The sequence below is a fragment of the Medicago sativa genome, chromosome 7 (genome assembly GCF_051527215.1).
Source record: "Medicago sativa cultivar Bolivia chromosome 7, Bolivia_mono, whole genome shotgun sequence".
Classification (NCBI taxonomy): Eukaryota; Viridiplantae; Streptophyta; class Magnoliopsida; order Fabales; family Fabaceae; genus Medicago; species Medicago sativa.
In genome coordinates, this window is record NC_140755.1 from 30,860,120 (window position 1) to 30,932,208 (window position 72,089).

A 72,089-nucleotide genomic window follows, 5' to 3' on the forward strand; every position below is an offset into this window, starting at 1 on the left:
AGCACGATAAGCATACAAAGAAAAAATGAAAAAGGAAATGACATTAAAAAAAAATTATGTGTGTCGAGACAATTCAATCATACAAAACAAATCACTAAAAAGGGTATAATAACAATAACCATAATAATTCAATTGCTAAAAAAGAAAAACATTGAAAGTATATTAAAGTACACCATACAAAGAGTATTTTAATTTTCTTTCATCTAATTTTATAAAAGATATAAACATTTTTCTTTAGATGGAATATAAACATTATTATTTTTTTTCCTAACGAAGAGATAAAACCAATTATAAAACCTACTTTTATTTGAACTAAAAAGAGAATTCTGCTCTTTACTCAAATGGTTTTGCTCATTCCCAAAGTAAAAGTCCAAAATGCTTCTACGCAACTTAACATGCGTAGCGTGAGTTAACATGTGCTAGTTATAGGAGAAACGTAACTTAAGTCACGCTACGTTGCGTGCTGTTATTAGCCAGACAGAACCACATTCTGCCTCATTTTCAAACACAACACACACAAATCTCAATTTTCTCTCAAATTACCCAACTCCAAAATTCCTTCAACTTCAAATCAAACAACACTACAACAACAAGAACAAGTAAGCTTTCACTTAAATTATGTTGGTATGATAGATTTTTTCACTTAATCTAGAATTTGTTAGGTTTATTGTTTTGTTAAAATTCTAAATTTTTTTTGCAAGAAATGATAGAATGTTAAATGCAAATGACTTATAGTGCTTAATTGTTATGATGTTTAGATGTTTGCATGATTATGTTAGATTTTTTACACTTAGATTAGATTTTTTTTAGATTTAGGGTTTGTTTAAATTTTGGTTATTTTGTTTTTTGCAAGATATGATACAATGTTACATGCAAATGAGTAATATTGCTTAATTATTTAGATGTTTGCATGTTTATGTTGCAGTTATCATTTTTAGGGTTTATGTATAATTTGCACTCCAAGTCTTTGATGAAATCTTTGAATGAGTTTTTCATTGATTGTGTTAAGTTTCTAATTGTGTAGATTTGAAGCAATGGTTGGGTGGATCGACGTTCATGCAGAATTCAACGGCGGAGAGCCTAAGAGGTTGAAAGTTCGGTGCCTTGATGTAACGTTAAGAGGTCTCAAGGATCAACTGAATGAATTCAACCAAGGAGTCAACCCCAGAGACACAAGGAGGGTGGAATACGTCCGGTATAAACGTCCAACGCTCGACGAGGGGAGGGTATCATTCACTTGGGTGGAGTTAAAGAACGACGAAAACGTGATGAGCATGTTTTGGGAGCACAGCATGTTCCAGTGCATGATTCCGCCAGAAGATCGTCATTAGTTAGGGTAAGGTGCATTCCAACTACAACAATTGTCTTACTTCTGAAATGGGGTAATTCAAACTTGCCAAACGGCCAGGACTCAAGCATTTCGCTCGGCATTCATGTTTTTCCTTTGAAAATATTAAATTCTTGTTAGGCTGGTTTAGATGAAGGTATTAGGTGTCAAGGAATGGACCTCATTTCGTTGGCACTTGAATACCATCATCTAAAGCAAGCCTAACAAAAATTTATTCTTTTCAAAGGAAAACATGAATGCCGGGTGAAATGCTTGAGTCCTGTTGTTTGGCAAGTTTGAATTTACCCCATTTCAGAGGTAAGACAGTTGTTGTAGTTGGAATGCACATTCCAACTACAACAATTGTCTTACTCTGGATGGGGCAATTCAAGCTTGTTAATCGGCATGACTCCAACATTCGATAAGCATCTTGAATGCTGGTATTCAAGTGTCAAGGATTGGACCTCATTTCGTTGGCACTTGAATACAATCATTCAAGATGCTGATCGTATGTTGGAGTCCTGCTGCTTAGCAAGTTTGAATTTGCCCCATTCAGTGGTAAGAAAATTGTTGCAGTTGGAAGGTGCATGTAATGTAATGTAATTGTTGACATACATGTTATTTATGTAACGTAACGATACCTTAATTCGAATTCACGCTATCGCAATTTTTATTCGAATTCACGCTATCGCACTTTTTATTGAAATTCACACTATCGCAATTTTTATTCAAATTCACGCTATCACAATTTTTATTCAAATTCACGCTATCGCAATATTTATTCGAATTCACGCTATCACAATTTTTATTCGAATTCACGCTATCGCAATTTTTATTCGAATTCACGCTATCCCAATTTTTATTCGAATTCACGCTATCACAATTTATGTTCGAATTCACGTTATCGCACTTTTTATTCAAATTTACGCTATCGCAATTTTTATTCAAATTCACGCTATCGCAATATTTATTTACTTTATTCAAACTCATTTATTAATTTTATTAATTCAATAAGCAATCGTAAAATAAATGCAACAATGAACAAAAATAAAGAAACAAAAATAATAAATATAAAATATCATTTTATTAATATAATTCTTATTACATTTACAATGGGGTAAAACTAAAACTGCGAAAAAATAAAAACCACCAGAAAACCGACCTATCTTGCGTAAAAATAAAAGAAAACCACCAGAAAACCTACTTCCTAGGGTAAAACTAAAAGTAAACCACCAGAAAACCGACCTTCATGGGGTAAAACTAAATCTGCACATTTAGTTTTATCCAATGTGATTCTTTTCCCAAGAAAGCTGCTCACTACTTATCTTTTTCCCAGCATTCCCACTACTTATCATTCTTTCTCTTTTTAGACGAAAATAAAGAAGGAAAAAAAGAAGGAAAGGAAGAAGATTCATAGGGGGAGAGAGTGAGAATGGGAGATGGTGTGAAAAAATGGGGAAGTTTAGAGGTGTATTTATAGGGGGAGATTGTAACATAGGTTATATCTACCATAAATAGGGTCAAGAAACGTGTAAAAACGTGTAAAATCAATTAAAATGCATTGAACAAAGTCAAAAAAACGTGTTCTTGAGCCCAGGATTAACACTAGCGTGAGTTAACTCACGCCCAGGATTAACACTAGCATGAGTTAACTCACGCCCAGGTTAACACTAACGTGAGTTAACTCACGCTAGTTAAGCCGGTGGTAACAACTCAAAAACACGTTTGTTAGACTTTGGTCGGTTATTCAACCATGGTTTTAGTTTTACACTTTTTTTTTACTGTTTTTTGACTGCATTTAGTGCAAATAAAACCTATGCACTAAATAATTTTCAATTAGGCCTTTATTTTTTTTTGTTACATTTAAGGACTTTATTCTAAATTAATTTATTAACTTTATTCTAAATTAATTTATTAACTTTATTCTGAAATTATTTTGTTTACATTAATCTAAATTATTTTATTAAATTTATTCTAAATTAATTTATTAACTTTATTCTAAATTATTTTGTTTACATCAATCTAAATTATTTTCTTAACTTTATTCTAAATTATATTATTAACATTATTATGAAATTATTTTGTTTACATTAATCTAAATTATTTTCTTAACTTTATTCTAAATTATTTTATTAACATTATTCTGAAATTATTTTGTTTACATTAATCTAAATTATTTTCTTAACTTTATTCTAAATTATTTTGTTTACATTAATCTAAATTATTTTCTTAACTTTATTCTAAATTAATTTATTAACTTTATTCTAAATTATTTTGTTTACATTAATCTAAATTATTGATTCGATATTATTCTTTAAATAAATACAAATATAAATAAAAGTAAATGAACTAAATTAATATTTATTCATTAAATACAACATTAGAAAATAAAAGCAAATATAAAATATATGAACAAAATTGAGGCATATAACAATATCTCATTTTATTAATAATTCATCCATTACAATAATTCAAACAATACTTTATTCCAATTCACTAAATCTACTTATTTTCTTGGGGTAAAAAGTGAACAATCTTCGTGGGGTAAAAGTGAGCAGCCTTCTTGGGGAAAATACATCATCCACCCTTGGACTAAATTTAAATCTGGTTTTTTTTTACCCCAAGAAGTTCTTTTTACGCACGGTAAAAAGTTTCTGGGATTAAAAAAAGAAGATTTAAACTTATCCCAAGGGTCGATCACTTCCCCAAGTCGGCTACTCACTATTTTACCCCAACGAAGTTTGTTCACTTTTTACCCCAAGAAAATATTGAAAAAAAGAAAGAAAGAAGAGAAATAGAGGGAGAGAGTGAGGAGGGGGAGAAAGTGATATGGTGTGAGGAATTAGGGGAGGGGTATTTATAGGTAGAAATGGGAACCTAGGTTGTATCTAACCTAAATGTGGTAAAAAAAAAACGTGTGAAATGGTAAAAAACATGTAGATTGAATGTTGAAAACCTGACCAAAGTTGGAAAAACGTTTGTTCTTCACCGGCCAACTAGCGTGAGTTAACTCGCGCTAGTGCTAAATGGTGCGTGACTTAAGTCATGTTCATAATACACTAACGCATGTTAATTCACGTAGCGTGACTTAACATAGGTACAGAATACACTAGCGCATGTTAAGTTGCATAGGGGCATTTTGGACTTTTATTTTGAAAGTGAGCAAAACCATTTGGGTAAAGCGCAGAATTCATAAAAAAAAAAAAAACCAACAAACATATGAGTTATACACTAAAGCCCATTCCACTTATTTTGAAGAGGCAGGCCCATAATCATATCATATGCCATCAAATACAAATTTAGCGCTCTATTTGCCTTTGTAGTTGTATCAGAAATACACAGTCGGAGTTGCACCACGAACTCAGGTGAGTTCATTGTTTATGGAATTTTTTTGACAAATAAAAAAGATCTGAATTTAATGGTTATCATCAATTATTTTTGTTCTTGTTATTGGATATATTTTGTGAATGGGTTAGTGTCACTTAGTTTTGTTTACGTTTTATGTATTGGTTTTTTTGTTTTGAGTTAGGACAAGTTGGTGATGATGTCGTTGGAAATGACGCGTGAATGGTTAGGATTCAACACATTTGCACCAGTAACCTAGACCAAATTGCTTGAATTTTTTGCAAGAATGAAGGAGGAGGTTTCATTTTATTTTAAATTTTTTTCTTTCGATTGCAATCTAAACTTAAAGATATTTTTAATCAAAATTTGAATGTTGTTTGTTTGCTTAGTTTTATTTTTCTTTCGAATTTTTTGATTTTCTTATCATAGTTTTCCCCGTTTCATTGTATGACATAAAATGTGAACAAGTTAACAATTATTTTGATGGGAAATCTAAACTTATTGATATTTTCAATAGATTAGAATGTTTTTTTTTTGCTTAGTTTTATTTTCATCCGAATTATGGAAGTTTCTTATCATAGTTTCCTCCATCTTATTGTATGACATAGAATGTGAACAAGTTAACAATACTCGTGATGGGGAAAGGTGGTGTTGGAAAATCTTCAACTGTTAATTCAATTCTAGGAGAAAGAGCTGTTTATATCAATCCTTTTCAGGTAAATTTTTCTCCTTTCAGTGAATGAGACAACAATTGAATTTAAAATGATTAATATCTTGCACTTGAAATTAAGTGGGTATGATTTTTGTTTTGGAAGTCGGAAGGATTTAGACCTGTAATAGTATCACGATCAAGAATGGGATTCACATTTGACATCATTGACACTCATGGACTAATAGAAGGGGGATATATCAATAATCAAGCAATGGATATTATTAAAAAGTATGCTATCTTTTAAAGAACTATATAATTATCTAAACATTCGCAATATATTATGTTATCATTTTCCTTACCATTTCTTTTTTACTGGTTTGTGTTTTGGGTGTTGGTGGTTGTTGGAGTAGTTTCCTTCTGAACAAGACCATAGACATTCTTCTTTATGTGGACCATTTGGATACTTATAGAGTGGATAACCTTGATAAGATGGTCATCAGAGCTATAACAGACAGTTTTAGCAAAGAAATATGGAAAAAGGCTTTGATAGTTCTTACACATGGTCAATTTTCACCTTCAGATTGTTGCGAATTCGATGAAAAACTCACACCAATAACAATTTGATGTGTGGAGCAAGGGATAATTAAGCAACCAAAATCAAAGTGTATGGAACAATTATAATCACAAGCCAAAAGTAGAAAACAACAGCGAGAGAAAAGGAAAGAGAGAACACAAAAGAATTTGTTGACCTAGTTCAGTCCAAATTGACCTAGTCTGGGGGAAAGAGCACCCTCCGTTCCACCATATGATGAGTAACATTACAAAGAGATTTCAATGGGTTACAAGAATAAGTCTCCTGCCTAATTCTACCCAAATCCCAGCCTCTTGCCGTAACCAAGAGACTCAATCCTAATAGTGTTTCCCAAGGTGAATCAACCCTCAAAACCTAGTGTTTGTTCCAAAGAGACAAACTCTATACAAACCCTAGTTTTGTTGTTGCCTTTCTAAACCCTTGTTTCAGCCCCCTCTATCTCAAGGTTAACTCTGATACAATGCCTATATTTATAGTAAAAGTAACTCCCATAAAATTGTAACAAATCTGGCCCAAAAATATGTTTCCGAAAAAAATCTGCACGCAAAATCGGACCCCGATTTTTACCATTCGGGCACTGATTTTTCCAGCACCAAACTGCTCCCAAAGGCAGCCAAAATCGGGCCCTGATTTTTCCATTCGGGCCCCGATTTGTACTTTCAGCAAACATCAATTTTGGCCTCCAAACTCCAATTTTGAGTCACTTTCACAACAATCTCCACCTTGACTCTAAATTAGTGATGATGCCCATTTAACATCAACACCTTGCTGCTCTTTCCTTTGCTTCCCACTACACCAAGTAGCTCCACAACTTTACACCCTAATCCCTTCAGCCATCGGAATGTCTTCCGCCTTCTCGAAGGTACTTGTAGTCCAACTACGCTAGGAATTTTAGGTAGTTCCACAAGCCTTTACCTCAACCTCTCCAGCCATCGGAACGTCTTCCGTCTTCTCAAAGAGTCCTTGCAGTCCAACTACACTAGGAGTTTTAGGTAGTTCCACAAGCATTCACCTTGACATCTTCAACACAGGACATCTCCTGTTTCCTTGAAGGTCTCCTTCCATCCAATCACCCTTGGCCTTTTTTAGGGTAATCCCGCAAGCCGTGCTATACATTCTTCAACCTCCAGAATGCCTTCCGTCTTCATGAAGAAATCCCTTGCTCACCATAGAGCATAACACCCAAGGTCCTCCACAGTTGTACCGTTACCGGTGTGTTCAACTCCACCTCAAAGCTGAGCGTACTCTACCTCAACTAGCAAATGCGTACATCCCACTATGTCTTCCACCTTGAAACTCCACCTCAACAGGTAGATCATGAGTATTGTTGCCTCCGCCTCTCCAGACTGATCATGAGTATTCTTACCACTGCCTCTCCAGGCTGATGTTGAGTGTTTAACGTCTCTCCAGACAATCACCGCTCCACTAGGCATCACTCCCAAAGGTGACCAACATCACCTTCAACCTCCAAACAACACCACACCATCAAAGCACATGCATCCTCATAACCCTCAGAGACAATTTGTGCGGAGTTACCATTAATCTCCGGACAATCCTTCATGAAGTGACCCATCTTGTGACAGTTAAAGCATTCAGACTTTGACTTTTTACCACTCTTTCTCCGGTTACCTCTACCTCCACCATTCCCTCTTGAGACATTTAGGCCTTCACCATTTTCATTAATTCTCAAGTCCTTGGACTTGGTCAACTCCTTGGTTCTCAAAGCCGCTTGAACTTCTTCCAAGGTAACAGTGCCTTCTTTGCCATAGAGCATGGTATCTTTGAACGATTCATAAGATTTCAGTAGAGCACACAACAAGAGTATAGCTTTATCTTCATCCTCTAGTTGCCCCTCAATATTCTCCAAGTCATCAAGGATTTTGTTGAACTCCGTAAGTTGCTCCATGATGGCCTTTGACTCCACCATCTTGAATGAGTAGAGTTGTTGCTTTAGGAATTGCCGATGAGCCAAAGACTTTGTCATATACAAAGATTCCAACTTTGCCTACATCGATGCCGCGGTTGGTTCCTTCGCTGCTTCTCTCAAAACTTTATCTCTGAGGCACAAGACAATGGCACTCCTGGCCTTGTCCACAATCTCGGTCTTCTACGCTCGTGACATGGTGACCGGTAACGAACCTTCACCCTTCAAAGCTTTCTCACACTTTTGTTGTATTAACACCGCTTCCATCTTTACCTTCCATAACCCAAAATCGTTATCTCCGGCAAACTTCTCAATATCCCACTTCGAACCCATGGTACTTGATTATCCTTTGACCCTTGCCCCACGGTGGGCGCCAATTGTTGCGAATTCGATGAAAAACTCACACCAATAACAACTTGATGTGTGGAGCAAGGGATAATTAAGCAACCAAAATCAAAGTGTATGGAACAATTATAATCACAAGCCAAAAGTAGAAAACAACAGCGAGAGAAAAGGAAAGAGAGAACACAAAAGAATTTGTTGACCCAGTTCGTTCCAAATTGACCTAGTCTGGGGGAGAGAGCAGCCCTCCGTTCCACTATATGATGAGTAACGTTACAAAGAGATTTCAATGGGTTACAAGAATAAGTCTCCCGCCTAATTCTACCCAAATCCCAGCCTCTTCCCGTAACCAAGAGACTCAACCCTAATAGTGTTTCCCAAGGTGAATCAACCCTCAAAACCTAGTGTTTGTTCCAAAGAGACAAACTGTATACAAACCCTAGTTTTGTTGTTGCCTTTCTAAACCCTAGTTTCAGCCCCCTCTATCTCAAGGTTAACTCTGATACAATGCCTATATTTATAGTAAAAGTAACTCCCATAAAATTGTAACAAATCTGGCCCAAAAATACGTTTCCGAAAAAAAATCTTCACGCAAAATCGGGCCCCGATTTTTACCATTCGGGCGCCGATTTTTCCAGCACCAAACTGCTTACAAAGACAACCAAAATCGGGCCCCGATTTGTACTTTCAGCAAACATCAATTTTGGCCTCCAAACTCCAATTTTGAGTCACTTTCACAACAATCTCCACCTTGACTCTAAATTAGTGATGATACCCATTTAACATCAACACCTTGCTGCTCTTTCCCTTGCTTCGCACTACACCAAGTAGCTCCACAAGTTTACACCCTAATCCCTTCAGCCATCGGAATGTCTTCCGCCTTCTCGAAGGTACTTGCAGTCCAACTACACTAGGAATTTTAGGCAGTTCCACAAGCCTTTACCTCAACCACTCCATCCATCGGAACGTCTTCCGTCTTCTCGAAGAGTCCTTGCAGTCCAACTACACTAGGAGTTTTAGGTAGTTCCACAAGCATTCACCATGACATCTTCAACACAGGACATCTCCTGTTTCCTTGAAGGTCTCCTTGCATCCAATCACCCTTGGCCTTTTTTAGGGTAATCCTGCAAGCCGTGCTATACATTCTTCAACCTCCGGAATGCCTTCCGTCTTCATGAAGAAATCCCTTGCTCACCATAGAGCATAGCACCCAAGGTCCTCCATAGTTGTACCATTACCAGTGTGTTCAACCCCACCTCAAGCTGAGCGTACTCTACCTTAACAAGAAAATGTGTATATCCCACTATGTCTTCCACCTTGAAACTCCACCTCAACAGGTAGATCATGAGTATTGTTGCCTCCGCCTCTCCAGACTGATCATGAGTATTCTTACCACCGCCTCTCCAGGCTGATGTTGAGTGTTTAACGTCTCTCCAGACAATCACCGCTCCACTAGGCATCACTCCCAAAGGTGACCAACATCACCTTCAACCTCCAAACAACACCACACCATCAGAGCACGTGCATCCTCATAACCCTCAGAGACAATTTGTGCAGAGTTACCATTAATCTCCGGACAATCCTTCATGAAGTGACCCATCTTGTGACAGTTAAAGCATTCAGACTTTGACTTTTTACCACTCTTTCTTCGGTTACCTCTACCTCCACCATTCCCTCTTGAGACACTTAGGCCTTCACCATTTTCATTAATTCTCAAGTCCTTGGACTTGGTCAACTCCTTGGTTCTCAAAGCCGCTTGAACTTCTTCCGAGGTAACAGTGCCTTCTTTGCCATAGAGCATGGTATTTTTGAACGATTCATAAGATTTCGGTAGAGCACACAACAAGAGTATAGCTTTATCTTCATCCTCAAGTTGCACCTCAATATTCTCCAAGTCATCAAGGATTTTGTTGAACTCCGTAAGTTGCTCCATGATGGCCTTTGACTCCACCATCTTGAATGAGTAGAGTTGTTGCTTTAGGAATTGCCGATGAGCCAAAGACTTTGTCATATACAAAGATTCCAACTTTGCCCACATCGATGCCGCGGTTGGTTCCTTCGCTACTTCTCTCAAAACTTCATCTCTGAGGCACAAGACAATGGCACTCCTGGCCTTGTCCACCATCTCGGTCTTCTCCGCTCATGACATGGTGACCGGTAACGAACCTTCACCCTTCAAATCTTTCTCACACTTTTGTTGTATTAACACCGCTTCCATCTTTACCTTCCATAACCCAAAATCTTTATCTCCGGTAAACTTCTCAATATCCCACTTCGAACCCATGGTACTTGATTATCCTTTGACCCTTGCCCCACGGTGGGCGCCAATGGTTGCGAATTCGATGAAAAACTCACACCAATAACAACTTGATGTGTGGAGCAAGGGATAATTAAGCAACCAAAATCAAAGTGTATGGAACAATTATAATCACAAGCCAGAAGTAGAAAACAACAGCGAGAGAAAATGAAAGAGAGAACACAAAAGAATTTGTTGACCCAGTTCGGTCCAATTTGACCTAGTCTGGGGGAGAGAGCAGCCGCAGCCCTCCGTTCCACTATATGATGAGTAACGTTACAAAGAGATTTCAATGGGTTACAAGAATAAGTCTCCCGCCTAATTCTACCCAAATCCCAGCCTCTTCCCGTAACCAAGAGACTCAATCCTAATAGTGTTTCCCAAGGTGAATCAACCCTCAAAACCTAGTGTTTGTTCCAAAGAGACAAACTTATACAAACCCTAGTTTTGTTGTTGCCTTTCTAAACCCTTATTTCAGCCCCCTCTATCTCAAGGTTAACTCTGATACAATGCCTATATTTATAGTAAAAGTAACTCCCATAAAATTGTAACAAATCTGGGCCAAAAATACGTTTCCAAAAAAAAATCTGCACGCAAAATCGGGCCCCAATTTTTACCATTCGGGCGCCAATTTGTACTTTCAGCAAACATCAATTTTGGCCTCCAAACTCCAATTTTGAGTCACTTTCACAACAATCTCCACCTTGACTCTAAATTAGTGATGATGCCCATTTAACGTCAACACCTTGCTGCCCTTTCCCTTGCTTCCCACTACACCAAGTTGCTCCACAAGTTTACACCCTAATCCCTTCAGCCATCGGAATGTCTTCCACCTTCTCGAAGATACTTGCAGTCCAACTACGCTAGGAATTTTAGGTAGTTCCACAAGCCTTTACCTCAACTTCTCCATCCATGGGAACGTCTTCCGTCTTCTCGAAGAGTCCTTGCAGTCCAACAACACTAGGAGTTTTAGGTAGTTCCACAAGCATTCACCATGACATCTTCAACACAGGGCATCTCCTGTTTCCTTGAAGGTCTCCTTGCATCCAATCACCCTTGGCCTTTTTTAGGGTAATCCTGCACATCGTGCTATACATTCTTCAACCTCCGGAATGCCTTCCGTCTTCATGAAGAAATCCCTTGCTCACCATAGAGCATAGCACCCAAGGTCCTCCATAGTTGTACCATTACCGGTGTGTTCAACTCCACCTCAATCTGAGCGTACTCTACCTCAACTAGAAAATGCGTATATCCCACTATGTCTTCCACCTTGAAACTCCACCTCAACAGGTAGATCATGAGTATTGTTGCCTCCGCCTCTCCAGACTGATCATGAGTATTCTTACCACCGCCTCTCCAGGCTGATGTTGAGTGTTTAACGTCTCTCCAGACAATCACCGCTCCACTAGGCATCACTCCCAAAGGTGACCAACATCACCTTCAACCTCCAAACAACACCACACCATCAGAGCACCTGCATCCTCATAACCCTCAGAGACAATTCGTGCGGAGTTACCATTAATCTCCGGACAATCCTTCATGAAGTGACCCATCTTGTGACAGTTAAAGCATTCAGACTTTGACTTTTTACCACTCTTTCTTCGGTTACCTCTACCTCCACCATTCCCTCTTGAGACACTTAGGCCTTCACCATTTTCATTAATTCTCAAGTCCTTGGACTTGGTCAACTCCTTGGTTCTCAAAGCCGCTTGAACTTCTTCCAAGGTAACAATGCCTTCTTTGTCATAGAGCATGGTATCTTTGAACGATTCATAAGATTTCGGTAGACCACACAACAAGAGTATAGCTTTATCTTCATCCTCAAGTTGCACCTCAATATTCTCTAAGTCATCAAGGATTTTGTTGAACTCCGTAAGTTGCTCCATGATAGCCTTTGACTCCACCATCTTGAATGAGTAGAGTTGTTGCTTTAGGAATTGCCGATGAGCCAAAGACTTTGTCATATACAAAGATTCCAACTTTGCCCACATCGATGCCGCGGTTGGTTCCTTCGCTACTTCTCTCAAAACTTCATCTCTGAGGCACAAGACAATGGCACTCCTGGCCTTGTCCACCATCTCGGTCTTCTCCGCTCGTGACATGGTGACCGGTAACGAACTTTCACCCTTCAAATCTTTCTCACACTTTTGTTGTATTAACACCGCTTCCATCTTTACCTTCCATAACCCAAAATCGCTATCTCCGGTAAACTTCTCAATATCCCACTTCGAACCCATGGTACTTGATTATCCTTTGACCCTTGCCCCACGGTGGGCGCCAATTGTTGCGAATTCGATGAAAAACTCACACCAATAACAACTTGATGTGTGGAGCAAGGGATAATTAAGAAACCAAAATCAAAGTGTATGGAACAATTATAATCACAAGTCAAAAGTAGAAAACAACAGCGAGAGAAAAGGAAAGAGAGAACACAAAAGAATTTGTTGACCCAGTTCGGTCCAAATTGACCTAGTCTGGGGGAGAGAGCAGCCCTCCGTTCCACTATATGATGAGTAACGTTACAAAGAGATTTCAATGGGCTACAAGAATTAGTCTCCCACCTAATTCTACCCAAATCCCAGCCTCTTCCCGTAACCAAGAGACTCAATCCTACTAGTGTTTCCCAAGGTGAATCAACCCTCAAAACCTAGTGTTTGTTCCAAAGAGACAAACTCTATACAAACCCTAGTTTTGTTGTTGCCTTTCTAAACCCTTGTTTCAGCCCCCTCTATCTCAAGGTTAACTCCGATACAATGCCTATATTTTTATTAAAAGTAACTCCCATAAAATTGTAACAAATCTGGCCCAAAAATACGTTTCCGAAAAAAATCTGCACGCAAAATCGGGCCCCGATTTTTACCATTCGGGCGCCGATTTTTCCAGCACCAAACTGCTCCCAAAGACAGCCAAAATCGGGCCCCGATTTTGCCATTCGGGCCCCGATTTGTACTTTCAGCAAACATCAATTTTGGCCTCCAAACTCCAATTTTGAGTCACTTTCACAACAATCTCCACCTTGACTCTAAATTAGTGATGATGCCCATTTAACATCAACACCTTGCTGCTCTTTCCCTTGCTTCCCACTACACCAAGTAGCTCCACAAGTTTACACCCTAATCCCTTCAGCCATCGGAATGTCTTCCGCCTTCTCGAAGGTACTTGCAGTCAAACTACGATAGGAATTTTAGGTAGTTCCACAAGCCATTACCTCAACCACTCCATCCATCGGAACGTCTTCCGTCTTCTCGAAGAGTCCTTGCAGTCCAACTACACTAGGAGTTTTAGGTAGTTCCACAAGCATTCACCATGACATCTTCAACACAGGACATCTCCTGTTTCCTTGAAGGTCTCCTTGCATCCAATCACCCTTGGCCTTTTTTAGGGTAATCCCGCAAGCCGTGATATACATTCTTCAACCTCCGGAATGCCTTCCGTCTTCATGAAGAAATCCCTTGCTCAACATAGAGCATAGCACCCAAGGTCCTCCATAGTTGTACCATTACCGGCGTGTTCAACTCCACCTCAAGCTGAGCGTACTCTACCTCAACTAGAAAATGCGTACATCCCACTATGTCTTCCACCTTGAAACTTCACCTCAACAGGTAGATCATGAGTATTGTTGCCTCCGCCTCTCCAAACTGATCATGAGTATTCTTACCACCGTCTCTCCATGCTGATGTTGAGTGTTTAACGTCTCTCCAGACAATCACCGCTCCACTAGGCATCACTCCCAAAGTTGACCAACATCACCTTCAACCTCCAAACAACACCACACCATCAGAGCACCTGCATCCTCATAACCCTCAGAGACAATTTGTGCGGAGTTACCATTAATCTCCGGACAATCCTTCATGAAGTGACCCATCTTGTGACAGTTAAAGCATTCAGACTTTGACTTTTTACCACTCTTTCTTCGGTTACCTCTACCTCCACCATTCCCTCTTGAGACACTTAAGCCTTCACCATTTTCATTAATTCTCAAGTCCTTGGACTTGGTCAACTCCTTGGTTCTCAAAGCCGCTTGAACTTCTTCCAAGGTAACAGTGCCTTCTTTGCCATAGAGCATGGTATCTTTGAATGATTCATAAGATTTCGGTAGAGCACACAAGAGTATAGCTTTATCTTCATCCTCAAGTTACACCTCAATATTCTCCAAGTCATCAAGGATTTTATTGAACGCCGTAAGTTGCTCCATGATGGCCTTTGACTCCACCATCTTGAATGAGTAAAGTTGTTGCTTTAGGAATTGCTGATGAGCCAAAGACTTTGTCATATACAAAGATTCCAACTTTGCCCACATCGATGCCGCGGTTGGTTCCTTCGCTACTTCTCTCAAAACTTTATCTCTGAGGCACAAGAAAATGGCACTCCTGGCCTTGTCCACCATCTCGGTCTTCTCCTCTCGTGACATGGTGACCGGTAACGAACCTTCACCCTTCAAAGCTTTCTCACACTTTTGTTGTATTAACACCGCTTCCATCTTTACCTTCCATAACCCAAAATCATTATCTCAGGTAAACTTCTCAATATCCTACTTTGAACCCATGGTACTTGATTATCCTTTGACCCTTGCCCCACGGTGGGCGCCAATTGTTGCGAATTCGATAAAAAACTCACACCAATAACAACTTGATGTGTGGAGCAAGGGATAATTAAGCAACCAAAATCAAAGTGTATGGAACAATTATAATCACAAGCCAAAAGTAGAAAACAACAGCGAGAGAAAAGGAAAGAGAGAACACAAAAGAATTTGTTGACCCAGTTCGTTCCAAATTGACCTAGTCTGGGGGAGAGAGCAGCCCTCCGTTACACTATATGATAAGTAACGTTACAAAGAGATTTCAATGGGTTACAAGAATAAGTCTCCCGCCTAATTCTACCCAAATCCCAGCCTCTTTCCGTAACCAAGAGACTCAATCCTAATAGTGTTTCCCAAGGTGAATCAACCCTCAAAACCTAGTGTTTGTTCCAAAGAGACAAACTCTATACAAACCCTAGTTTTGTTGTTGCCTTTCTAAACCCTTGTTTCAGCCCCTTCTATCTCAAGGTTAACTCTGATACAATGCCTATATTTATAGTAAAAGTAACTCCCATAAAATTGTAACAAATCTGTCCCAAAAATACGTTTCCGAAAAAAAATCTGCACGCAAAATCGGGCCCCGATTTTTACCATTCGGGCGCCGATTTTTCCAGCACGAAACTGCTCCCAAAGACAGCCAAAATTGGGCCCCGATTTTGCCATTCAGACCCCGATTTGTACTTTTAGCAAACATCAATTTTGGCCTCCAAACTCCAATTTTGAGTCACTTTCACAACACAGATGGAATACCTTATGATGAATTCCTTAATAGAAGATCTGAGGAACTTCTAAAAGTTGTTCACGAGGGTGCTCGGTTGAAGAAAGATTACACTTTGGTATGTCTTGCGTATTTTCAACTTTCAACAACATAACTATTTTGTTTCTTGCTCAAATATGAGTTTTAGATCATAAGTAGTCTGCCTTTTATTTTTTGAATAATGCCAAATAATTTTTTTGGGTCTCGTATCCTAATGGCTAGTAATTGATCTCTTAAAAGTGAATAAGCGGGGTGTCCAGAGTTTGAACCCCTCCCCTGCATATAATATGCAATGTCCTTGCCAATTGAGCTAAGCTCACGGGGACCCCAGACAAATTTTATTAACCCACTAAAATGGTGCAAGAGGTTAGAAACAAATTTTCGCTACATCATTTTTAATTGTCCTATAACACCATCACAATGTACCTAAGATCATTTACAACTCCAATTTATTTCCATCATGATATATGATAGGCCAAACCGCAAGTGCACGGTCTATCGAAGTAATAGTAGTAAAAGAGTATCGTTCCGCTAGAGAGTTGTTCAATCTAATTAACTTTAAAAGAATGATTAGAGGAGAAAAGAGATTAAAAAGAGGAGGTTCAGTTGGTTGAAATTAAATAACAATAATAAAAAGGAGCCTTGGGATCATTGGTTCGTCATAATAACAAACTCTTCACTAGACAAGACTTTAACTTCTAATTTCATGGTTTACACCTTAATCTCTAAAGACCGGTTTCCCTTTAGCCCCTCACCTTTTCCGATGAAAGTCCGGTGAGAGTTTACCCCTAGTAACCAAGCCTATTTCGCTGACTTGATTACTAGAAGAAGCTTATAAGGATTGAAACTACACATGTCTCAATAATTGCAAAGACTATTTCGCTGCCTTTGCAATTATTGTCTAGATTCACTTGTTCCAATATCAAAGCTCCGCTTTCGCTTTTTGAATTGATATTTGGGATGATGGATTAACAATTATCAAACCCTCCACTTTCGCTTCTACAGTTTGATAATGGTTAATTCATGTTAAAATGGTGAATCTAAATTAGAAATTACGGTTACATGAAATTAGGGTTAAAACTTGGTTCGATTAGGATTATGTCATTAGACTTATCCAATAATCCCAAGACAAGAAGAAGTCTACTCACTCATGTTCATCGTAGACATGGGGGAGAAGAGAGAAAGCATAAAATAAATAACAAGAAGGTAAATAAAAAGATGAACTTTTATTAGAAAGACAATTGTCACTTATTGGATTCCAAGAAAAGATGATTGTTTATGATGGAGAGCTACTCTATTTATAGCTTTACAATTGACTTAAAATCTAAGCAACTATAAGGGCTAATCAGTAAAACTACAACAGAGTAACTTGGGCCCGAAGAAAAAGCAGTAAAAGAGGCTCTGGAGGGTGGCACGGCCGTGCCACATGTTGGCACGGGCCGTGCCAAGCTTCTGACTTGTGGGAGACATATTTTTGTCTCCGTATCTTCGTATTTTTGCACTGTATTTGCTCCAGTCCTCTTTCTTTTGCTCCAAGACACCTTCCATCATATATTCGTTCCTGAAATAAAATAAAATGCAATTTGAAGTAAAAGATTCAAAAAGGAAATAAAATTAAAATAAAATAAAACTAAATCTAAATAAAACGATACTAAATAATGCATAAAAATAGACTAAATAAAGACTCATCAATATATTATAATATACAATGCATTATAAAAAAAAATCCTGAAACAACCAACATTGATCCATTATGCCTCTTTTTTGAGTTTTGATCAACCAATTGCTGGAAGATTTATGTAGTACCATTCATGCTCCATCTCCATGCAACCAAAATTTTAATTAATAAGCCAACAATATTCAAACACACACATGATATGATCTCCAAGTCTCAAGTCCCACTGACCACACACCATACCACAGAAAACCAATTCTCCTTTATTGAAAACACTACTTCAACAGTGTTACTTCTGATGTTGCACCAGTGCTGATCAGTACCAACCTAAAGTTACCCAATTTTAATCTATTGGCTTTCCTTTTGTTATGAAACATGCATGTTTTGGGGATATTAAAAATCTTGAGTTTATTATGTAATATATACTATGTTGGCATAAGTTTATTTTCCATGTATGATATTTTAATTTCTACTTAATTATATTTTCCACCAAGAATGTGTAAATACCTTTCATTATTCATTTATGTTATTTTATAATTGATTTGACTTTAATAGTTTCTTCCTTATCTTTGTAGGCTTCTAGCATTCCATTCGTTTTGGTTGAGAATAGAGGGAGATGTAACAAGAATGTAAATGATGAAAAGGCTGGTTTTTCTTTTCCAAAAGTAGCGTTAATTAATAATTGGCTTAATAGCAGTTTTGGTCCCCTAAGTTTACAGAAGTTGCGATTTTGCCCCCCTAACTAAAATAATTCGATTTTGGCCCCCTATGTTTTGCCCCCTTTGCACTTTTGGCCCCTTAGGCCAATTTTGAGCAAGTCAATGCTGACGTGGCGCCACATGTGTAATTTTTATTTATATTTTTTTAATTATTTTTTTAAAAAAAGTATTTTTTTTATTTTTTAATTAAAAAATTAAAAAAAGTATTTTTTTAATTAAAAATATTAAAAAAAGTATTTTTTTAATAATTATAAAAAATAAAAAAATTACACACGTGCCGCCACGTCAGCATTGACTTGGTCAAAATTGGCCTAGGGGGCCAAAAGTTCAAATGGGGCAAAACATAGGGAGCCAAAATCGAATTATTTTAGTTAGGGGGCCAAAATCGCAACTTCTTGAAACATAGGGGGCCAAAACTGCTATTAAGCCTAAAAACAATCTATAAGATTCTTTCCACTTTTAAAAAAGATACTCCCTCCGTCCCTATATCTAAACACCCATTTGACTTTATTTTTGTCTCTAAATCTAAACCCCTTTTCAAATTACAAGATGCTTTTATTATTTTTTTCCCTAAATATACCCCTAATTAATACTACTAACTTGTTTTGAAATTTGAAAAGTCAAATTTAATACACATATAAACAAAGGATAATTTGGTAATATTAACACACAACATAGACATATTAATTTCACTGACAACTTTTCTTAAGAAATGTGAAAAAAGCAAAGGGGGTTTACATCAAGGGACGGAGGGAGTAAAAGGTAAAAAAAGGTAGTTTTTGTAAAGATAGAACACTGTAATTACTATTTTTTCCCACTTTGCAATTTTTTTTCCAGATCGGCTAGAAGTCCAATAAGATACGGCCCAGTAAGCCAGAGACCAAGGCAAACAAGGGCAGAAATGGTGGAGGAACACGCAAAGCTCTGTGTGGATTACCAGACTAGAGCACGCCGTGATCTCATTCCCACCGTTCATGTCATCACCAACGGCTCCCTAAGATCACATCGCGTTTCAGGGAGACAATTAGTGTTCTCCGCGTCTATATAAGGGTGACTCAGCATCACCCTTAAGTTACACTTCACTTTTACCACCTTTTTGCACATAACCACCTCTTTCAAATACTGAAATTTTGTGTTGGAGTGTTAACTTTTCTGCATGCACCTTTCTTCTCCATGGTGAAGACTCAACCTCTGTCACACTGGAACACCTCGAACATTTGTTCTTCATTTGTGATCTTCATTGGACATATTAGTTGGCGCTAGAATGAGGGCATCATTCACTGATTCCCTATCGATCAAACGATTTCTGTTGTAACTGTTTCAAGTTATTCAATTCCACCGTTGTAACCGTTTTATATTACGAGTTCCTCCATCGTAACGGTTCAGCCGATTCATCTCTCAATGTGATAGTCATGACTAGAACTCATAGACGCACTATCCAAAGCAAAACCTTCACCCCAACGGAAGTTCGATCAGGGATCCAAACTCCTCAATCCCGTCCTCGAACAGGTGGATCAATATGAAAACAGCATTGAAGCTTCTCCAACGATCGCGAACAAGGTGATTCATACTATGGTTATGCTTCCGCCACCTGCCCCACCGTCGTTCCTCTAGATCAAAAATCGCACTCAGATGCCAAGAAAGAATCCTCCACTACCGCCTCCAAACGTGAACGAACGCTTGTTTAACCTCGCAAACCTCATCCAACAATAAAAGAGAGTTTGAGAAGATTGGAGGAAAATCTAGAGAAGATTCGGCAGAAATTCCTACGCAACTCAAAGTCACACAACAAAATCAACAAAATGCTACTTAGGTGGTGATAGCAGATGTTATTTCCACTCGAGAAAAGACGCATTGAGAAGGAGGAAAAACTCATGGAGATTCTAATTAAGGAAGTAGCACTCGCCATTCTCAATGTCACGGTCGCAGAAGCATCTTGGATTTCGCAATCCCTCGCACCTTCAAAAAGCTGCCAAAGTTGGTGTTCTACGATGGAACAATTATCCTGATGAACACGTTGAGCACATTAATATCATCCTCAACAATTACAAGGCCAAAAGGGTCGTAAAGTGCAAGCTCTTCATTTTTTTTCTGTGAAAGGCATAATAATGACGTGGTTCAAAGGCCTCGAAGACAATTCCATCGATTATCGACGTAGCTATGCGAGGAATTCACCCTTCGTTTCACAGCTAGGCAGAAACATCTGAATACAATGGTGTCCTTGAACATTATCATTCAAGGAATGAAAGAAACCCCCAGGGAGTATGTGGAAAGGTTCACCTGCGAGGGGACAGAAGTTTATAGCATGTACGATAATTTGAAATGTTTCATCTTCGAGAATAACCTCTACGATGGTTGTAAGTTCAAATAGGAAGTAGGCCTCAGAGTGGCAAGGGACATGAGTGATCTCTTGGTCCACGCACATCCTTACATCAATTATAAAGAGAAGAAACTTGCAAAGGAGGCTGTGAAGAGAAAACACTGATGGAAAACGTTGTGGCTACTGCGACAAAAAAGGCAAGGGATACCACTTTCGATTCTCTGACTACGCATAGATAAACACTTCCTGAGAGAGAATCCTCCAAAAATCTTTGAATACGAAGTTCAAGGAAGCCGATGTGACGACCCCATCGCGCCATTGACATAATCCTCTAGCACGAACAAGTCCAAGTACTGCAGATTCCACACGTGCCACGACCACGACACCAACAATATTTAGATAAATGCAAAGAGAAATGAACAAAAATCTAAAGAAATAATTCCAAAAGAATATAGAATTAGTCATTACAATCATTTTGGATAAAAAAAAACACCAACAATAGACTTATCAATCGTTAGAACTTGATATTAAAAATTGAATCAATTGAAACATACATGGAAATATAAATATATAGGGGATTGATATGAAAAATTGAATCATTTTTTGGAATTTGGAGCCACATGCTCTCCAATGAAACCCTCAAAAAGTAGCATCAACAATTAGATACAAATGAAAAAAAGAAAATCAACCCCGTAATCCACCATCAACGAATAAAAACACACAATACATTTTTTTTTATAGGAGAAAGATGATAATGATGAAAAATGAATTGTCTATATGTAAGGGAAAAAATCATGTATTAATTTACAAATGAGTCTTGATCAATTTTGATTGGCCCATGAAAAATAAATAAGTCACAATCCTTTTTTTTTATTGGTTGAAATAACATAAAGGTGTCATGATATATTTTGTTTGGATGATAAGAAAACAATAAATAAGATGGGAAGTGTGAAGATGTCACGTATACTTTTGATTTGAAGCAAGACAAATGTATATTATAAATATAAAGATAAAATTAAAGATGACTTTCGAGATCCAAAAACATGTTGAAAGCATCACCATAATTTGTGTTTATTTCTATTTTATATTATATTAATTCTATTTTTTGTTTATTATTTCTTTTCCATTAAACATACATAAAAATTATACTAAGAGTGTGTTTGGATGGAAAACTGTTTTGAGGTAATGTAATATTTTGAAGACGTTTAAATACTTTTAGGTGAATTATATTGTCATAACGTTTTGTGACAAAGAAGATACATCCAAAGAATTACGTGAATTCATATTCATAATATTCCAAGATTTGTATATAATCGACATAAATGGAATTATACTTTGATTTTCAATTCTTTCTTCATTTTTTTTTGTGTAAATGGATTTATTTACATTTAGTATTTTGTTTGTTGATTCAAGAAAATCAAGAAAACATTGTCTATGGATCCTAGCAATACTACTGATACATAAAAGGATATCCATGTATACCCCTTCTGTGAAAAATTTGAAAAAATAATAGGATTTACGTATTGATCGAACATTTCTTCTTTGTAAGATTTGCAAAATATTTGTTTTTTTTTTAAACAAGCTAAAATGGAATATGATATTAAAAATAAGAGTGAATCACCGCGCACAAGACGTTAAAATGATGAAACACCCAACCAAAATTACAATGTCATTGGTACAATATCAATGGAGCACCACCAAACAAAAGTAATAACAATGAGGAAATTACACAACCACTCCCATACACGAAAGAGGTTGTCGCCACCAATCATGGTAGTCAAAAGTAAAAGTGATCAAATTTGCCTTCAACCACAAAAAAGACGTTATCTTAACTTTGTCGACGATGATAGAAGGGTCAGAGTCCTTATTGTTGAAAACCCTGTTGTTCCTCTCCTTCCAAATAACTCAGACACAAGCAATCAAATAATCTTGAAGAATGAATGAGATGCACGCGGGAACGCCGCCATGTGAATAAACAGAAAATAATGGTCCCGAATCAGACATGGGGAAACCGAACTAAGATGCACCCAGACACGAGTTTTGATATTCCTTGTGGACACGATTTGCATTATTTAATTTATTTGCTTTTTATTTTTTGTTTAAACAAGTACAACTAGTTGCTTAGTTAAAATGACTATCCTTGTGGACATGATTTTACTTTCCACTTTATTACTTAAAAACGGTTTGGTCCACTTTCCATATTTAGTCACCACACATATAAAATATTACGTTTCCTTAAAAGAAATGCTAATAATAATATATTATGCAAGCAACGCACTTTCTAACACAGCTTTGTTAACACACTCTCTAATTAGCCGAGGTTCAAATGGCCCGACTAATAATATATTACAACAATGAGTTTGTAACGAATAAAATAACCAACAATATATAAAAAAAAAAAAGAACAAGAGACTAAAAACTTATATTCTCGGAAATCACACTTTATGTATAACATATAATAATGCTTTTTTTTTTTATATAGAATTAAATATATTACAACAATGAGTTTGTAACGAATAAAATAACCAACAATATATAAAAAAAAAAAAAGAACAAGAGACTAAAAACTTATATTCTCGGAAATCACACTTTATGTATAACATATAATAATGCTTTTTTTTTTATATAGAATTAAAACGTCCCATTTTATATAAAAAAAAAAACTATCAAATATATGTGAGCGTATTTAATATTTTTGATATTAAATGAAATATGAATGGACTAAACTAAACTTATATTCTCGGGAACCGCATGTCTAATAAATAATGCTTTGAATAAAAATTAAACATCCCATTTTAAATATAAAAAACTCGGAAATATTTGTGAGTGTAATTTAGTCTTTTTGATATTCAATGAAATTTGACTCATTGTATAACACCCATACTAAAGTGTCTAGAATATTTAGAAGGGTATTAAACATAAAGTACTGGATACATTAAAATATACAGCATAATTTCTTTTCGAATGAATACATCTCTGATACAAGTTCCGTAGATCCAAAAATATAACATGTAACAAATATACTTCCGATACAATACTGACTACATATGGAAAATATCTAAGACCGATACGAATCGTGTATACAAAAGTAATCATCCGGCTTCCAACTGCTGATCTCTGACACGAACCCTTCAGCTTGCGAACAATCTGCTTATCTGAAAATAAATAAAGGGATTGGGGTGAGACATAATGTCTCGGTGAGTTCCACCTATCCTAGACTATAGGCAATCTCGGGGATCCTACGATCACTATCAGTCTCTACTTAACCGTATTTCAAGATTTATTATTCTACATATCTTAGCGATTAGGGGAACCTAAGATCGCTAACTGTATATTGTCATAATTCTCTGTCATAATCATAACCATGTTCATAATCATATTTCTCAATTCTCATTATGTTAGATGTTAGCGTGTAACACACAATTATTATCTGAGTTCATTTTACGGAGTGTATCGGGTGGAGTAACCCCGAGTACAATCCCTTACTTTACCGATGAATTCCTAGCTAGGGTACATCGGACTCCTCTCAGTGTCGTGCGGGCCTACCTTGCGGAGCGTGTCCCGTCCCCTTGGCGTGAACCTCTTGAAATCCCCCTTGGTGTGTATCGCAAGAGACACGACACCTACATGTTACTTATAGTCTTAATCATTCATAATCTAATACGCATAGGCAGCGTGTTAGCATAATTATTCTGCAACATATATTTAATATGTTTCTGATCATACTTAGTCATATACATATCACAAGGTATTTTCCCATAAAGAGTTAGTAGCATTTCCCCACTAACATTCGTACATAATCTGATATTATGCGCTCTCTTGTGTCATTGCATTTTCATTATGTTTGTATTATCATCGTATGACCCAAGCAATTGTATACTCAATGATCGGCAGGGTTTTAATAAAATTTTCACATGACAATCGGTTACACCATTGCCAAAGAGTGAAACCGGTTGCAAGTAGTAGAGCAACCTTCACCTTATTTCTCAGCCATCATTGAGTACACGGGATTTCAAGTAGAAAGAGCTTGCATACAATTCAGCAACAATTACACAATTGGGACATCTAACATACATAGTTCGACCTACGTCAATTGTCTCACAGTTCATAAACATACAACCTACCCAAGGGAAAGTTCTAAGCTAAAGGAACTCACCACGACTTATCTACCACTTTCAATAGCTTAAGCTCCAACTTCTGCTTAATCTTTTGCCAATGCTCTTGCTTCTATCTTCTCCAGTCCCCTAAATCCAATTCCTACTCGTTGTCGACAACCCAATATGCATAAACATCACAGAGACCTTTCCTGCACTAACTTATCTCCAAACTTTAAGTCTCAAGCTCCTACATTCTTGCTTCAGCTTATGCTTATTCTTCAATATCTTTCCAAGCTTCCGACTTCAAACCAAATCTTTAAAATCAGTTTCTCTAAACACTCCTAAGCCTCCAGATAATCACAACGACATGAAGAGATGATCGTCATGTTATGAACATCTCACTTACCGTTCGTATGACCAAAATACGTCAAACCCGCAGGGTCCTCCCTGCAAATTCCAGCATCAGTACCTTAACTTTCACAATATAATTAAAATACCAAAAGATATCCGTTTTGAGAAAGCAAGCACTCGTTGGAAAGATTAGGGTGTCACAATTACAAATATAATTTTTTTTTTTGCGGGTTAACCATCCAATTGGTACAGTTTAACAAAAGAGTGGGTATTGGTACAGAAACATGACTGAAACTTTTCTCAAACTTCTAGGTAGCTTTTCTCCTACCATACTTAATATAATTTAACAATTCTTGGGTCTAAACTGTAAGAAATTTTGTCTTCTTTGCCCTGGATTAAAAATCATTATCATATGACCTATATTCTGAGAGTTATGTTAAATTTACCACAGGTATGTCATACGAATTTCCACTCAAAAAATCATGAAGTTCAAGTATAATCACTTTTAACAATGATACTCCATTTGATCACCAACTCATCTTACTTACATCAATAACAGACCATCAACAACGAACAACAACAACAATTCTTTTATATATCTCATTTCATGAACCAACAACATAACTTATTATAAAAATCAAAGCTCATTAGAAAGCTCACCTCTAAACATTCTTTCAATTGATACCATAAGTTCCAATCCTTGCAATAGATCCTTCTGAATCATCCATAACCATGTACCCAAAGACTTGAATGTACTCAAACAACACAAAGCAAAGAAGGAGAAGGAGGGTTCTGTTGAGAGGGAGGAAGGGAAAAGAAGAAAATCAAGCTTACATCATATGATATTGGTGGTGGGGATCAAGAATCTTAGCTTGCATTTTGATTTCTCTAAAATTTGGGTTATGTTGATGAATTATGGTGGAAGAAGGAGGGAGGGCATGAGAGTGAAGAGAGAACAGAGAAAGTTCTCTGTTGGTGAGAGAACAAAGGGGAAAAATGAAGGCTTACTCATATATATATGCTCAACTGAAATTTACCAAACTGCCCATCATTAGAAATTTGCTTGGTCACGCTAAAACGATACCAATAATTGACAAAGTTTTAAGCTAGATATTACACTCTACCCCCTTAAGAAAATTTCATCCTTGAAATTTAGAAATTCACCTGCAAAACAATATTGATACCCCTTCATCGCCTTCGATTCCATTTCTCGAGAGGGTCCACTACTGATCGATTCCTTCCATTCTAACTCGATTCTCGAGATCTACTGGTACCCCCGAGTATTACATATCGATCATCCATGAAAATTTACTCCAAACTGACAGGTCAAGGATGGTTGAACCAACATATCCGACATCCTTCGGGCTAATTTCTTTTTCTACACACTCCCTAAGAGTCCGACTTACAGTTACAAATACTTGATCACCTTTATTGAGCTATGAAAAAGTCACTTATACTTATCCGAGTAATACTTCTGTCGACTTTTTCGACTTTATCCCTTCTTGAACGGATCGAATCTTCAAGTGGTTCCTCACACCACATGGGTTCCAATAAATTTTATTCTTGAATCTTGCCCCGTCTGACAGGATCTTATACTTATGCTCTTATCATACTACGCATAAGATCACTTCTACATAGGATGGCATCTGATGTTCAGCATATTCCAATAGAAGTGAGAACTTATTCAACGTCCTCGAAATTTAGAAATTCACCTGCAAAACAATACTGATACCCCTTCGTCGCCTTCGATTCTACTTCTCAAGAGGGTCCACTATTGATCGATTCCTTCCGTTCTAACTCGATTCTCGAGATGTTCTCCAAAAGCAATACCATTGGGTTCTTATCACTATCTATCACTTTAAGTGTTGCCTTGTCCTCCTGTTTCCACCTTCATTCATTTTGGTATTGCTTTTGCCTTTTGTTTCAATTATCTCCCTGGTTTATCGGCTAAGACATCTTTCATTTATTTGTTAAAACTTCAATTTGCTGCACCTTTATCCGTAAATGGATCTATGGAACTTTGATTTTACTTCAAACCATCACAAACAAGTATAACTATGTGGTTATTTAAAGCACTTCAATGGCTTAGTGATATGTCTTTTGATAACATCGAGTTCGAGCTTGATTCAAAAATTACTTGTGATGCTTTTCATTCCCGTCGAGAAGACGTGTCCGAATTTGGTAATATCACACTACTACAAAATTGGAAAAATATAGCGCCTCATTACCCGCACTTTTAACACTAAAGCGCTATAAATCAATACATGGAGGCTTGAAATAGAGCTTTTACAAAAAAACGCTATTTCTGGTACTTTATTTATATAGCGCTTTATTCTAAAAGTGCTATCGTAGGTTCATAAAAAAATATTAAATATAGTAAAACTTGCCCGATTGTACATAGGCGGCGTTTTATTTAGAAGTGTTATGTATGGGTCAAGCTTAAATAGCGCTTTAAAGGTAATGAAAATATAGCGTTTATTTACTAACGAAAAGCGCTATTTAACAATTAATTTCGTTCCAGCCTAGTGGTTAAATTGTCTAACTCGTAGGTGAGTGTCACCTGTTCGATCCCCTCTGTTTTAGTTTTGTTTCATTCCTCATCAATTAAAATACAATACGCTATCCCAAAAATTAAAAAAAAAAATATGCTTTGTTTTTTTTATTATAAACGAAACCCAGAACTTTACTTTCCTCAAAACTTTTGGAAAACATCGATCTCCCTCTTAACCCAAACCTTTTCTTCCCACAAACCCTAAACCCCCAAACCTTTTCTTCCCACAAACCCTAAACCCAATCACAGAAAACACAATCTTCCTCATACTATTCATCAAAGTCATACGATTCATCGCAAACTGTCACACAAAACCCAGTCATACTCGATACCGCAATCCGATGTCCATCACCACCACTCGCCCTCGCCACTCTCTCTAAATCACCACAGTTGAACGGTGTGGTTGTTTTCCCCAATCTATCTCTCTCTCCCTCGAAAGGTGATCTCCATGTCTTCGACGATTCTTTCTCCAGGTGTCGATCTTGATATCTTTTAACTCTCTTTGTTTGTTGTAATCAATAGAATTTTATGTTTCTTCGTTGTTCATTAAGTTTTTTTTTTTTTGAAATAAATCGATGTTCATTAAGTTGTTGGGTAGCATATAAGGTCTACAATAAAAGGGCTGTTGTGGTCAAGAAAATTGTTAATTGTTTTTTTTATACAAAGAAAAATTGTTCTTTTAGACCGTGTAGTTGTAAGTCTGCAATTTCAACTAGCTCTCTCTTCCTATTAGGAAGATATATTGAGTGGTGTTGCCTTTTATTTTAGATTGGGATGATTTAATTTCATTTCTTTCCAATGTTAATTATATATTCTCTCCAATTATTTTAGTTGTTCACTCTGATTGATTCAATAATAGCAATAATCCAATGGTTTTATTAGTACTCTTTATATGGTTAATTGATGATGAGAGGTTGCTAGTATATATGGTAATCAATTCATACGTAAATAAAGCTTAATCTAATATGTATACTTTTACCATTAACTAAGATTTTTCTTCTAGTCATTAGATATTATATCAGGTTGTTTTACAATACTCAGCAAAATGATGACTATCAATTTATAATTGTCATCTCAACTGGCCATTTATGATTGATATTTACACTATAAGTTTATCATCTAGTAAATACACAGAATTTTAACACAATTGACAATTATCGTGAACATCAAAAAACAAAAAAAAACTTTAAAAGTTGGAATGTCAGTGTGATTATTATGCCATAGAGAATATGGTTAGGATTTTTGGGTGAGGGAATATCATGTTTGGAATTTAAGCTTGGGGAGAGTGAGGGTAAGTGGGTTTGGCATTAGGGCAGTGAGTTATCGGTGAATTTCGTGTATATGTTGTTTGAGGGGCTGTTGGTGAGAGTAGGTAGCATGGGCGAGGTGGAGGAGAGTGTTAGAGAAATTATGGAAAAGCACGGCACCCTCCACAGTATCGGCTTCTCTTAGAAACTGTTGCTTGACAGTATCCCAACTATGAGAAATTTAGTGGTTTGTCGTGTCATTCCCCATGGGGCTTCGACGAATTGTGCTTTCGGTGTTGGAAGGGAGAAGTCGTCAATTAATCTTTCATTCATTGTGATTTGACGCTTAAAGTGTGATCCAAGGTGTTTTTTCATTCATTGTGATTTGACGCCTAAAGTGTGATCCTAGGTGTTTTTCATCCATTGCGATTTGGTTAAAGTGTGGTATGTCCTCGTTGTTTAGGTCGCTTGATATTGGTTTTTGTTGTTATATCTTGTTTGTGTTAATCCATTTTCACTGCCCAATTGGCTTAAAAAATAAGAGGAAGCCCAATATATATAAAAAAATTGAAAAAAAAAGTGATAAAAATCTGAGGTACATAAAAAAAATGGAAGGGCAGCTACAAAAAAAAAATTCCAGATTTGAAATTTTCTTTCACCATTCTATTCTACACAATTTATCACTATTTTAGCATATTTTTATTTGAGAGATTCATTGGTTATATATTATACCAAATTGCTAACATCTTACGGTAAAGACAACCACCAAAGTCATGAAGTTAAATTATGCATGTATGCTATATCGATGTAGTGACTAAGAGTTAAATTAAGTGGCTTCTGTAGGTTTGTGGACTAAGAGTTAAATTTCTAAGGTTACATGCTATATCAATGTTTAAGTTTGGCAAATTTCTATGCTTCTGTTCATGTGGACTAATATATGATTGTCCTATATACATTTGTTATTACTATCATATCTAAAGTGAATAAAAGCATGTATTTTCCTATGTGGAAAATTTTGTTTAAAATCTATCTTGGCATGTATTGTTGACACAGGTAAAGCCTTCAAATGAGAATTTTGATTTGCAATTTGCAGTTCAGTTTCGGCATAAAGAATATTTTGGAATGTAGTTGATGTAGGTAAGCACTCACATGTAAAACTGCTATGATATATTTGTTTCTTAAGTTGCTTTGAAATGTTACATGCCTGAACTTTGAACTCTGAGTGAAAAGTAGTTTTATTATAATATTGGCCAAATACCTTATGCGGCCCTAAGTTAGATTTTTATTGGCTATGCTTGTAAAAAAAATTAAAGCCTCTTGGTAATAACTTTTATTATGTGTAATGACAAAGCCTCTTTGTTTGTTTGAATGTTCTTGTTAATTCGGTGATTAAGCTTTCTGGCATTTCCGAGGGGAATGGATATGAATTGAGTTACATGCATTTCATTGAACTGAATTGCTCCCATCAAGATTTAATTGTATCTTTTTTTTTTTTGGTAGATATTTAATTGTATCTTTTAACATAGGTTTCAGAGTGTTGTTAATTATACATTATTTTGACATTGTTCTGAATTTTTTCAGCCATCTGGTCTACATTCTCAAGCAAAATCTATTGTATGAACCCTTGCTCATATTACACTAGAGGTCTTGTCAAGAAGAGAATATGACGGGAAGGTAACTAACTTAATCAATATATTTAATCAACTTATTTTTTTTAATTATCTTTTACTCATTATGAATAAATATTTGGTCAATATATATGTTTGTAAAGAGTTTCTAAGAAGCCACATAATCATAGCCTATATAATATCAAAACACAGTACACTCTTGAATTCAGCCCAAAGTTACCAATGTCTTTTTTCTATATTCAGGTGAAGGCGGTTACCAAAATATGAAAGTGCATCATGATCTTATGTCTGTTATGGGGAAAAAGACTGAGACGACCGAGGAAGATTGAGAAGACCAAGAAGATAGATGAAGACTGCATGATACCAAAGAAGATTTTGATTTTTATGTTAAATAATTAGTTGTAACTCTTAGAGATATTCATGTTACCATATTAGAGACTATACATTTCTGACTTTTATTCTATATATACATACATTTTTTATGATTTGGTAAGTTTTATTTGATAAATAATAGTCTCAATTATAATGTGCCAAAATTATATATATATTTCCCTTTAAATTTCTGATTTTATATATATTTTCCTTTAAATTAATAAAAAACGCTATCTGTAAAGGGAAAAAAAATTGACAAAAAAATAATAAAATAAATGCTTCTCCTAGCGCTTTTTTCCTTTATAAAGCGTTATCTAAACATATTGTTACATAGCGCTTTTAAAACAAAAACGCTGTTTTTAACCTGTCTTAGATGGCATTTATTTTTGAAAGTGCTATCTAAGGAGAACCTTTGCTAGCGCTTTTTGACATAAAGCGTTATATAAACCCTACTTTAGCAAGCGCTTTATACAGGAAAAAAAGCGCTATATTACCTTTACCAGCGCCATTTACAATAGCGCTTCAAAAGCGCTATCTAAAGCAAAAAAAAAAGCGCTATATAAGCCCATTTTTGTAGTAGTGTCATCACATCTTGCAAAGCTCTGTTTTCCGCTTTCTTCAGAAACTCTCGGGTAGAGTTCATCCGGTGACAAGCAAATGCAGCTACTCATGCTCTTGCATGAGAGGCGACATTTCTAGCTAGTCCCATTATTTATTATCATATCCCAACTTGTATTGAAACAATTATTTTTAATGAAATGCAATGAGCATGTTTCCGTAAAAAAAAGAAAGTATATGTGGGTAGGTTATATAAAACAAAAATAATAAATTGATTTATTAGACTCATAGATTATAGTCATGGACTTTGGAAAAGAAACTTATTCTTTGTGTGAAAATAGATTATAATCAGTATGACTAAATGTTTACTATTTTTTTCAGTTTTTAGAGAATCTATAAACTGTGCCTTTGTAACTACTTTTAGTCTAAAACCAATGACTTAGTTAGTAACAAAAAGAATAATTATTAGACACTAAAGATACTAATATTTTTAGAAAGAGAATTTTAGAATAAAACTTTATACCGACTAGATTTATTTTTCTCAAGGCAACATTTTAGAAAAATAATTGTTTCATTATGTGTCTTTATTCCTTTAGAAATACTAATAAATAAATAAATAAATGATTTAAGGATGAACTTATTTGATTGAATAACAATGGAAAATAATACTCAGGACGTTGTTGATGAATTTAGATTGCGCGTTTAAAGTTTTAACGGACTTAACGAAGTTTAAGAAAGGACATGAGAATAAAAGAGACTTTGTAGAATTTTTCGTAGAAATTTAGAGACAAACATTAAGATTATCATAATTGAAGACATATTTAAAATAAGACAACCTTTACCAAAGTTAGAAATTTATCTTAATCGAAAGTAATTTTGAAGTGTTAGTTAATTTTAGAAAAGGAATACTTCTAATAGTGTTAGCTTTTATCTAAACGAATAAAATAAATAATAATTTGACAATAAATCTTGGTCTTATTCTTGATCTTCAACATCGTAGTCTCCTCGAGTTCGATCATTTCTCACTGTACTCCTTTAGTTTTCTTTTCCGTTTCTCTTGAGCATTGGTGTTGTAAAATTTGAGAGTAAAATGAGATTGTGAGTGTTGGAGCGAGAGTTGGGGAAATGAGTAAGAAGAAATAAAGGTCTTTACTTGGAGGGACTTTGTTGACTAAAAGAATTTAAGGGTCAAAGGATAAATTTGGGAGGTTGAAAAACTAGTCGAGGTAAGAGCACCTATCCACTTTTTAGATATACTTATACATGCGAAATTGATCGTGTATATTTGTTCCTTTTTCATATGTGTTTTTGTGTAAATTCCAAGCTGAATGAATGCATATATGTGATCATTTATGCATGAGAAAAATTGTTCATGGTATAGTTAAGTTGTAACATGTGACTAGGAGTCCATATACCTAGTGAAATTTTTTACATACATGAATTCATAGTTTATGTGACCACCAGAGAGGAGTCACGAGGTGCACACCGGAGAGGTGGCACGTGGTGTGCTTTAAAGCCACATTATCCCTTAGTGGATCATCGAGTCTGATAGATGAGTAAGATACTTATCTCCTTAGTGGTGCTGCCACGACCCACTACAGAGCGGTATTAATTCTGGAACATATGCATCGACATATAGGCATTGCATTAGGAGTCGAGTCATAATAAATCTTGTATTAATCTTATTTTTCTACTTTTTTCTATACAAGGGTTAAAACGCGATCTTTAACCCTTGTATAATGTTTGCTCTGTTCATGTTATCTTTATATTGGTTATTTTCGAAAACGGTGACCCTTTCAGTGGATGTGTGGGCTATACGCCATTAGATTATGACAATTCCAAAGGGAGCCGAACTACTACGACAGAAGATGACGATTCCACCTCCCTGGATGAGTGGACTATTTCGTCTTGGGGATTTGACCTAGTCGCAAGATAGATCACATTCAAGGACCACTGACATAGTCGATAGGAAGACAACCTTAGGATATGTCAGTTGCTGGTCCAGTACACAACTTTCATTATCTTAGATTAAGATAAATTTAGTAGTTCCCTCTGCGTAGGGATGTACTTGTATCTTGTAAATTATTCAGTTGTCAAACAAAGCTCTATATAACTCTGATGTTCATTTTAAAAAGGAAAATTTAATATGTATATTGTGAATAAAATTCTACCACTTGTGTTTAAAAATGTTTAACATTATTCTTTTGTTCGTTAAAAAAAATAGACACTATTTTTAGTGCTAAAAAATGGGGCGTTACAAATTTCAACTCCATTAGGATGGCTAACCAGTTAAAACTGCCACTCACATGCACACCATCATTGATGTCCCAATGATGATAAGATATAACATCAGGAAAACTTTAAATATTCCTCCAAACATTATCACTAAAAGTGAAAACTCTTACTTCATTGTTTATACTCAGTAGACGAAAAGCCACAATCTTATAAGTGTTGTTGGAATTATCATAACCAAACGTAAACTTTCAGTTATGTTGAAACTCTCCGAAAGGAAACTTTATTTCCTTAGATAATTTCCTTGTTGCTGGGTTCCATAAATAAAGTAGGGTCCCTAACTCTTCGTAATTATCATTGTATAAATAACCGCCTAAGCATAGCAATCCGTTGTGAAGGGTATTATAGCATCACCCGATTCACTTTTAGAACTTTTTGCACACATCCATGTCATTCTCATACTGACGTGCTCAAATGCCTGCAGACACTTTTTCCCTCCGCCGTGAATACCACCGTGAAGGATCAACGTCCACCGCAACGGAACGTTCATCACAACCATACTTTTTTGTGCATCTTCATTGGACAGATCAAATTCCAACAAAACATTTACTCAATTGTGATTTCACGTTTTTGTCATGAAAGGTTGGAGAATAATATAAAATTTGTAAAATAAGAACTAGTTCTTATGATTGGTAAGTTATTTTATGTTACCTTTTTACTAATGGTTTATAAAATGACACACAACGCTATAAAGTAGTAAAGAGAGATTTACTTATAAGTGTTTCAAAAAGACTAAAACAACATAATCAATTACTTAAGAGACATTTAATAAAGATTTTTATTTAAGGATGGTTATTTACTTCTCCATAAGCTCTAAGAACTCTCTCTAAATATCCTTTTTCTTTTTGCATTAAATATATTTGGTGTTCGTGATGACAAAAACCCTTAGAGTTTTTAGTCCATTTGAAGAGTCATTTCAGAGATAAATTAATTAGTTTGTATGTAGTTTGTCGATTTTTGTAATAAAATCTTACAAAATCATAAAAGAGAAAAACAAAGGAAAAAGCGTTGAAACCATGGAAGTCCACCCGAACCACACAACTTTGCAACCATGCTATTTTTTTTACAAGTTTATGGCTGATGAGGCTTGGGGTGTTCTGGATGTTTTAGTGAGAATACATGGAGTAAGGAGTCAGCTATTGTCCATCTCACATCACTAACTATACGCCCTGCACCGCGATAATGGAACGAAAAGACATAAAGGAGTTCATTGTCTATTTGGCATAGTTAGATTTGGGCTCGCATTGCCAGCCAGGTTTCCCTAAAATTTAGGGAAAAGATCACCTAGGTTAGTGGAATAACACTTTCTGATGAGCACACAAAGGCAAAAGAAAACCAATTTCACTAGGAATGGAGCGACTTAACCTATTTAGGAGCCATGAAATCATCAACCAATGATCCTTTTCTTGTGTTTTATTATTCATATATATTTTTATATGTTTAGGAACTATGAGTAGCTTATCATATCTAGGTTAGGTCATAAAAAAGTAACTTCCCTGTAATTATTCAATAATGTAACTTGAAATTATTCTATGAATTTCAGTTGATTAATTTGCTATTTTTATTCGATTATTGTTCTTAATGCCTTTTATTCGTATATGGATGTTTGTCGATTGAAATAGGTGACCATGAGTACTAATCATAACTTTCTTGGCAAGACTTGTTTTAATCGTTCTATTATTAATTAGATTATAGACATAAACTAACAATGATTATCACTTAATTTTCCGTTCTTAAACCTTTGAGGGTTGTGGCTTCACCGAGACATTCATGGTTAGTAACCGTTGAAGAAATTTACTAACCATGACTTTGGCATAACTATTTTGATCAAATTGAAATCAAGTAATCAATAACATGACTTACTCTCTCTCTCTCTCTCTCTCTCTCTCTCTCTCTCTCTCTCTCTCTCTCTCTCTCTCTCTCAACGAATTAAAACCAACCAATTTTCAAAGTGCAAAAACCCCTTGTTGTGAAAGTGACTCAAAATTGGAGTTTGTAGGCCAAAATTGATGTTTGCTGAAAGTACAAATCGGGGCCCGAATGGCAAAATCGGGGCCCATTTTGGCTATCTTTGGGAGCAGTTTGGTGCTGGAAAAATCGGCGCCCGAATGGTAAAAATCGGGGCCCGATTTTGCGTGCTGTTATTTTTCAGAAACGTATTTTTGGGCCAGATTTGGTACAATTTTATGGGAGTTTCTTTTACTATAAATATAGACATTGTATCAGTGTAAACCTTGAGATAGAGGGGGCTGAAACAAGGGTTTAGAAAGGCAACAACAAAACTAGGGTTTGTATAGAGTTTGTCTCTTTGGAACAAACACTAGGTTTTGAGGGTTGATTCACCTTGGGAAACACTATTAGGATTGAGTCTCTTGGTTACGGGAAGAGGCTGGGATTTGGGTAGAATTAGGCGGGAGACTTATTCTTGTAGCCCATTGAAATCTCTTTGTAACGTTACTCATCATATAGTGGAACGGAGGGCTGTTCTCTCCCCCAGACTAGGTCAATTTGGACCGAACTGGGTCAACAAATTCTTTGTGTTCTCTCTTCCTTTTCTCTCGCTGTTGTTTTCTACTTTTGGCTTGTGATTATAATTGTTTCATACACTTTGATTTTGGTTGCTTAATTATCCCTTGCTCCACACATCAAGTTGTTATTGGTGTGAGTTTTTCATCGAATTCTCAACAATTGGCGCCCACCATGGGGCAAGAGTCAAAGGATAATCTAGTACCATGGGTTCGAAGTGGGATATTGAGAAGTTTACCTGAGATAACGATTTTGGGTTATGGAAGGTAAAGATGGAAGCGGTGTTAATACAGCAGAAGTGTGAGAAAGCTTTGAAGGGTGAAGGTTCGTTACCGGTCACCATGTCACGAGCGGAGAAGACCGAGATGGTGGACAAGGCCAGGAGTGCCATTGTCTTATGCCTCGGGGATAAAGTTTTGAGAGAAGTAGCAAAGGAACCAACCGCGGCATCAATGTGGGCAAAGTTGGAATCTCTGTATATGACAAAGTCTTTGGCTCATCGGCAATTCCTAAAGCAACAACTCTACTCATTCAAGATGGTGGAGTCAAAGGCCATCATGGAGCAACTTACGGAGTTCAACAAAATCCTTGATGACTTGGAGAATATTGAGGTGCAAGTTGAGGATGAAGATAAAGCTATATGATGAGTCATAGATTAGTATATTTTAATGCTTTATTTAGTTTAGTTTTAAATAAGATTTGATTTGATTTTATTGCATTTTATTTCCTTTTAGAATATTTTACTTTAAATTTCTTTTTATTTTATTTTAGGAATGAATATATGGTGGAAGGTGTCTTGGAGCAAAAGAAAGAGGTCTGGAACAAATACAGTGCGAAAATACGAAGGTACGGAACAAAAATATATTCCCACCAAATCACTCGGTTCAACCAAAAAGATGGGGAATCTCTCTATGATGCGTGGGAGCGTTTCAAAGAAATGCTAAGACTTTGTCCCCACCATGGCCTAGAGAAGTGGCTTATAGTCCACACTTTTTATAATGGCTTGTCTTATACCACTAAGATGTCTGTTGATGCAGCTGCAGGTGGAGCACTTATGAACAAGAACTACACGGAGGCATATTCCTTGATTGAAGACATGGCTCAAAATCATTACAAATGGACCGACGAGAGAGCCATCACTAGTTCTTCATCCTCCAAAAAGGAGGCAGGTATGTACGAAGTCTCTAACTATGACCACCTTGCTTCTAAAATTGATACACTAACTGAAAAACTTGAAAAACTCAATGTTAGTGCTATCAATTCTACTTCTACTCCTTCTTGTGAAATATGTGGTATAACTGGTCATGCTGGTGTTGATTGTCAACTAGGTAGTGCTATTAACGGTGTTGAGCAAATGAACTATGCTTAATACAACCAAGGGATGCGACAAAATCAAAATTTTTATAAAAACCAAAATCCCTATGGACAAGTAGCACCACCCGGTTATGCAAACAACCAAAGATTCACTCAGAAATCCAATTTGGAAATTTTGTTGGAAAACTCTATTGCCAACCAAACCAAACAACTTCAAGAACTTAAAAACCAAACCAGATTTCTGAATGATTCTCTTTCCAAGCTCAATACCAAGGTTGATTCTATTGCTACTCACTCTAAAATGCTTGAAACTCAAATCGCTCAAATAGCCCAACAAGTGGCTACCTCTTCCCAAACACCGGGAGTCTTTCCTGGTCAAACCGAAGCCAATCCCAAAGCCCAAATTAATGTCATATCTTTTGGGGGTAGTAAGTTAAACGAGACTTCTGCTAAGGTTAAAAACATTGGGAAAGAAAGTGTCAAGCCTTTAGGTGATAAAATTGTGATAGAAGAAGCAAAACCGCTTGAAGAAAACAAAACTCCATCCCCCTTAAATCTTGATAAGCTTAAACTAGAGGGTAAGTTTGAAATTTTTTTTAACATACTTAGGAAGATTTGCATTAAACTTCCCTTTGCTGAAGCTTTGTCTAGGATGCCTCTATATGCCAAGTTATTAAAGGAAATTTTTTCAAAGAAAAGGGCTATAGAGCATAATGAGACAATAGCCTTGGCCAAGGAAACTAGTGCAATCATTCAAGAAGCACCCCTTAAGCTTAGAGATCCAGGTAGCTTTGCCATACCATGTGAAATTGGGAATGAAACCATAAGCAAAACCTTATGTGACTTAGGAGCTAGTGTTAGTTTGCTGCCTTTGTCTCTTCTCAAAAGGATAGGGATAGGAGAATTGAAACCTACCGAGATGGAATTGAAACTTGCTGATCGTTCTACCATGAAACTTGTAGGATTTGTCGAGGACATACCCGTTAAGATAGAAGGGATATATATCCCAACTGATTTTGTAGTCGTTGACATTGCGGAGGACGAAGACGTCTCCATAATCCTAGGTAGACCTTTCCTAGCCACTGCAGGAGCTCTCATAGATGTTAAGAACGGTAGGATAGTATTTCAAGTGAGTGATAAGATGGTAGGATTTGAGTTGGAAAACGTTATGAAAGGTCCCGCTCTTTACTCTTGTTGCATGCTTAACGATCATGTTGTGAAAGAACGTTTTATAACGTCATCTACACAATATGATATCTTTGATCCATTCTAAGGACTCTTTCTAACCGTCAAGCTAATGACATTAAAAGAGCGCTTCGTGGGAGGCAACCCACGCATTTAATCACTTTTGTTTTGTTTTTCTTTGTTTTAAGTTGTTTTGTAGGTAATTGTCCAAGTGTGATTCGAAAAAAATCGAGAAATTGAAAAATTCTGAAGCCCCCAGGACCAGAAAGGTGGCACGGCCCGTGCTAGGATTGGCACGGCCGTGCCAAGTTTTTGAAGAAAAAAATGAAGGTGGAAGTCAGGAAGATGGCACGGCCGTGCCCGATCTCTAGCCCCTATATACTCATATTTTTTCTCTTCTTCTTCCTCATTCACAAACCACAACCCTCTTTCATCTTTCAAACTTCTCTTTAAACCTCCATAACCTTCAAACCTTCAAACCCTCATATCTCCCTCAAAACTTAACCAAATCACTCAATTCTTTCACCAATCAACCACAAACTTCCTCCAAAACAAAAACCACCAATCAAAAACATCTTTCATCCATCCAAACCCATAATTCACCAAAACCCTAATCTTTCAAAACCTAACCCAAACACCACAAAACCTTAACCAATCTCCACATCCAAACCAACAAACCCTCCCTAAAACATCAACCCCAACCCTAAACCAATCCTTTCCACCAAAAATCTTCCCAAACCCTAAAACTTCAAACCAATTGCAACAAGGGTCAATGGCTTCAAGAAGAAGTGGTAAGGAACCAGTAAGCTCTCAAGGAGGACCTCCCCCATAGAAGCAAGCACAAGTGAAGAATCATGGAATCCAGTTCAAAAACAACAAGCAAAGGGACAGGTATAAAAATCTCATCTCTAAACACTTGCATCCTTCTCGTTATCCTGATCCCAATACTTTGGATGTGCTAGAGCTTTTTGATGATGTTTCTAGGCTAATAGGAAAGTTAGGTTGGACTGATTTGTTGAAACCTATGCGGGGTTATGAAAACTTCACTTTTGAATTCTTGAGCTCAATAGAATTTACCAAAGATAAGTTGGATTATGATAACCTAACCATAGAGTTGTTTTCCGGTTGATGAATGTTGATTATGACATGTCACTTCAGCACTTTTGTGAGGCCTTAAGTTTTGCAAAAGAACGATATATTCATGATCATTGGGATCCTAGTCTAAAACCGGTTAACTATGACCCATCTGCCTTTTGGAAACAAATCACCGGTCTTAACAAATACGTCCCTAGGGCAAACAAAGCTAGTAACATTCACAACCCCGTACTCAGGTACCTTCAGAGGGTAATGGCTTGCACTATTTGGGGTAGAACCGAGCTAGGAAACACTAGAACTGATGAGTTGTTCATGTTATGGGCAATGCTCTACAACCACCCCGTCAATACTTGTTTTTATTTGATTGATCACCTAGACTTTGTCGGTACTAGACCGACCGGTAGAGGAGACATAGTGGTGGGTGGCATCATTACATATATAACCAGGTGTTTTGGAGTGGGTGAAGATGAGGGGATCAAACCAATTGAGGGAAACAATAGGCTTAACATAGAAACCCTTATTGCTATGAATTTCATCAAACATCGTCCACCCCTTCATTACCAACTTAAGCTAAATGTGCCAATCATGTTTTTATTGCCTAACCCATCTCGGACTACCACCGAGGTGGAAGAAAATTGGTTGTATGTTAATGATGTGCAGGTTCTTGGTGAGCAAGATGATGATGAGGGAGAAGGTGCTAACTTGCACCATGATGAAGGAGACGGTGCTAACTTGCACCAAGAGGGGCACCATAGCCATGAAGTCGGTGAGCTTAATGAAAATCAAAGATGGACATGGATTCACAATGAAATCGAGAGGATGAGCACCGAGCAACAAAGGCAAGGTGTTGAGATCTCCGCCTTCGCAATGAACTTCAAAGGGGCAACCGTGTCAATGATGAAAATAATGAGATGCTCCGTCGGATGATGCAACACCTCCAACTTCAAGGTCCTCCATATGGACCTCAATAAATTGTGAGCTTTCCTCTTCCTCTCTTCCCTTCTCTCCTCTCTCTCTCTCCTACTCTTCGTCTACTCCTTCTTTCTTCTTCTTCTTCTTTTTAATTTCTTTTCTTTTTGAATCATTGAGGACAATGCTTCCCCTAAGTGTGTGTGTGTGTGGGGGGGGGGGGGGGGGGGGGGCTAATAAAGTGTCTAGAGTCGTAGTGTTTCCAAACTCCCTTGAACTTTATTCTTTTTTGTTTTGTTTTTATAGCAAGAGGCATGACTAGTAGCTTGTTTTTAATGTAGAAAATGGCATGAAAATTTTTGTTTCGTCTCTCCTTTAGGTTGCTCCTTGTACATGAAAGTAGTTTCTTGTGTTTCTTATGTTCTTGCTATACCCATGTCTTGTTTTATTGTGAAATTCTCCAATGAGAAAAGCACCCGGTTGCAATCCTTGAGCAAATGTATGAATAGGTATTTTAAGGAGCACGTTCTATCTTTAGTGTTAACTTAGACCCTTTAAAGTCTTAAGAGTAAAAGTAGTATAAGTTTGTGTGGGAAATTAATCAATGTTCTTAATTGTTATATTCTTAAATTGTTAAAGTTAAATGGGGCGGGAGAATGGCACCAACATGTGGGGGAAAGGACAATCCCTAACTTCCTAATTGTGGTGGTAACTCCCTAATTTGAACTTAAAGTGAAACAAATTCATCAATGCTAGGGGGAAAGGACAATTACATCCAAAAAGACTTCCTACGTGGAGATGAAACAAATAAAATTTTGCAGCACTGCCCAGGGTGATTTTGAATCTAGGGGGAAAGGACAATTACATCCGAGAAGACTTCCTACGAGGATAGATAGCCCATAAGCATCTGCAGCCCCTTGTGCTTAATTGTTAATCTAATCTAATTTTAACTTGAATTCTCATCACTCTTATATGAAATGAAGAAAGGACTTTTCTCGGTTACTTTAACACTAAGGATAGAACCTATTCCTCATAATATTTGTCTTATACAGGAGCAAGAAAAGGGTTGGACTGCACACACACACTCACTTGAGACTTGATGTTGGGTAGAATAGGTTCATGAGAAGCATTTGAAATTGTAACTAGTGTACTTGAAGCAAAGCCTTTCTTTTGAGACATGTGTTCTTAATATTGCCATGAATAAATATTTTGTTGCTGCTATGTCTATTGCCTTTTGCTTGAGGACAAGCAAAGATTCAAGTGTGGGGGAGTTTGATGAGTCATAGATTAGTATATTTTAATGCTTTATTTAGTTTAGTTTTAAATAAGATTTGATTTGATTTTATTGCATTTTATTTCCTTTTAGAATATTTTACTTTAAATTGCTTTTTATTTTATTTTAGGAACGAATATATGGTGGAAGGTGTCTTGGAGCAAAAGAAAGAGGAATGGAACAAATACAGTGCGAAAATACGAAGATACGGAACAAAAATATGTTCCCACCAAGTCAGAAGCTTGGCACGGCCAGTGCCAACATGTGGCACGGCCGTGCCACCTCCAGAAGCCTCTTTTGCTGCTTTTTCTTCGGGCCCAAGTTACCCTGTTGCAGCTTTACTATTTTACCCTTTTAGTTCCTTAGTTTCTAAGTCAATTGTAAAGCTATAAATAGAGTAGCTCTCCACCATAAACATTCACCTTTTACTTTGTTTAATTCAAGCATTATTTCAATAAAAAGTCTTTATTTCCTTTTACTTCCTTTGCAATTTACTTTTATCGCATTCTCTCTTCTTCCCCCATGTCTACGATGAACATGAGTGAGTAGACTTCTTTGTCTTGGGATCGTTGGATAAGTCTAATGACGTAATCCGGATCAAGCCAAGCCTTAAACCCTAATTATTTGTTACCTTAATTCCTAATCTAAATTCACCGTTTTAACATGAATTAATTATTATCAAACTGTGGAAGCGAAAGCAGAGGGTTTGATAATGGTTAATTCATCATCACAGATATCAGTTCATAAAGCGAACGCGGAGCTTTGATATCCGATCAAGTGAATTTAGACAAGGTTTGCGAAACATGAGAATAGTCTAGCAAACCTTGGGACACATAAAGTTTCGATCTTCAAGGGTCCCAAAGGCAATCACCCATGAGAATAGGTGTGGTTGTTGGAGGGATACACTCACTGACTTCGAGAGGAGCTGTGATATGCTAAAGAGAAACTTGTCCTTAGTAATTAAGATTAACGCATAATTATAAGTTTAAGGCTTGCTTGTGAAAAGATTCGTTATTATGATGAACCAATGATCCCGAGGCTTTTTAATATTATTGTTATTTACTTCCAAAAACTGCACTCTCCAACTTCTTATTTCTTTCTCCTCTAATCATTTTCTAAAAGTTAATTAGATTGACCAACTCCCTAGCGGAACGATAACTCTACTTACTACTATTACTTCGATAGGCCATGCACTTGCGGTTTGGCCCTATCACTATACTCTTGTTGTGTGCTCTACCGAAATCTTATGAATCGTTCAAAGATACCATGCTCTATGGAAAAGAAGGCACTGTTCCCTTGGAAGAAGTTCAAGCGGCTTTGAGAACCAAGGAGTTGACCAAGTCCAAGGACTTGAGAGTTCATGAAAACGGTGAAGGCCTAAGTGTCTCAAGAGGGAATGGTGGAGGTAGAGGTAACCGGAGAAAGAGTGGTAAGAAGTCAAAGTCTGAATGCTTTAACTGTCACAAGATGGGTCACTTCATGAAGGATTGTCCGGAGATTAATGGTAACTCTGCACAAATTGTCACTGAGGGTTATGAGGATGCAGGTGCTCTGATGGTGTGGTGTTGTTTGGAGGATGAAGGTGATGTTGGTCACCTTGGGATTGATGCCTAGTGGAGCGGTGTTCGTCTGGAGAGACGTTAAACACTCAACATCAGCCTGGAGAGGCGGTGGTAAGAATACTCATGATCAGTCTGGAGAGGCAGAGGCAACAATACTCATGATCTACCTGTTGAGGTGGAGTTTCAAGGTTGAAGACATAGTGGGATGTACGCATTTGCTAGTTGAGGTAGAGTACGCTCAGCGTGAGGTGGAGTTGAACACACCGGTAATGGTACGACTATGGAGGACCTTGGGTGCTATGCTCTATGGTGAGCAAGGGATTTCTTCATAAGGTTGAAGAATGTATAGCACGGCTTGCGGGATTACGCTAAAAAAAGGCCAAGGGTGATTGGATGCAAGGAGACCTTCAAGGAAGCGGGAGATGTCCTGTGTTGAAGATGTCATGGTGAATGCTTGTGGAACTACCTAAAACTCCTAGTGTAGTTGGGCTGCAAGGACTCTTCGAGAAGACGGAAGACGTTCTGATGGCTGAAGAGGTTGAGGTAAAGGCTTATGGAACTACCTAAAATTCCGAGCGTAGTTGGACTGCAAGTACCTTCGAGAAGGCGGAAGGCATTCCGATGGCTGAAGGTATTAGGGTATAAACTTGTGGAGCTACTTGGTGTAGTGAGAAGCAAGGGAAAGAGCAGCAAGGTGTTGATGTTAAATGGGCATCATCACTAATTTGGAGTCAAGGTGGAGACTGTTGTGAAAGTGACTCAAAATTGGAGTTTGGAGGCCAAAATTGATGTTTACTGAAAGTACAAATCGGGGCCCAAATGGAAAAATTGGGGCCCGATTTTGGCTGTCTTTGGGAGCAGTTTGGTGCAAGAAAAATCGGCGCCCGAATGGTAAAAATCGGGGACCGATTTTGCGTGCTGTTATTTTTCAAAAACGTATTTTTGGGCCAGATTTGGTACAATTTTATGGGAGTTACTTTTACTATAAATATAGACATTGTATTAGTGTAAACCTTGAGATAGAAGGGGCTGAAACAAGGGTTTAGAAAGGCAACAACAAAACTAGGGTTTGTATAGAGTTTGTCTCTTTGGAACAAACACTAGGTTTTGAGGGTTGATTCACCTTGGGAAACACTATTAGGATTGAGTCTCTTGGTTACGGGAAGAGGCTGGGATTTGGGTAGAATTAGGCGGGAGACTTATTCTTGTAACCCATTGAGATCTCTTTGTAACGTTACTCATCATATAGTGGAACGGAGGGCTGCTCTCTCCCCCAGACTAGGTCAATTTGGACCGAACTGGGTCAACAAATTCTTTGTGTTCTCTCTTCTTTTTCTCTCGCTATTGTTTTCTACTTTTGGCTTGTGATTATAATTGTTTCATACACTTGGATTTTGGTTGCTTAATTATCCCTTGCTCCACACATCAAGTTGTTATTGGTGTGAGTTTTTCATCGAATTCTCAACAATTGGCGCCCACCATGGGGCAAGAGTCAAAGGATAATCTAGTACCATGGGTTCTAAGTGGGATATTGAGAAGTTTACCGGAGATAACGATTTTGGGTTATGGAAGGTAAAGATGGAAGCGGTGTTAATACAACAGAAGTGTGAGAAAGCTTTGAAGGGTGAAGGTTCGTTACCGGTCACCATGTCACGAGCGGAGAAGACCGAGATGGTGGACAAGGCCAGGAGTGCCATTGTCTTGTGCCTCGGGGATAAAGTTTTGAGAGAAGTAGCAAAGGAACCAACTGCGGCATCAATGTGGGCAAAGTTGGAATCTTTGTATATGACAAAGTCTTTGACTCATCGGCAATTCCTAAAGCAACAACTCTACTCATTCAAGATGGTGGAGTCAAAGGCCATCATGGAGCAACTTACGGAGTTCAACAAAATCCTTGATGACGTGGAGAATATTGAGGTGCAACTTGAGGATGAAGATAAAGCTATACTCTTGTTGTGTGCTCTACCGAAATCTTATGAATCGTTCAAAGATACCATGCTCTATGGCAAAGAAGGCACTGTTCCCTTGGAAGAAGTTCAAGCGGCTTTGAGAACCAAGGAGTTGACCAAGTCCAAGGACTTGAGAGTTCATGAAAACGGTGAAGGCCTAAGTGTCTCAAGAGGGAATGGTGGAGGTAGAGGTAACCGGAGAAAGAGTGGTAAGAAGTCAAAGTCTAAATGCTTTAACTGTCACAAGATGGGTCACTTCATGAAGGATTGTCTGAAGATTAATGGTAACTCTGCACAAATTGTCACTGAGGGATATGAGGATGCAGGTGCTCTGATGGTGTGGTGTTGTTTGGAGGATGAAGGTGATGTTGGTCACCTTGGGATTGTTGCCTAGTGGAGCGGTGTTCGTCTGGAGAGACGTTAAACACTCAACATCCGCCTGGAGAGGCGGTGGTAAGAATACTCATGATCAGTCTGGAGAGGCAGAGGCAACAATACTCATGATCTACCTGTTGAGGTGGAGTTTCAAGGTTGAAGACATAATGGGATGTACACATTTGCTAGTTGAGGTAGAGTATGCTCAGCGTGAGGTGGAGTTGAACACACCGGTAATGGTACGACTATGGAGGACCTTGGGTGCTATGCTCTATGGTGAGCAAGGGATTTCTTCATAAGGTTGAAGAATGTATAGCACGGCTTGCGGGATTACCCTAAAAAAAGGCCAAGGGTGATTGGATGCAAGGAGACCTTCAAGGAAGCGGGAGATGTCCTGTGCTGAAGATGTCATGGTGAATGCTTGTGGAACTACCTAAAACTCCTAGTGTAGTTGGACTGCAAGGACTCTTCGAGAAGACGGAAGACGTTCCGATGGCTGAAGAGGTTGAGGTAAAGGCTTGTGGAATTACCTAAAATTCCTAGCGTAGTTGGACTGTAAGTACCTTCGAGAAGGCGGATGACATTCTGATGGCTGAAGGTATTAGGGTATAAACATGTGGAGCTACTTGGTGTAGTGAGAAGCAAGGGAAAGAGCAGCAAGGTGTTGATGTTAAATGGACATCATCAATAATTTGGAGTCAAGGTGGAGATTGTTGTGAAAGTGACGCGAAATTAGAGTTTGGAGGCCAAAATTGATGTTTACTGAAAGTACAAATTGGGGCCCAAATGGTAAAATCGGGGCCCGATTTTGGCTGTCTTTGGGAGCAGTTTGGTGCTGGAAAAATCGGTGCCCAAATGGTAAAAATCGGGGACCGATTTTGCGTGCTGTTATTTTTCAAAAACGTATTTTTGGGCCAGATTTGGTACAATTTTATGGGAGTTGCTTTTACTATAAATATAAACATTGTATCAGTGTAAACCTTGAGATAGAGGGGGCTGAAACAAGGGTTTAGAAAGGCAACAACAAAACTAGGGTTTGTATAGAGTTTGTCTTTTTGGAACAAACACTAGGTTTTGAGGGTTGATTCACCTTGGGAAACACTATTAGAATTGAGTCTCTTGGTTAACGGAAGAGGCTGGGATTTGGGTAGAACTAGGCGGGAGACTTATTCTTGTAACCCATTGAAATCTCTTTGTAACGTTACTCATCATATAGTGGAACGGAGGGCTGCTCTCTCCCCCAGACTAGGTCAATTTGGACCGAACTGGGTCAACAAATTCTTTGTGTTCTCTCTTCCTTTTCTCTCGCTGTTGTTTTCTACTTTTGGCTTGTGATTATAATTGTTTCATACACTTTGATTTTGGTTGCTTAATTATCCCTTGCTCCACACATCAAGTTGTTATTGGTGTGAGTTTTTCATCGAATTCTCAACACCCCTTTTTTAATTATGAAAATCAAAATCATAATCGCAGTAGTGATGTTGAAACTAAGCAATCCCTATGGAGACAAATATTTTATATATTACCACCTGTTAGTATTTTGTCATCATTCATTTTGTTAAAATATAATGTGTATCACCATTGAAAAAATCCATGCTCCATCCTTTACTAAGTCTCCATACAATATTGAAGTTGAAACTAGAAAATCCTTGTGGAGACGAATCTTTTATATATAACTACTTGTCTATAAAGTAGTACACTTCTCAGTATTTTTTTATTGTTCATTTTGTGAAAAGATAATTCGCATCACCATTGAACAAACCCATGCTCCATCATTGACTAAGTCTGCATATGCATTAAATACATTGAAACTTACTTTATAACTTGTTCAAGATCCAACACCAAATATTCTATTTATTGGTATTGTTAATAGATTCCTATTAAGATTATAAAAATAAAGGATAATATATACAGTAGCTATAACTTTGTCATGGCCTATATTTCACATGAAATCCAACAAAATTTTTACTCTTTTGTGATTTCACCTATCTATCATGAATGATTATAGAATAAAATAAAAACTTTGTAAAATAAGAATGAATTCTTATGATTGGTACGTTTCTTTATTTGACCTCATTACTAAGGGTGATAGAAAGACAAACACAACACTTTGATGTACTCAAGAGAGGTTTAATTATTATGTTTTGTATCACCAATTTACTATGTGTGCTAAAAGAAAACATACAACACATTTAATAATGATGAAAAATGAGAATGAGGATGAGCTCTTAAACTATTTAATGTATTTAAGGTGAGAATGAGATTTATAAATCATAAAGTGATAAAACCATATTGTATCTCATATATGCAAAGTGGATAAAGTATGGCTAAAATTGTAAAGTTTGTTTATTTCATGATTATCTTTATTTCCCCATTTGTTGTTGAAACAAAAGAAGACAGTAAGCCACTTTTGATCCTTCTAAACTTTTCATAGGTACATTCTACATAATGTTTTATCTCATTTTACTAACATCATTTATTCAACAATGACAGTAAGAATCTGGCACCAAAAACTTCCTGGGGGCTTATGTTCTTCTAATAATGAGTGTCCAGCGTATGGTTGCCCTCAACAAGCTTTGTGTAACTTTTTTTATCCTGATGTTCTGCATCAAGGATCTCGGATAGGTTTCTGTGGTTGTTTTTGAGTGATGTGCTCGTAACATTCTACTAAAAAATTCTATAAGTTGTCATTTCGTAATTGTGTTGGAACCCAATAAATTTTATTTTTTTTCATTTTCTATTTTCATGGACCATATAGTTGTGGTTTTGTACTCTAAGATGATCGTAATGAAATTTAATAAGGAATTTGAAATAATGTTTAGATTGTCTTCTTCTTTCTTAATTTGAATTTTAATTCATATCCATCATAGTATCTTTAATAATTAAGTTGAAAAAAGTGTTTACTTCTACGACTCTCATTTTATACCTATGTCATAAATTGTTACACTTATGATTTTTATTAGACTTCACTTTACATTTATCTTTTATTATAATTTTTTAACAACATCAAACACTTTATTTTCCTTTAAAATAAATGAAAAACAAGAACGTCATAAAAAATATAATAATTTGCAAAAATATTGTGAGCGTGCTAACGGGAAAAAATTAATTTTATTTGTTCTTTTATACCTTTTGAAACAACTTTTAGGGAGCTTCAAATCATAGGTGATATGGTTAAGTTTCTAACATAGTTCAAGTGTCAATATATATCACATGGTTCTTTTGCACCCTATTCTTCTTTTAAAAAAAAAATAAAAGTACAAATATCTCTAAGGTTTATGCTTGAGGTGTAAGGTAAGACATGTAGACTAATAAAATAAATAAGAGAAAACAAGTCTTACTCATTGTTATTGTGTCAACACATTTGCAGTCAGAAATTCGGAAACAGATACGCCCATCAGAAGGAGCACTGAAATAAGTTTATCTTTAGACATGTTAATGGTGAATGTGTATAAGAAGGAAAAATTAAATAGGTGAACTACATGGAAAACTATAAGAAGAGGAATCCTTTGTCTAAAACCTACTATAACGCATTGTACGATCACTCCAATCTTAAGTCTTGTAACATTGTGATCTGAGTGGAATGAAATGGTGAGGAAGAGCAAGATGAGGGTGAAGTAGAAAAGTAGGAAAAATAAAGATGCTATCAAAATTTCATATCAATCTGACCTTTTCTCATATGTTCACTTAAATTGTGTTTTATCCATTTAATGAAAGAAGTTTTTTCACAAAAGAGAAGATTTGGGGGAAAGGGTGATGACGTTAACCAGAAATTGCAGTACCATTGTTCAAGGTTGACTCAAGAGAAAAAGATAGGTCCTAGGTGGATTTCTATACCCTATTCAACTGGTAAAATCGCTTTGGTAGAGCTTTATCTGATTTAGAATCTAGAATTAATCAGATACCATTGTCGATGGTAGAAAAATTATTAGGGGTAGAACTCGATCTGCCCACAACAACGATTACCTTTGCAGATGGATCACAAAATTTACCTTATAGGAAAAATGAGAATGTCCTAATCTGAGTTGATAAACAACAGCTTCTAGTTTTGGATGTCAAAGAAGGAAATGAATTTCCTCTTATTTTGAGCCGACTATTTCTAACTACTTCTAGGGCCATGATAGATGTGTGGGTAGGAAAGCTAATGATTAGGTCAAAACCTATAATGAAGAATGTAACACCCCAAATATTCCATAACATATTTTTATGGTATAAATCTCTGGTTACTATTTTAAGTGATTTTGTTTGTACATGTATGTTGCATATTATTGTGACAATGTGTAAATTAATAAGAACTGTGTGCATATTTTATTTTAATTATTTCTAACTATCATCTTATTTAATTATTTATTTTATAATTAAATAAACCCACGTCACATACCTAATCAGAAACGTGCCATATAATTGGACATGTGTCAATAAATTACTTTAAAACATTTCCACTTATATGTTCTATTAGAGTCTAGGTTTTCCATATTCTCAATCACTTCAGAGGTTGTGGGTACTCATACTCAACTACGCATTAGAGGCATCACTCAGAGACTTTGACTAACTCTGAGTTACTCTTCTGATTCAAGCATCATTCTGAGATAAAATGCATGTTTAGATTCTTTTTGGTAAATTCAAATCATTCAACAGTTAAGGGTTTTGTTAATATATCGGCCTATTGATGATCAGTATCGATGAATTGAATATCTATAACTCTTTTCTCAACATAATCTCTTATAATATGATGTTATATATCAATGTGAAGGTGAGAAAAACTTGATGAGTAAAACCGCAAGTGCACGGTTCTACCGAAGTAGTAAAAAGAGAGTATCGTTCCAACAGGGAGTTGTTCAATTTTATTAGCTTTAATTGATGATTAGAAAGAGTTTAAATTTCAAAGTTGGGATTTTTAAACGGATGAATAATAATAATAATAATAATAATAATAATAATAATAATAATAATAATAATAATAATAATAATAATAATAATAATAATAATAATAATAATAATAATAATAATAATAATAATAATAATAAAAGAGCCTTGATCTTAATGACAAGCCCTTCACAAACAAACCCTAAACCTAAACTTTATATTGGACCTACTTTCTAAAGACAACTTTCTCTTAAATGTATCAAAGTTTCTCTCGAAATCATTGAGTGTGTTCCTCTAGCAACCACGCCTATTTTCATGGTTGATTGCTATTAGAATCCTTGAAGAATGAAACTTTGTGTGTCTCAAGGTTTGCTAGACTATTCTCATGTTTCACAATCCTTGTCTAATTTCACTTGTTCCAATATCAAAGCTCCGCGTTCGATTTATGAATTGATATTTGTGATGATGAATTAACAAATATTAACCCTCCGCGTTCGCTTTATGAGTTTGGTATTTGTTAATTCATTATAAAAACGGTGAAATTAGATTAGAAAGTAGGTTTATATAAAATTAGTGTTTATGATTTGATTTGATTAGGATTACGTCATTAGACTTATCCAAAAAGATAGTCTTACAAACTAGATTGCTACTCTATTTATAGTCTAACATTGACTTGAACCCCAAGAATTAAATCACTAAAGTGTTGCACAAGAAACCATGGGCTTTAGGTCAGAAATACTAAAATAGGCAGCTTGTCGAAGAAGCAAAAGTAGCAAAAGGGTAATATGGGGCATGCCTATGCTATATTTTGGTACAAGATCTTCTAATTCTTTGCACAAGATATTTTTGTGTGAGATCTTCATATTTTTGGCACAAATCAGCTCAAATTCTCTTTTCTTTTGCTCCAAGACTAAATCTTTTGAATATTTGTTCCTGAAATATAATAACTTACAATTGAAGTAAAATAGCTCTAAAAGGGAAATAATATTAAATAAAACAAACTTAAATATAAATAAAATAGACTCAAATATTATATTAAAAACACTAATTATCGACTCATCAAAAGTTATGGATTCAACAACAATAATTTCTTCTTTCAAAAAACAACAGTCCTTTTTATTCATCAAACATGTGAGAGCACTCACCATTTCAAATAAATAAAAATTAAGATAAGTTGTCTTCGCGTAATTGATTTCTCTCATTTTTTTTTAATTATTTCTTTCCAGGCTTTTTATCAAACGATTCATTCTAATTTCTAAGGGGTGTGAGAGAAGAAGAAGAAGGAGCACGGATGTGAGGGTGAAGCCCAAAAAGAGAAGTGATTGTGGAGTCCCGCAAATGTTTTCTAATATGAGGGTAAAATGGAAAGTTTATAAAAAATGTAGGGGTGAAGGTATAATGGTATGGGTGCATGGTAAAATTTCCCCTTGCTTCTTGTAAAAACAAAACGGTCAAATGTTGATCCGGCCTATTTGAGGTGACCTCCGAGTCTCCAGTTTATTCCGGTTCCTGTTTAATTGAACAGGTTTACCGCAGTTTAATGACATAACCGATCCAATTAAGGGAGCAAATCGGCTAACCTTCCGGTTCGATCTGCCCATCCGTCTAGTTTTAAAAACTATACTTAGTGGTGTAATTAGATACTTCAATAAATGTAAATAAAATAACTAAACAAAACGAATATTTTATTAAAGTTTCCTAAAAAATAAATAATATAGAGTTCATCGTAGGACCGGATCCATATTAAACAAATACATAGATGCAAACAGTTATAATTGCTTCCACACGTGTAGCCTTTTGTCATCCCTTTATATATAATTCTCATATGTAATTCTCTGCAGCTCAAGGCTACTAATGACTTCTTGAGGCATGTTCTGTCAAAGTAATTAACACAAATTGTCAATTATAGTCGCACCAACATGAAGGTCTAGGTCCTTATGTACTATGTACTATGCACTTGTGACAAGGAAAAAAGTATAAAGAATTTCAAAATGAACCAAAGAAATTTGTGCAAGTTTTAAAAAAAATCCTACTATGCATATATACTCATATCAACAGTATTCTACTTTCAAGAGAAAAAATATTCAATTACTTCTTTTCTTGTTTAAAAAAATTTGTCAGATTTACAACCTTTCTTCTTAGTAATTAACTTCCGACTGTTGTGTCTGATAATAGAAAAAGGAAGAAGGTTCTCTGAGCCAAATGATCATATGATCACAATCTAAACAAGGGTATTGAAATGTGAAACACACCAAAGCAAATAACAAAAACAATGTAACAATTTATGACTCTTTATACTTGTATCTTGTAAATTATTCAGTTGTCAAACAAAGCTCTATATAACTCTGATGTTCATTTTAAAAAGGAAAATGTAATATGTATATTGTGAATAAAAGTCTACCACTTGTGTTTAAAAATGTTTAACATTATTCTTTTGTTCGTTAAAAAAAATAGACACTATTTTTAGTGCTAAAAAATGGGGCGTTACAAATTTCAACTCGGATGGCTAACCAGTTAAAACTGCCACTCACATGCACACCATCATTGATGTCCCAATGATGATAAGATATAACATCAGGAAAACTTTAAATATTCCTCCAAACAATATCACCAAAAGTGAAAACTCTTACTTCATTGTTTATACTCAGTAGACGAAAAGCCACAATCTTATAAGTGTTGTTGGAATTATCATAACCAAACGTAAACTTTCAGTTATGTTGAAACTCTCCAAAAGGAAACTTTATTTCCTTAGATAATTTCCTTGTTGCTGGGTTCCATAAATAAAGTAGGGTCCCTAACTCTTCGTAATTATCATTGTATAAATAACCGCCTAAGCATAGCAATCCGTTGTGAAGGGTATTATAGCATCACCCGATTCACTTTTAGAACTTTTCGCACACATCCACGTCATTCTCATACTGACGTGCTCAAATGCCTGCAGACACTTTTTCCCTCCGCCGTGAATATACCACCGTGAAGGATCAGCGTCCACCGCAACGGAACGTTCATCACAACTATACGTTTTTGTCATGAAAGGTTGGAGAATAATATAAAATTTGTAAAATAAGAACTAGTTCTTATGATTGGTAAGTTATTTTATGTTACCTTTTTACTAATGTTTATAAAATGACACACAACGCTATAAAGTAGTAAAGAGAGATTTACTTATAAGTGTTTCAAAAAGACTAAAACAACATAATCAATTACTTAAGAGACATTTAATAAAGATTTTTATTTAAGGAGGGTTATTTACTTCTCCATAAGCTCAGAGAACTCTCTCTAAATATCCTTTTTCTTTTTGCATTAAATATATTTGGTGTTCGTGATGACAAAAACCCTTAGAGTTTTTAGTCCATTTGAAGAGTCATTTCAGAGATAAATTAATTAGTTTGTATGTAGTTTGTCGATTTTTGTAATAAAATCTTACAAAATCATAAAAGAGAAAAACAAAGGAAAAAGCGTTGAAACCATGGAAGTCCACCCGAGCCACACAACTTTGCAACCATGCTATTTTTTTACAAGTTTATGGCTGATGAGGCTTGGGGTGTTCTGGATGTTTTAGTGAGAATACATGGAGCAAGGAGTCAGCTATTGTCCATCTCACATCACTAACTATACGCCCTGCACCGCGATAATGGAACGAAAAGACATAAAGGAGTTCATTGTCTATTTGGCATAGTTAGATTTGGGCTCGCATTGCCAGCCAGGTTTCCCTAAAATTTAGGGAAAAGATCACCTAGGTTAGTGGAATAACACTTTCTGATGAGCACACAAAGGCAAAAGAAAACCAATTTCACTAGGAATGGAGCGACTTAACCTATTTAGGAGCCATGAAATCATCAACCAATTATCCTTTTCTTGTGTTTTATTATTCATATATATTTTTATATGTTTAGGAACTATGAGTAGCTTATCATATCTAGGTTAGGTCATAAAAAAGTAACTTCCCTGTAATTATTCAATAATGTAACTTGAAATTATTCTATGAATTTCAGTTGATTAATTTGCTATTTTTATTCGATTATTGTTCTTAATGCCTTTTATTCGTATACGGATATTTGTCGATTGAAATAGGTGACCATGAGTACTAATCATAACTTTCTTGGCAAGACTTGTTTTAATCGTTCTATTATTAATTAGATTATAGACATAAACTAACAATGATTATCACTTAATTTTCCGTTCTTAAACCTTTGAGGGTTGTGGCTTCAACGAGACATTCATGGTTAGTAACCGTTGAAGAAATTTACTAACCATGACTTTGGCATAACTATTTTGATCAAATTGAAATCAAGTAATCAATAACATGACTTACTCTCTCTCTCTCTCTCTCTCTCTCTCTCTCTCTCTCTCTCTCTCTCTCTCTCTCTCTCTCTCTCTCTCAATGAATTAAAACCAACCAATTTTCAAAGTGCAAAAACCCCTTGTTGTGAAAGTGACTCAAAATTGGAGTTTGGAGGCCAAAATTCATGTTTGCAGAAAGTACAAATCGGGGCCCGAATGGCAAAATCGGGGCCCGATTTTGGCTGTCTTTGGGAGCAATTTGGTGCTGGAAAAATCGGCGCCCGAATGGTAAAAATCGGGGCCCGATTTTGCGTGCTGTTATTTTTCAGAAACGTATTTTTGGGCCAGATTTGGTACAATTTTATGGGAGTTACTTTTACTATAAATATAGACATTGTATCAGTGTAAACCTTGAGATAGAGGGGGCTGAAACAAGGGTTTAGAAAGGCAACAACAAAACTAGGGTTTGTATAGAGTTTGTCTCTTTGGAACAAACACTAGGTTTTGAGGGTTGATTCACCTTGGGAAACACTATTAGGATAGAGTCTCTTGGTTACGCGAAGAGGCTGGGATTTGGGTAGAATTAGGCGGGAGACTTATTCTTGTAACCCATTGAAATCTCTTTGTAACGTTACTCATCATATAGTGGAACGGAGGGCTGCTCTCTCCCCAGAACTAGGTCAATTTGGACCGAACTGGGTCAACAAATTCTTTGTGTTCTCTGTTCCTTTTCTCTCGTTGTTGTTTTCTACTTTTGGCTTGTGATTATAATTGTTTCATACACTTTGATTTTGGTTGCTTAATTATCCCTTGCTCCACACATCAAGTTGTTATTGGTGTGAGTTTTTCATCGAATTCTCAACAATTGGCGCCCACCGTGGGGCAAGAGTCAAAGGATAATCTAGTACCATGGGTTCAAAGTGGGATATTGAGAAGTTTACCGGAGATAACGGTTTTGGGTTATGGAAGGTAAAGATGGAAGCGGTGTTAATACAGCAGAAGTGTGAGAAAGCTTTGAAGGGTGAAGGTTCGTTACCGGTTACCATGTCACGAGCGGAGAAGACCGAGATGGTGGACAAGGCCAGGAGTGCCATTGTCTTGTGCATCGGGGATAAAGTTTTGAGAGAAGTAGCAAAGGAACCAACCGCGGCATCAATGTGGGCAAAGTTGGAATCTTTGTATATGACAAAGTCTTTGGATCATCGGCAATTCCTAAAGCAACAACTCTACTCATTCAAGATGGTGGAGTCAAAGGTCATCATGGAGAAACTTACGGAGTTCAACAAAATCCTTGATGACTTGGAGAATATTGAGGTGCAACTTGAGGATGAAGATAAAGTTATACTCTTGTTGTTTGCTCTACCAAAATCTTATGAATCGTTCAAAGATACCATGCTCTATGGCAAAGAAGGCACTGTTACCTTGGAAGAAGTTCAAGCGGCTTTGAGAACCAAGGAGTTGACCAAGTCCAAGGACTTGAGAGTTCATGAAAATGGTGAAGGCCTAAGTGTCTCAAGAGGGAATGGTGGAGGTAGAGGTAACCGGAGAAAGAGTGGTAAGAATTCAAAGTCTGAATGCTTTAACTGTCACAAGATGGGTCACTTCATGAAGGATTGTCCGGAGATTAATGGTAACTCCGCACAAATTGTCACTGAGGGTTATGAGGATGCAGGTGCTCTGATGGTGTGGTGTTGTTTGGAGGATGAAGGTGATGTTGGTCACCTTGGGATTGATGCCTATGGGAGCGGTGTTCGTCTGGAGAGACATTAAACACTCAACATCAGCCTGTAGAGGTGGTGGTAAGAATACTCATGATCAGTCTGGAGAGGCAGAGGCAACAATACTCATGATCTACCTGTTGAGGTGGAGTTTCAAGGTTGAAGACATAGTGGGATGTACGCATTTGCTAGTTGAGGTAGAGTACGCTCAGCGTGAGGTGGAGTTGAACACACCGGTAATGGTACGACTATGGAGGACCTTGGGTGCTATGCTCTATGGTGAGCAAGGGATTTCTTCATAAGGTTGAAGAATGTATAGCACGGCTTGCGGGATTACCCTAAAAAAAGGCCAAGGGTGATTGGATGCAAGGAGACCTTCAAGGAAGCGGGAGATGTCCTGTGTTGAAGATGTCATGGTGAATGCTTGTGGAACTACCTAAAACTCCTAGTGTAGTTGGACTGCAAGGACTCTTCGAGAAGACGGAAGACGTTCCGATGGCTGAAGAGGTTGAGGTAAAGGCTTGTGGAACTACCTAAAATTCCTAGCGTAGTTGGACTGCAAGTACCTTCGAGAAGGAGGAAGACATTCCGATGGCTGAAGGTATTAGGGTGTAAACTTGTGGAGCTACTTGGTGTAGTGAGAAGCAAGGGAAAGAGCAGCAAGGTGTTGATGTTAAATGGGCATCATCACTAATTTGGAGTCAAGGTGGAGACTGTTGTGAAAGTGACTCAAAATTGGAGTTTGGAGGCCAAAATTGATGTTTACTGAAAGTACAAATCGGGGCCCAAATGGAAAAATTGGGGCCCGATTTTGGCTGTCTTTGGGAGCAGTTTGGTGCAAGAAAAATCGGCGCCCGAATGGTAAAAATCGGGGACCGATTTTGCGTGCTGTTATTTTTCAAAAACGTATTTTTGGGCCAGATTTGGTACAATTTTATGGGAGTTACTTTTACTATAAATATAGACATTGTATTAGTGTAAACCTTGAGATAGAAGGGGCTGAAACAAGGGTTTAGAAAGGCAACAACAAAACTAGGGTTTGTATAGAGTTTGTCTCTTTGGAACAAACACTAGGTTTTGAGGGTTGATTCACCTTGGGAAACACTATTAGGATTGAGTCTCTTGGTTACGGGAAGAGGCTGGGATTTGGGTAGAATTAGGCGGGAGACTTATTCTTGTAACCCATTGAAATCTCTTTGTAACGTTACTCATCATATAGTGGAACGGAGGGCTGCTCTCTCCCCCAGACTAGGTCAATTTGGACCGAACTGGGTCAACAAATTCTTTATGTTCTCTCTTCCTTTTCTCTCGCTGTTGTTTTCTACTTTTGGCTTGTGATTATAATTGTTTCATACACTTTGATTTTGGTTGCTTAATTATCCCTTGCTCCACACATCAAGTTGTTATTGGTGTGAGTTTTTCATCGAATTCTCAACACCCCTTTTTTAATTATGAAAATCAAAATCATAATCGCAGTAGTGATGTTGAAACTAAGCAATCCCTATGGAGACAAATATTTTATATATTACCACCTGTTAGTATTTTGTCATCATTCATTATGTTAAAATATAATGTGTATCACCATTGAAAAAATCCATGCTCCATCCTTGACTAAGTCTGCATACAATATTGAAGTTGAAACTAGAAAATCCTTGTGGAGACGAATCTTTTATATATAACTACTTGTCTATAAAGTAGTACACTTCTCAGTATTTTTTTATTATTCATTTTGTGAAAAGATAATTCGCATCACCATTGAACAAACCCATGCTCCATCATTGACTAAGTCTGCATATGCATTAAATACATTGAAACTTACTTTATAACTTGTTCAAGATCCAACACCAAATATTCTATTTATTGGTATTGTTAATAGATTCCTATTAAGATTATAAAAATAAAGGATAATATATACAGTAGCTATAACTTTGTCATGGCCTATATTTCACATGAAATCCAACAAAATTTTTACTCTTTTGTGATTTCACCTATCTATCATGAATGATTATAGAATAAAATAAAAACTTTGTAAAATAAGAATGAATTCTTATGATTGGTACGTTTCTTTATTTGACCTCATTACTAAGGGTGATAGAAAGACAAACACAACACTTTGATGTACTCAAGAGAGGTTTAATTATTATGTTTTGCATCACCAATTTACTATGTGTGCTAAAAGAAAACATACAACACATTTAATAATGATGAAAAATGAGAATGAGGATGAGCTCTTAAACTATTTAATGTATTTAAGGTGAGAATGAGATTTATAAATCATAAAGTGATAAAACCATATTTTATCTCATATATGCAAAGTGGATAAAGTATGGCTAAAATTGTAAAGTTTGTTTATTTCATGATTATCTTTATTTCCACATTTGTTGTTGAAACAAAAGAAGACAGTAAGCCACTTTTGATCCTTCAAAACTTTTCATAGGTACATTCTACATAATGTTTTATCTCATTTTACTAACATCATTTATTCAACAATGACAGTAAGAATCTGGCACCAAAAACTTCCTGGGGGCTTATGTTCTTCTAATAATGAGTGTCCAGCGTATGGTTGCCCTCAACAAGCTTTGTGTAACTTTTTTTATCCTGCTGTTCTGCATCAAGGATCTCGGATAGGTTTCAGTGGTTGTTTTTGAGTGATGTGCTCGTAACATTCTACTAAAAAATTCTATAAGTTGTCATTTCGTAATTGTGTTGGAACCCAATAAATTTTATTTTTTTTCATTTTCTATTTTCATGGACCATGTAGTTGTGGTTTTGTACTCTAAGATGATCGTAATGAAATTTAATAAGGAATTTGAAATAATGCTTAGATTGTCTTCTTCTTTCTTAATTTGAATTTTAATTCATATCCATCATAGTATCTTTAATAATTAAGTTGAAAAAAGTGTTTACTTCTACGACTCTCATTTTATACCTATGTCATAAATTGTTACATTTATGATTTTTATTAGATTTCACTTTACATTTATCTTTTATTATAATTTTTTAACAACATCAAACACTTTATTTTCCTTTAAAATAAATGAAAAACAAGAACGTCATAAAAAATATAATAATTTGCAAAAATATTGTGAGCGTGCTAACGGGAAAAAATTAATTTTATTTGTTCTTTTATACCTTTTGAAACAACTTTTAGGGAGCTTCAAATCATAGGTGATATGGTTAAGTTTCTAACATAGTTCAAGTGTCAATATATATCACATGGTTCTTTTGCACCCTATTCTTCTTTTAAAAAAAAAAAGTACAAATATCTCTAAGGTTTATGCTTGAGGTGTAAGGTAAGACATGTAGACTAATAAAATAAATAAGAGAAAACAAGTCTTACTCATTGTTATTGTGTCAACACATTTGCAGTCAGAAATTCATAAACAGATACGCCGATCAGAAGGAGCACTGAAATAAGTTTATCTTTAGACATGTTAACGGTGAATGTGTATAAGAAGGAAAGATTAAATAGGTGAACTACATGGAAAACTATAAGAAGAGGAATCCTTTGTCTAAAACCTACTATAATGCATTGTACGATCACTCCAATCTTAAGTCTTGTAACATTGTGATCTGAGTGGAATGAAATGGTGAGGAAGAGCAAGATGAGGGTGAAGTAGAAAAGTAGGAAAAATAAAGATGCTATCAAAATTTCATATCAATCTAACCTTTTCTCATATCACTTAAATTGTGTTTTATCCATTTAATGAAAGAAGTTTTTTCACAAAAGAGAAGATTTGGAGGAAAGGGTGATGACGTTAACCAGAAATTGCAGTACCATTGTTCAAGGTTGACTCAAGAGAAAAAGATAGGTCCTAGGTGGATTTCTATACCCTATTCAACTGGTAAAATCGCTTTGGTAGAGCTTTATCTGATTTAGAATCTAGAATTAATTTGATACCATTGTCGATGGTAGAAAAATTATTAGGGGTAGAACTCGATCTACCCACAACAACGATTACCTTTGCAGATGGATCACAAAATTTACCTTATAGGAAAAATGAGAATGTCCTAATCTGAGTTGATAAACAACAGCTTCTAGTTTTGGATGTCAAAGAAGGAAATGAATTTCCTCTTATTTTGAGCCGATTATTTCTAACTACTTCTAGGGCCATGATAGATGTGTGGGTAGGAAAGCTAATGATTAGGTCAAAACCTATAATGAAGAATGTAACACCCCAAATATTCCATAACATATTTTTATGGTATAAATCTCTGGTTACTATTTTAAGTGATTTTGTTTGTACATGTAAGTTGCATATTATTGTGACAATGTGTAAATTAATAAGAACTATGTGCATATTTTATTTTAATTATTTCTAACTATCATCTTATTTAATTATTTATTTTATAATTAAATAAACCCACGTCACATACCTAATCAGAAACGTGCCATATAATTGGACATGTGTCAATAAATTACTTTAAAACATTTCCACTTATATGTTCTATTAGAGTCTAGGTTTTCCATATTCTCAATCACTTCAGAGGTTGTGGGTACTCATACTCAACTACGCATTAGAGGCATCACTCAGAGACTTTGACTAACTCTGAGTTACTCTTCTGATTCAAGCATCATTCTGAGATAAAATGCATGTTTAGATTCTTTTTGGTAAATTCAAATCATTCAACAGTTAAGGGTTTTGTTAATATATCGGCCTATTGATGATCAGTATCGATGAATTGAATATCTATAACTCTTTTCTCAACATAATCTCTTATAATATGATGTTATATATCAATGTGAAGGCGAGAAAAACTTGATGAGTAAAACCGCAAGTGCACGGTTCCTCCGAAGTAGTAAAAAGAGAGTATCGTTCCAACAGGGAGTTGTTCAATTTGATTAGCTTTAATTGATGATTAGAAAGAGTTTAAATTTCAAAGTTAGGATTTTTAAACGGTTGAATAATAATAATAATAATAATAATAATAATAATAATAATAATAATAATAATAATAATAATAATAATAATAATAATAATAATAATAATAATAAAAGAGCCTTGATCTTAATGACAAACCCTTCACAAACAAACCCTAAACCTAAACTTTATATTGGACCTACTTTCTAAAGACAACTTTCTCTTAAATGTATCAAAGTTTCTCTCGAAATCATTGAGTGTGTTCCTTTAGCAACCACGCCTATTCTCATGGTTGATTGCTATTAGAATCCTTGAAGAATGAAACTTTGTGTGTCTCAAGGTTTGCTAGACTATTCTCATGTTTCACAATCCTTGTCTAATTTCACTTGTTCCAATATCAAAGCTCCGCGTTCGCTTTATGAATTGATATTTGTGATGATGAATTAACAAATATTAACCCTCCGCGTTCGCTTTATGAGTTTGGTATTTGTTAATTCATTATAAAAACGGTGAAATTAGATTAGAAAGTAGGTTTATATAAAATTAGTGTTTATGATTTGGTTTGATTAGGATTACGTCATTAGACTTATCCAAAAAGATAGTTTTACAAACTAGATGGCTACTCTATTTATAGTCTAACATTGACTTGAACCCCAAGAATTAAATCACTAAAGTGTTGCACAGGAAACCATGGGCTTTAGGTCAGAAATACTAAAATAGGCAGCTTGTCGAAGAAGCAAAAGTAGCAAAAGGGTAATATGGGGCACGCCTATGCTATATTTTGGTACAAGATCTTCTAATTCTTTGCACAAGATATTTTTGTGTGAGATCTTCATATTTTTGGCACAAATCAGCTCAAATTCTCTTTTCTTTTGCTCCAAGACTAAATCTTTTGAATATTTGTTCCTGAAATATAATAACTTACAATTGAAGTGAGCTATAAAAGGGAAATAATATTAAATAAAACAAACTTAATTATAAATAAAATAGACTCAAATATTATATTAAAAACACTAATTATCGACTCATCAAAAGTTATGGATTCAACAACAATAATTTTTTCTTTCAAAAAACAACAATCCTTTTTATTCATCAAACATGTGAGAGCACTCACCATTTCAAATAAAAAAAAAATTAAGATAAGTTGTCTTCGCGTAATTGATTTCTCTCATATTTTTTAATTATTTCTTTCCAGGCTTTTTATCAAACAATTCATTCTAATTTCTAAGGGGTGTGAGAGAAGAAGAAGAAGGAGCGCGGATGTGAGGGTGAAGCCCGTGATTGTGGAGTCCCGCAAATGTTTTCTAATATGAGGGTAAAATGGAAAGTTTATAAAAAATGTAGGGGTGAAGGTATAATGGTATGGGTGCATGGTAAAATTTCCCCTTGCTTCTTGTAAAAACAAAACGGTCAAATGTTGATCCTCACTACAAAAAAACGCGTTAATTCTGGCGGTTTTTTACCGGCGGTCCCTCTTAACCGCCACTATATTCAGTGTATTGCGGCAGTTTTTCTGACCGCCGCTGTTTACAGTATATTACGGCGGTTTCAACTGCCGGTATTTACAAAATATAATGGCACTATTTACCTAGTATATTGTGGCATTTTAGACTGCCGCTATTAACTTTTTAAATTTTTGCTACCGCATCATTTGGCGCACTAACTTCCCTCTTTTTTATTTCCCAATTTTTTAGAAAATCCCTCCATCTTTTTTTTTTCCTTAACATAAAATTAAAATATTTTATAACAAAACTTTCATCTTTTTCCAAACCTTCTCCAAGCCATCACTACCAAAACCTAATCTTTTCACCATTCCTAATCAAACACCCAAACCATGAATAAAACTACAATCAACTCGTAAATCCACAGAAAGCTCAACTTCGATTCCTTCCTTCAATCTTCACTTCCTGAATCTGCAAACCATCCTTTTCAACTTCGATTCCTTACTTCAATCTTCGATTCCCTCAAACACCCAAACCGATTTGAGAATCTTCAACCGATTTCAGAATCGATTTCAGCAAGTACCCAAATCGATTCCCTCAAAATCGATTCCCTCAAACCCTCAAACACCTAAACCCAAACCCATCACATTCCATCTTTGTATTATTTCATCTGTGGTCCCTATCGAACTCTTCTCTCAACAAGGTGAGTATGAAGTTTGCTTAATCTGAAATACCCAAACCCTCATCTTTGTATGATTCTTGATTTTAGTTGGTTAATATGATTGAAAATTTACTACTGTTGTGAATTTGTTTTCGTTTTTGATTTTTTTTTGTTTTTGTTTTGCTGGTAGAAAAACTGAGGTTTGTGAAAAGAAGCAAGCAGATCTACTGTTATTTGAGGAGGTTTGCTGCCAAATCAGGAGGATCTAGAGCTGCGACCCATCACAGTTATTTGGTGAGGATACGAGTTATTTGAATTTCTTGTTTTGTTTGAGTTTTGTTTCTTAAAAACCAAATCAGGAATAATGAATTTACGTTGAACTACTGTTATGTGAGAAGGTTTGCTGCTAAATTGCTAGTACACAAAACCTAGATAGCAATTAGTTTAATAAATTAATTATGTGAAGTTTCAAAGCTCTCAGTATTATTAAACAAAGATGACATGATTCTAGAACCTGTAGTTGTGTTTCATGGAATTAAATTTTATGGATCTGGATATCATTGTATAGATATTACCTAGCAAGCAACACACACTTTGTGAATTGTTTTGCCTTTCTTTTATGTATTGTATTGGTTTCACAATTGTTGGTCTTAATGGATATGATATCCCTGTTCTGGTTATGTATTTTTGGTTACAAGGTTGGCATTTACTGATGTTTTCTACCTCATTTTTTTTATCACCATCGTTCAATATAAAATACAAGGTTTACATTTCTGCTTCTGTTGTTTGCTGATGTGCGCGTGGATGCTGTTTTCGTGGGAGTAATGTTTATTTGCAGGTCCTTTGTGCCTTGCTATTGAGGTAGGGGATTGTTTGCGGTGTTACCCTCTGCTGAAACTGCTCTTTGATAATTCAAATTAGGTTGCTTCCTTGCTGTGGTGTGCTGGTGGTTTCTAGCTTTGTTAGGAGTAGTTGAATAGGTTTAACACTAAGCTAGTAATATATTATTCAAATTAATATGCTATTCAGGTAGTAGAATGTTCGTATCATAAGCATCATTTAACTAAAATTGGATTTTGTAGTTGTAAGTTACTAAAATTGGATTCGCAGTTTGCATATAATTAACTCTAAATTAATTTTGTTTAGAAGTTAAACTAACTAACCTAAATTGATGCCATGAAGTGAGGGTATCTTTAGAGGCAAGATTCTAAATCAACACCACCACACCAACCCAAGGTGATTGTTTGCGGTGTTACCCTCTGCTGAAACTGCTCTTTGATAATTCAAATCAGGTTGCTTCCTTGATCTGGTGTGCTGGTGGTTTCTAGCTTTGTTAGGAGTAGCAACAGTTTATTCTAGTGCCTTTTGGGTTTTGTAGCAGCAGTGATGTCGGATGTTTTAACAGCTGGGGGAGAGTTTTTTTAGCTGGCTGAGGGGTGGTGGCTTGGCACGTATTGTTGTGGCTGCCTTGGGGTAGTGTTCTGCCATGTGCTTAACAGGGTGTAATTTCTCTTTTGGTTTGTTCATTTTTTAAGGGGTGGTTTTTTAAAGGTTTTTTGTTTGATTCAAATATACTTCAATTAGCTATGTACTATACTTTTAACACTTTATTTTCTTTTTGTCTCATAGAACTGCTATAACTGTCAGCACATTAATCGCTGCTGCACCAAAATTGCCGTCTGAAATCACAAAACTGTGCAGGAGGTATGAGATGCGTTCCTTGTACCTTTACACTGTCATGCTATATCTTAATTCATCATCAATGATTATTAAAATTTGGTAGTTATAAATCTTAAGATGCAATGCTTTAATTTTTTTTATTTTGTAGTCATGTCAATTGATAGATCATGGATTTGCAAACCACTAGGCACACCTGAATATGAAAATGGGATAATTCACTTTTTGAATTTTGCATTTGAACATCAACCTGCTGAGCATTCCAAACTTTTGAGCTATCAGATATGGTGAAAATTCAAGCACATCGTTATGTGTTGTTTAATTGTCCACAAGTCAAGCCTTATATAGAGTGAGTACCTCACGATTTGTAAATGATATCAGATTTGGAAAGACATATATGATATTAAGAATCCTAAATTGATATTGATTGTTTATGTAGTGAATTTAAGGACTACATGCGGAGGAAATCTAAGGGACGTAGACCGACAACAACAGAGATAGAGAAAATAGTAAATAAAGATTTCATGGACTGGTTTCCTCGAAGGGTAAGGTTAAATATATGACAAAGTTGTTGCTGATCATTTCATGGATGTTTATAAATTTATGAAAGTTCTAAGACATTCTTTCATTGTCATTTTAGATTATGAACCCCGACATATCAAGTACGGTACCAGATGATCTCAAGTATCTTGCAAAAGGCCCATCAACACAAGCTAGAAGATGTTCTGCATTTAATATTAATGATCTATCTTTGATAAGGGATGACGCAGATGATGAGGAATGAATTAATGAGACTCAGAGTTAGCTGCTGCCTTATTTCCCAATGATACTCAACAGGTATAACAACTACTCAATGCATTTATGATTTCTCTCTAGTGATCTCAGTTTTAATAAATCAACCTAGTCTTTGTGTTTCTCTCTAGTGATCTCAGTTTTAATAAATCAACCTAGTCTCAGTTTTAAATTAGAAACGCATATATATAAAATCAAAGCATGACAGATTTATTAAAACTGGAGAAAAGACTGATAGTTAAGCAAAGTAGTCTTAGGAGATGCAAAACTAATCAGAAACACTAAGAACAAAAAGCCCCTGATCACAGTCAAATAAATCAGAGATGGATAATAAATCTGAGTTAACAAAAACTGAGACTAGGTTGATTTATTAAAACTGAGATCACAGTCAAATAAATCAATTAGGACCAATTTAATACTTTAATACTTTTTGTCCTAATTGAACAAAAAGCCCCTGATCACAGTCAATTGATTTTGGATAATACTGTCTTTCAAGCTTTTACTTTGATAATAACTTTTACTTTGCTTAGGTTGTTGAATTGGCAGTAATATCTTACTTAATATGAGTTAACAATTATAATATTTTTTGCAGGCATTAAACGTAGGAAGTGAATCTCCAACACCTAATGACATAACTAGATCATCATATGAAAGCAATGCACGTGGAGCATGAGTCCTAATTTTAGTGACATCAGTTGTGTAGTCATTTTTATGTTTTGAAACTTGTTATTATGAGAATAGCTAAAGATGGTGGCAATGGCCGATTTGTGTAACTTCATGTTTGGAGACTTGTTTATTTTGAGAATGGATATTTGTGTCAAACTCCACTTGAGTTGAATTATAAATATATCAATGACAATGTTCAAAATTTGTTTGTCCTTTAATTTTGTTCAAAAAATAGAAATGTACAATTATATATTCCTATGAAATAATAATATTATAAATAAAATAATTTCAATTTTTTGAGCATTGTGGCATTTTATATGGTGGCAGCTCAATGGTTAAATATCAGAAGTAAATTCTGGCAGTTGGACATGCCACTACTTACATAGGTCTCAGGAGTACTTTCTGGCGGTTAAAACTGCCGGTACTTTCTGCATGTTACGACGGTCAAAAATGCCAGAAACACCTATTGGCTTTGTCAAAATTATGTGCATAATGGCGTTTGAAACTGCCGCTATATACAATTAAATAACCGCCACTTTAAACCAAGTATAAAACGGCGGACAACATGGCGGCTACGCGAAAACTGCCGCTTTAAACATTGTGGCAGGCAAAATTTCGGCAGTTTTTAAAACGCCAGAAAAGTACATAGTGGCGGCTAAAACCGCCAGAACATTCATTTTTTAGCCGCCAGAAAACACGCGTTTTTTTGTAGTGCCTGCCTATTTGAGGTGACCTCCGAGTCTCCAGTTTATTCCGGTTCTTGTTTAATTGAACAGGTTTACCGCAGTTTAATGACATGAGCAAATCGGCTAACCTTCAGGTTCGATCTGCCCATCCGTCTAGTTTTTAAAACTATACTTAGTGGTGTAATTAGAGGTGGCGTTTAGGGTGGGAATGGACTCTTTTTTCCCATCATGGGAAAGTGTCATTTTCCCTGCCACCTGTAGGTTGGTAACCTGAACCAAAATAAAAAACAAAAAATTTAAAATCAATTTTTTAATATTGTTTCTTCTTTTTGGACCACACCCCCCAATTACTATTGTCAACCAGAAAATCATATTCTTTGTTTAACATCGTTTTATTTTTCTACATCCAAAAATAAGATGGATACTTCTGAAAATACTATGCTTCTGAAAATCTCAAGTATACCAACTTCTCTTCTTCATTGTTGATCTATCTTCTCTTCTTCTTCATTGCTGAAACTTTTTCATCAAAAACCTTTCCCCAATCACTCCTAATCTCCATTGACAGAGGTTGTTTGTTCAAACCAAGCAAAACACCTTCATCCATCGATCTAGTTTCTTCAACTGAAGGTATGGATTTTAAGTGATTCTTAAACGATTTAGCATTTAAAACATGAAATCTGTCGATTCTGATTGAAATTTGAAAAAATTGGGGGTAATTATACACGGATCTGTCACCTCTTTTGCATATGAAGTTTGTGGAATGAAGAAGAAGGAATAGAAAGGTAGAATGAAGAAGAAGGAATCGAAAGGTGGAATGAAGAAGAAGGAATCGAAAGGAATCTGAGAATGAAGAAGTTTTTTTATTTTAAAGGAAAAATAAAGAATTGTTCAAAAAAAAAGCAAAAATGAAGAAGCTTGAATGGCGATGAACACGATGAACACTTCTGGCCTTCTGGGAGATATAAGCTTCTTTCTTATTTATTTGCTTGGCGTCAATTCATGTTTAAAAAAAAAATATGCACAAAAAATAGCCATTCTTTAATAAATCAACCAAAATTGGCATGAAAAAACAAATCAACAAATATTAAATTAAACTTATATCATTGAATGATAAATATAAATATTTATTTTATCGGTTATTTAATACCAATTGCTTTAATAGTGTGCATATAATTTTACATAAACAATCTAATTTAGGTCATCAATAATTAATGTCAACAAAATTTTTTTAAAGAAAAAAATTTATTTTATGTCACATACAATAGTACACATGATTTAATTAATTTACTGCAACACATTATTTATATTTTTAATCAAATTTAGAAAATTTATTACTTCCATCTCTAATTCAATTTAATATGACAGCATTCTAAACCCTGGGGGGTCAATTTAGTCCGAAAATTTTGATTGAAATGCAATAAGCTCAAACCAAATTGCTAAGGCCCATGAATTCATAAAAAATATAATTTAAAACAAACAAATGCTGAATTATAATTTAATTAATTGGTGGGGCCAGAATTTTTGTTACACAATGTCCAACAACAAGTTGCAACAATTACCACTTCTTCCATCACAGCCATCCAATTAAAATAATATTAAATCTATGGCTGTAAAGAACACTTTCCCATCATGGGAAAAAAGAGTTCATTCCCATGCTAAACGTCACCGTAATTAGATACTTCAATAAATGTAAATAAAATAACAAAACAAAACGAATATTTTATTAAAGTTTCCTAAAAAATAAATAATAGAGTTCATCGTAGGACCTAGAGCTGTCAAAATGGGCCGGGCCGTACGGGCCGGCCCGAAAGCCCGAATAAAATGCAGGGCCTGGGCCGAAAAATTGCAGCCCGAATTTTTTCCGGGCTTTTTAGCCCGGCCCGAAAAAGCCCGTAGCCCGTTAGGGCTGGCCCGTTCGGGCTCCGGGCGGCCCGCCAGCCCGCCAAAAAATACATTTTTTTTTGTCTGTGTGTTACTTAATAGATGAATTGAACTTGTTTGTTCACATATACACTTTCTGGATTAGTTTACTCTCCCCATATTACTTATGCTAAAAAATGTGGAGTAAAGCATGCAGCAAAGATGTGGAGTTAAGCATGCAGTAATAGAAGAACTGTCATTTATACTCCTGGACTTAAACCTCTCCTTTTCAGCTAAAATAAAAGCTAATTCTGCCTCAAAGATGCTTGAGTCCATGCTACTAGTGCATTTACCAATGCATTTTTTGAATATGAATAATGAACTATCTCCATCTATTTGTGTTGATTCTTGTGAAGATGAATAATGCTACTAGTCCATCTATTTTTTGAATAAAAGCTAATCTGTGTTATCATCTGAACTATCTCCATCTATTTGTGTTGATTCTTGTGAAGATGAATAATGAAGTACTCCTGCTGCAATATTTCTGTTGTTGTTGTTCGTCATCCTTGATGCTTGGCGTCAGAGACCATATGCCCTTGCTCGCCGTCACTTAACAAACTACTGCAATGTCCTTAAAGAATGAAAAAAAAATATACATACGTGCGGGCCGGGCCGTCACTTAACAAACTACTGCAATGTCCTTAAAGAATGAAAAAAAAATATACATACGTGCGGGCCGGGCTGGCCCGTTAGCCCGGGAGCCCGTATAGGGCCGGGCTCGGGCTCAATTATTCAAGCCCATATTTAAACCGGGCTTTTTAGCCCGGCCCTAAAAAGCCCGCTACCCGACCGGGCCGGGCCTAAACGGGCCGGGCCGCCCGTTTTGACAGCTCTAGTAGGACCGGATCCATATTAAACAAATACATAGATGCAAACAGTTATAATTGCTTCCACACGTGTAGCCTTTTGTCATCCCTTTATATATAATTCTCATATGTAATTCTCTGCAGCTCAAGGCTACTAATGACTTCTTGAGGCATGTTCTGTCAAAGTAATTAACACAAATTGTCAATTATAGTCGCACCAACATGAAGGTCTAGGTCCTTATGTACTATGTACTATGCACTTGTGACAAGGAAAAAAGTATAAAGAATTTCAAAATGAACCAAAGAAATTTAATTTGTGCAAGTTTTAAAAAAAATCCTACTATGCATATATACTCATATCAACAGTATTCTACTTTCAAGAGAAAAAAGATTCAATTACTTCTTTTCTTGTTTAAAAAAATTTGTCAGATTTACAACCTTTCTTCTTAGTAATTAACTTCCGACTGTTGTGTCTGATAATAGAAAAAGGAAGAAGGTTCTCTGAGCCAAATGATCATATGATCACAATCTAAACAAGGGTATTGAAATGTGAAACACACCAAAGCAAATAACAAAAACAATGTAACAATTTATGACTCTTTATACTTCTATCAAGATGCTTGTACTGTATGCTAACTAAGCCTGAAAGAATAATTTTAAAATTCAATTTATGTATCAATGGAAAATAAAAAAACTTATTCAAGAAATTGTATATTGAAGCATTACAATATGACAGCAGATGTGCATTCTTTTATGGTTGCATATCTTGGTACCAGTTTCGACCAAGTGTAAATAAGACAGCAGCCAATATATTTTATTTCGAAACAACAACAATTTTTAAACAACATAATGAAATAAATAAATTGAAACAAGTAAATATTTGAAAAGAAACTTACTTTCAACTAGTTGAAACCAAACTTTCCACATAATCCTTAGAAAGAGACCACTCTATTTTATTGGTAATTCTAGTTTTTTCTACTACATTGTCACTCAAACGATAGAGAATGGCTTGTTCGTATTCATCACATGCCAATATCAGTGTACCGCCATTCTCAGAAAGACACAATGGGAATAGGAACATTTCCAGCGAGTTACTAATGACGTTATAATCAATTAGAAGGCTTTGATAACTAATTTTAAGGAACTGAGTCCAAGACTCTCGAGCTCCAAATTCCTTCATCTGCCATATGATAAAATCAGTTCCATGAAAATCATGACAAAAACAAAGCGAGTCCATCAACACGGCAAGAGTTGACTTAGGAAGTGTCGGTTTATCAAAACCTTGAGGGAGAAGCAACTGACGGTATGACTCTGTACTCAAATCAAGCGAGATGATCACAAATTTCGACTTCATTAGGATGGCCAACCAGTTAAGACTGCCACTCGCATGCACACCATGATTGATATCCCAATGATGATAAGATAGAACATCGGGAAAGCTTCGAATATTCCTCCAAACATTATCACCAAAAGTGAAAACTCTTACTTCATTGTTCATACTCAGTAGACAAAAAGCCACAATCTTATAAGTGTTGTTCCAATTATCATAACCAAACGCAAACTTCCAGCTATGTTGAAAATCCCCGGAAGGAAACTTTATTTCCTTAGATAATTTCCTTGTTGCTGGGTTCCATAAATAAAGTAGGGTCCCTAACTCTTCGTAATTATCGTTGTATAAACAACCGACTAAGCATAGCAATCCGTTGCAGGAACCAACAACATAGAGGAATCCATCCTTGTTCAGATGGAAGCCAGAGTTGTTAGCGAGGGTGACAGATGTGTTCTCCAGTAAACGACGCAAGGATGAAGTTGTGACACTGAAATGCCTGGGAGTTTGGTATTTGTATGAGAATAGTGCTAAGTGCTTGTTTCTTGCGGATCTTTGAAGGTGTAGTTT

The 72,089-nt window shown here is 36.0% G+C and overlaps 2 protein-coding genes, 4 long non-coding RNA genes, 1 other non-coding gene and 1 pseudogene across 12 annotated transcripts in view; 5 read left to right on the forward strand and 3 right to left on the reverse strand.

Annotated features, from left to right (window-relative positions):
• The first annotated feature begins 4,868 nt into the window (after window positions 1–4,868).
• On the forward strand, window positions 4,869–19,256 carry LOC146905559 (translocase of chloroplast 34-like; annotated as a pseudogene).
• A 4,172-nt stretch (window positions 19,257–23,428) lies between these two features.
• LOC146905560 (uncharacterized) lies at window positions 23,429–25,961 on the reverse strand. Its single transcript, XR_015018245.1, has 3 exons — window positions 25,637–25,961; window positions 24,685–25,072; window positions 23,429–23,683 (listed from the first exon to the last, which is right to left on the reverse strand). It is a non-coding gene; the product is annotated as an uncharacterized LOC146905560 (long non-coding RNA).
• A 1,809-nt stretch (window positions 25,962–27,770) lies between these two features.
• On the forward strand, window positions 27,771–30,945 carry LOC146905561 (uncharacterized). Of its 2 annotated transcripts, XR_015018987.1 has the most exons (4): window positions 27,771–28,000; window positions 29,828–29,911; window positions 30,356–30,448; window positions 30,646–30,945. It is a non-coding gene; the product is annotated as an uncharacterized LOC146905561 (long non-coding RNA). The 2 variants fall into 2 exon arrangements; XR_015018986.1 differs by lacking the exons at window positions 27,771–28,000; window positions 29,828–29,911 and having other exon boundaries at window positions 30,283–30,448.
• Window positions 30,946–37,013: 6,068 nt separating this feature from the next.
• LOC146905562 (small nucleolar RNA R71) lies at window positions 37,014–37,116 on the reverse strand. Its single transcript, XR_015020858.1, has one exon. It is a non-coding gene; the product is annotated as a small nucleolar RNA R71 (small nucleolar RNA).
• Window positions 37,117–48,069: 10,953 nt separating this feature from the next.
• LOC146905563 (uncharacterized) lies at window positions 48,070–48,633 on the forward strand. The gene is made up of 2 exons (XR_015019019.1): window positions 48,070–48,211; window positions 48,306–48,633. It is a non-coding gene; the product is annotated as an uncharacterized LOC146905563 (long non-coding RNA).
• A 10,332-nt stretch (window positions 48,634–58,965) lies between these two features.
• Window positions 58,966–59,504, forward strand: LOC146905564 (uncharacterized). Its single transcript, XR_015019400.1, has 2 exons — window positions 58,966–59,082; window positions 59,177–59,504. It is a non-coding gene; the product is annotated as an uncharacterized LOC146905564 (long non-coding RNA).
• Window positions 59,505–62,989: 3,485 nt separating this feature from the next.
• LOC146905565 (uncharacterized) lies at window positions 62,990–66,380 on the forward strand. 5 transcript variants are annotated; one of them, XM_085727624.1, is made up of 6 exons: window positions 62,990–63,687; window positions 63,836–63,939; window positions 65,275–65,349; window positions 65,605–65,671; window positions 65,762–65,867; window positions 65,963–66,380. In XM_085727624.1, the coding sequence occupies exons 4-6, from the start codon at window positions 65,607–65,609 to the stop codon at window positions 66,104–66,106; spliced, it is 315 nt and encodes a 104-aa protein (XP_085583750.1). In that variant the 5' UTR covers window positions 62,990–63,687; window positions 63,836–63,939; window positions 65,275–65,349; window positions 65,605–65,606; the 3' UTR covers window positions 66,107–66,380. The 5 variants fall into 5 exon arrangements, with proteins under 5 accessions (XP_085583750.1, XP_085583747.1, XP_085583746.1 ...); XM_085727621.1 differs by having other exon boundaries at window positions 62,993–63,687; window positions 65,513–65,671; window positions 65,963–66,371; XM_085727620.1 differs by having other exon boundaries at window positions 62,994–63,687; window positions 65,474–65,671; window positions 65,963–66,369.
• Window positions 66,381–71,090: 4,710 nt separating this feature from the next.
• Window positions 71,091–72,089, reverse strand: part of LOC146905566 (F-box/kelch-repeat protein At3g23880-like) — a 1,131-nt gene continuing 132 nt past the window's right edge. Inside the window, exon 1 of the mRNA XM_085730154.1 lies at window positions 71,091–72,089. This exon is cut by the window's right edge and continues 132 nt beyond it. Coding sequence (XP_085586280.1) covers window positions 71,091–72,089 — 999 coding nt within the window.

Excerpts from the sequence above, each read along its gene's own strand:
- LOC146905565 (XM_085727624.1), top strand. The coding sequence starts at position 65,607 with ATGGTGAAAATTCAAGCACATCGTTATGTGTTGTTTAATTGTCCACAA. Across the intron at positions 65,672-65,761 it reads CAAGTCAAGCCTTATATAGA|TGAATTTAAGGACTACATGC; the intron begins GTGAGTACCTCA and ends TTGTTTATGTAG. Across the intron at positions 65,868-65,962 it reads TGGACTGGTTTCCTCGAAGG|ATTATGAACCCCGACATATC; the intron begins GTAAGGTTAAAT and ends TTGTCATTTTAG.